General features: G+C 45.3%; 1 protein-coding gene across 1 annotated transcript; it reads left to right on the top strand.

Annotated features, from left to right (window-relative positions):
• Positions 1 to 26,705: 26,705 nt before the first annotated feature.
• Positions 26,706 to 50,512, top strand: LOC125536168. Its single transcript, XM_048699330.1, has 5 exons — positions 26,706 to 26,785; positions 41,441 to 41,717; positions 41,808 to 42,293; positions 43,098 to 43,140; positions 50,364 to 50,512. Exons 1-5 carry the CDS (start codon positions 26,706 to 26,708, stop codon positions 50,510 to 50,512), a joined length of 1,035 nt encoding a protein of 344 aa, XP_048555287.1.
• The last annotated feature ends 21,577 nt before the right edge of the window (positions 50,513 to 72,089 follow it).

Here is a 72,089-nt window from a genome sequence, read left to right as displayed (position 1 = left end):
TCAACCAGCTCAAGCTCTTCAAACAATCCCTCTTTCCTCGCCATTTTCTGTCTGGGGGCTTGACATATTGGGCCCTTTTCCCCATGTTGCCGGGGCTTTGAGTACTTCTACGTCGCAATCGACAAGTTCACAAAGTGGCCAGAAGTGGAAGCAGTGAGGAAGGTGAGCGCCTAGTTAGCCATCAAGTTCTTAAAGGATTAGTTTGTCGTTTTAAAGTGCCAAATAAAATCATCACCGACAATGGCACACATTTCACAAGCCACACCTTCATGTGGTATGTCCAAGACCCTGGCGGCAAGATCTGTTTTGCTTCTGTTGCTCATCCGAGGAGCAACGGCCAGGCGGAAAGGGAAAATGCTGAAGTCTTGCGAGGTCTCAAGACGAGGACTTTTGACAAGCTGCACAAGTGCGGGAGATGCTGGATTGATGAGTTGCCGACAGTTCTTTGGTCAATCAAGATGACACCAAATCGAGCTACTGGCCATACACTCTTGTCCCTGGTATACGGGGCTGAAGCAGTTCTCCCCATGGAACTTATACATAGGTCACCTCGAGTGCTTGCATATGACAAGTTTGAGCAAGAGCAGTTGCGGCAAGAAAACACTACATACCTTGAGGAAGATCGTCCTCAGGCTCCTGTGCGAGCTGTATGCTACCAACAAGCCTTGCACCGCTACCATAGCCGCAAGGTTCATGCCCGAAGCCTTGAGGAAGGTGACCTTGTTCTTCAGCATGCTCAATCGGCCAAGAATTCTAACAAGTTGACGCCAAAGTGGGAAGGCCCTTATCGGGTAGTACGAGTCACCAGGCCTGGCGCAGTCCACCTGGAGACCAAAGATGGCATTCCAGTGAGCAACTCCTGGAATATCAAACATCTTCATAAGTTTTATCCATGAGGCGTGGTCTTGGCAACCACCTTTTCACTACTAGGGAAAACCCTAGCAGTAGCACGGGTATTTTGCCTATCAGTAGCACGGGACGACGCGCTACTAATAAGGCGCTACGGCTAACGTGTAGCAGTAGTGCCTGTCGTCCCACGCTATAGCTATACATGGCTAGCAGTAGCGCCCTTTAGTGAAGAGCGCCGCTGCTAATATCTGCAGCGCTTTTTAGCAAGAAGAACTACTGTTAAGGCAACGCTACTGCTAAATTTTTTCATCTCGCTACTGCTAGTTTTATTAGTTTTTTCTGCATATTTGTTTTGTATTTGAATAGGCTTTATACAATAATCTTTTCCATATCATACACATACAAATGTAATCATAGCATATACATACAAATAGTCTCATCAAATCATGTCTCATCATAATCATCATCCAACACAAAGTGGTCTCTCGTCATCATCTTGAAAATAGCGATACAAGTCTCGATTACTTGCAACTACGTCGTTATCCATCTAAACAATGATATATGCGAGAAGAGCTATCACTTTGAGTGAGAGAGGAACTATGCAGTACATGAGTTCGTATCCCTCTCTTGCATTAGCGTGAACCTAAACTAACTATTGCTTGTCGCTCAGAAACCGGAAACCGGTACACCTGGGCCTGACACTCTGGCCACTCATCGTATATATACTCCTGGCGTAGCACCTCTTCGCCATCGATGATCTATGCACCTACATCGTCACATGAGTCGATGATATGCAACATATATAGTTGAGCAACAGAAAGAGACAGACTTGGCAGGAACGTTGACTCCTTCCCGGTGCAGCAAATCCAGGGCACTAGATATGTCCTAGTATGTAGCACAAGTCATGCCAAAATTCACGGAAAATTTCAGCATAACCTTTGCTAAAAAGTGGACAAATCGAGAACCTGAAATTTGCGGAATGGAAATGAATCAACATTCCGGCAAAACACAGGCCACTCAGCTTCAATCCCTGGAAACAGTGTTCAAATATCCATCTTTGACACCGCAACACATGTCCAAATAATCACGAGCAACCACATGTCCAAATATACATGTCCAAATTTCACAAGCTAATTCAAAAACGAAGTGTAGAAGAAAATTCATTTAATTACTAATAGAACAAAATTCAGTTAACTTTACTGCTCTATAATGATGAAAGGAAAAAAATTCAGTTAACTACTAATTTCATTCATTTAGTTTATTCATTTAACTTCACCTAATTAACATACTGTACCACTACTACTAGCGGCACTACTGACCTAATTAACCTAGCAAAACTCTACTACCCTAACTAAAAAACATCTAATTAACATCTACTAGTACCACTACTTCCCTAACCTAATTAACATCTACTAGTATCACTATATACTACAAGCAGCATCTACCCTAATTAAACCCTACTGCCCTAAATAACTTTTGCTGTAAACCAAATTTTTTTCTCTAAACTAATTTTTGCTCTAACATCTACTACTTAACATATTTTGCTCTAAACTAAATTTTTTTGCTTTAAAAAAACTTTTTCTCTACTAATTTTTGCTCTAAAATGCAGAGAGAGGGGAGTGGGGGGAGGGGTGGGAGACTTACAGAGAGGGGAGAGACGGTGGCGGGGAGGTGCTCGGCGATGGAGGTAGGGGCGGAGAGGGCGGGCTCGGGCACGGGTAGCTGCGGTCCTGGGCGGGCTGGGGCGGCGGTGAGTTCGAGGGTGGCCTCGGGCGGCGGCGGTGAGGCTGAGGGCGGCCTCGAGCGGTGGCGCTGAGGATGACGGCAGCCTCGGGGGGAGACGATGAGGTTGCGGGCGTCCATGCCGACAGGAAACGGCGGCGAAGTGGGGCGACGGTGAATTGGGGAGACGGCGGCGAGGGTGAGGGATTTGGGGGCGAAGCGGTGGCCGGGGGGAGGGAAACCGCTGTTTAAGTGAAAAGTAACAGTAGCGCGTTCCTGAAAACACGCTATAGCTAAGTTAGCTACAGCGCGTTTCCTCAAACGCGCTACTGCTATTTCTTTCTCCTTTTTTTATTTATTTTTCTTTACATTTTTTTCCTTTCTCCTTTTTCTATTTCTTTCATTTTCATTTACTTTTCTACTTGTTTTTCATTTTATTTTATTTTCGTTAGCAGTAGCGCCTTACACATAAATGCGTTGCTACAAAAAATTAGCGACATCGTTGTTTCTAAAAGAGCGCTACTACTATGTGTAGCTGATCGGCTTAGTGGTGGGAATTTTTGTAGTAGCGCTTTTTTAAGGGACGCGCTACTGCTATATGTGTATCTGCAGCGCGGTTATTTCGCACGCGCTACTGCTTTCTAGCACTAGCGCCATTTTTAACATGCGATACTGCTAAAGTTCTATGTATAGGCTTTTCCCTAGTAGTGTTTGTACCAGCCTTGCCGGAAAGGCATATAACCCTCTGTACAAAGCCAGGCGCAGACCCTGTGCGTAGTTGAATAAAGTTAAGTGTTTTACAGTTCTTGTTGATTTTCATGTTTACCTATGTACATGCTTGTCCGAGGTATTGTATTGTGCTTGTTTCCGGTAAGCACTAATGAACCACCAAGATCCCATGTCCCTATTTTCTCTTCTTTCTTTTTCTCAAAGGATAGAAGGTTCCCTCGCGTGCAAGTTTGCTGGGGGATGTGGTATGGAGTATATATGGACACCAACAGGCGACGTTCAAAGTGACATTTTGCAGGAACGAGTACAACAATGAAAAGCTAAATTGCGAAACCTTGAGTAAATTTCTTTTAAATACGAAGGTATTTTCCTTGGGCGATTTCGGCTTTTCTGTGGAAAACCTGCACCCGAAGGAACCTTGTCATGATCGGTTGCGCCCTTACTCCGTTTTGAGTCCGCTCAACGGTTTAAGTGGCTGCACTAAGAACGACAAGTTATCTTGTCGACAGCGACACCCCCAGCAAGCTGCTAAGGATCCGTTCCTCAAAGCACTCGCGGCAAGGGTGCATGCACCGGCAAGTTCCTAGCAGAGCGTAGGGTGTGTGCCATACATAGAGAAATCAGACAAGAGAGATAGCATGCATTCATGCAAAACATAACAAGTTATATTACATCAATAGTCACCACAATTCTTACTTGAGATAGACTGTCTTGGGCATGGATTCGTGGCGGCAAGAAGAAGTGAAACAGCTAGTCCCTGCGCTCTCCCTCGACTCTCTTGACTTGGTACACCTTGCCGACGATGGGCGCAACAAGCTCTTCGAGTGCCTTGCGGTCTGCATTCTTTGGCAAGCGGTCAAGCACATTGGTGAAGTCGATACCGGGATTTATGTGCACCACTTTGATGAGCACCTTGAGGAGGACGGCCCGGCGGAGTTTGGGGATTCGTTGGCCACTTGGGTTGCTCGGCTGGAGTGGAGCAGCTTCAGGGCATCAATGAGGCCCTCGAAGAACATGGTCATCCTGGCGCTGGGAGACACACTGTCACCAGAAGAATAACTGAAGTTCAACAGGCCCATGGTGGACAATTGTGCTATGACCCTTTCCGCGATGTCAACAAGGCGCTTAGTCTAGATTTTCACGCCTTTCTCATAGTCGTTATAGGTGGCGGCAGCGCTCTCGAGCAGCACCTGCTCGTCCTGGAGGGCTTTGGTCAGAGTCTTCTCGTGAAACCTGTCGCTCTCAAGGGACTCCTTCAGCATGGTCAGCTTTAGCTCCAAATTGGCAATGGATTCATCGGCGGAGGAAAGTTTCTTGGTTTTTCGGATATGGCAGTTTGCATCTCTACCAAGTCGTAGAGAGTTTTCTCTTTGTTGTCTTTGAGCATTCGAGATCTCCGTGCCGTGATCCTCCAGATCCCCTCCAGCTTCTTCACCTGGTCAGTCAGCTCGTTCTTGGTAGCCTCTACAGCTTTGGTGGCATTGATGGCTTACTTCAGCTTGCCGGTGTGGTCCGAGACCAGAGGTTCAAGTGCCTCCTCATGTTTCCAATCCAGCTCTTGTGTTCATTGTGCGACAATCTTTTCAATTTCTTCATCCTTGCCGCTGAGCTTGGTGGCAAGCACCTCCTCGCGAGCGGCAAGGTGCTCTTCATTAGCATCAAGCCCGACACGACGTTCCCTTAGGCGAGCCTCTTCTACAGCATCCTGTTGAGGGGCCTCTTGTTGTGCCTTCTCGATGTTGGACTGCCTTAAGAGGAGCTCATCCAACTTTGGCTTAGCTGTTCCCGGGCAGCACTCAGCTCTTGCCAAGCCTCGGAGTACCAGACTTGCATTTGCTCGACGCGCTTCTTGAATTCTACCTCTGCTGCTTCGACAACTGCTGCCCTAGAGTCCAACTTCTCCTTTCGGGTGCGGTGAAGCACCCAGAGCTTCTAAAAGTTATCGCCTATGGCCCAGAGGAGTTGTTCTTCGTTGGATTCCCTGCTGCTGGCGCACGGTTCGTAAGTGATCTCGAACCCGACAGGAGCAACGATTTCCTCATCAAAAGTCTCTCTCCTTCGGTTGGCGCTCCAGTGCTTGCCGCCCCAGGATGTTGACGAATAGGTTGTCACCAACCTTCGGGTATCTTCTTGAGGGGCGGACATCAGATGTTGATGGGTGGTCCTCGGCAGCCACCTCACTGGCAACTGGGGGCTGTGGGACCAGTGCAGCGCCAGGCGCTCCTGCGGCAGGAATGCTTTCGGTACGGTCGCCGGTTTCCTTGCCACCCCCAGCACACCCCTCAGCGGTTTCTTCATGAACATCCTTTGTGGCCTCGTCAGGAGCGACTCTGGTAGCTTCGGCAGCATCATCTTTAGCGGTCTCCTTGATGATGATGTTGACGTCCATTTGTTTCGTCAAGGGGTGATCTGAAAGCCAAGGAGGGGAAACGAGATGAGAATAAGTTTGAAGCTCAAGACAGAACGAAAAGAGAAAAAGACCATACAGGAAGAATGACAAGTGCCCTGAAGCCAGCGGCTTACCTGCTCTGAGCTGTTGGGAGGTGGTTCCCTCCCCGACAACATTTGTTGCCAGTGCAGGACTACCGGCGCCACTGATTACTAGCTTTTCCTCCACGTGAGTGGGCTCGCCAGTGGTAGCCCTTGTCGGGGATCCACCCCTGGGCAGTGTGGTTGACGGAGGTAGCACATCGGGGGCGGCCCTCAGCGGCTTTCCTTGTTGCAGTTCTTCCCCTACAAGCCCGGCAATGTCAGCAGCGAAGATATACACCCCAATGTCCGCCAATGGGAAATGAGTAGTGGACTCACGCTAGGGGCTGGGTTGGGGACTGCGTCGTGGGCTGGGCTTCGGGCTCATGATGATGGTCTCCAGCACACCTGCGGTACTTGCCGGGGGCTCGTCACCCGTCAAAGTCTTGGCCTTCTTTTCCATCCTTTGCATCAATGTTTCCGTATCTCCACAGGGACAGGCCAAAGCGAGGACAAATAAGATGAGCAAAACCAAAAACTCAGGGGAATGATGCTTGCCGGCAACTTGTACGACATGTCGTTCCTGAACATCTTGTGGCAGAGAGCTATGTGCTACATGAATGTCAAGTTGTTGTTCAAGACAGGGCGCGGCCTCATGATATCTGTTGCGTTCTGAAACTCCCAGGGTTGTCTCCCTTTGTTCTGCAGAGGGGCGGTGCGGTGGCAGAGGAATTCATCGCCAACCATCTTTATTGTGAGCCCGTCAGCTTTAAGGCAGTGGATCCTCGTGATTGAGATTGCGAGCTTCTCGTCTTGAGGGTCGAGGGCACTCCAATCCTCGTCATGGGTCAGCCTCATTTGAGGGGCCAAGTAGAACGGCTGTGGGTCACTCTTCGTAATCCAGCACGACTTGGACCGCCATTTCTCCCACTTCTCACGGAAGACCCCGTCTGGGCATATCTCTTTGTTCCACGCCCTAGGGATCCAACTGATGGAACCAGCAAGGGCCTCTCCGACCTGGATAGGGGGGATGCATTAGTGGCGGTAGCGGGCTGTGTTGGGGGTCGCTTTGTCAAAGTTCTCACAGAGGTGGGCGAAGACTGACATACATGTCACAGCATTTGGCGTAACATCCAAGAGGTGGAAGCCGAATGTGTACATGATGTCGACAAAAAAATCAGAAAACAGAGGGTAGAGCCCAGAATAAAAGTAATAGGCGAAGAAGGGGAATTTAACTGGGCCGCCCTCGGTGGAAGGTGGGATCACGCGAGTGGCAGGGTGAGCCTTCGTCTTCTTTGACCATATGCACAGGTACCGCTCCTTCAAGGCACGTGCATCGACCGTCGGGGAAAAGACGACATGCTCCTTTCACAGCCTCGTCAACTCGCTCTCCGGCACCTCCTTGCCCTTGTTCGTCTTGGGTGCCATGGTGACTAAGGGGGCGGGGAGCCGAGGACGATGAGAGTGCAGCGGTGGCAGACGAGTGGGCAAGCTCTACTTCGATCTAGAGGAAGATGTTGACTACGGTTTCTAGGTTGGAACAGGCGAGAGGTAAATGAGCAGCGCCTCTTCAGATTCCTCTTTTTATGGGGAAGGCGCAAGGCTGCCTCTTTACTGTTCGATGTGAAAGCATTTTCACAGGCGTGCTGCTGCTGCGACTGTTTCACACGCATAACCCACGTCACGCACTCAATGCAGATCATGTGGGAGCACGGCAGACGAGATGATTATAGCAGTTAACCCCTGCCATGCGTGCCCGTGCATTGTTTGGGCCTAGCCCAACAATGCCTCGCACCCGTGTGTGGCCCAGGCGTGGGGGCTCCTGTTGGTGTACTAAAGTTTGGGCCCTTTAGTACCCCATACTGTGCACGGGCGGTAGCAACCATTCCTGCAGCAAGGCCTGGCATGGACAACTGGAAGCAAATACAAGACAAACAAGGTAGCGTCCAAGCCAATGATCAGAAAATACAAGACCAAAATTTGGGATCCCCACAAGATTCTTGCCGGGATGATTTGTGAAGCCCCGGCAAGACCACAACCCTTGATGTGGAGAGCTCCGATACCATCGACAATGTCAAGGCCAAGGTAACACCACCCTGGGTGCATGCAGATCTTTGTGAAGACCCTCATCGGCAAGGTTCCACCACTCTGCTACCGCTCCAGCGCAGCGACTAGCATACCGGCCTGGCATTGCAGGCCTCGTCATCGTAGATGCGTTTCCAGATGGGGTGAGGCGGCAACATATGGGATGGGCTCTTTTTCCGTATCCTAGAAAGTTTGGTACATGTAAACAACACATTAAATGTCTTTTGTCCTAAGATGTCAGTGATAAGCATGTACACTATAGAAGCTTTACACCTCCTATATGCACTCTACGCAACTGTGGTAGCACCTTAGACGTATAAAGGGAGGCCCAAGGCGATGCGCATAGGGACTTTTGGACTTTGTGGCCCATTTTGCATGCGTAGCAACTAGCTAGAGCTCAAGAACTCTCAATACACCAGAGCAGGAGTAGGGTTTTATGCTTCTCAGCTTCTTGAACCTAGGTAAAAATCCCTCACGTTGGTCATTGGATCAACTCTTTGTGCATATCTTCTTCCCTTCCGAACCGTAGAAGGGATCCACGTGATCCCATAGGTGTCGTTCCCCGACACTCATCGTTATACTATGCTTTCACAACTTGACTTTAAAATATTTGGTTTGGAGACCATCAAAGAGCAATATGTGCATGATGTTGAATTTAAAGATGTACTGTGGAATTGTAAGGAAGGGAGAACATGGAACAAGTTTGTCATTAACGATGGATTTGTGTTTCGTGCTAACAAGCTATGCATTCCAGCTAGCTCCATTTGTCTTTTGTTATTGCAGGAGGCACATAGAGGAGGATTAATGGGACACTTTAGCATGAAGAAGACGGAGGGTATACTTGCTACACATTTCTTTTGGCCAAACATGAGACGGGATGTTGAGCGTTTTGTCGCTCACTACACTTGATGTCAAAAAGCTAAGTCACGACTCAATCCTCATGGTTTATATATGCCTTTGCCTGTACCTAGTGTTCCTTGGGGGGATATATCTATGGACTTTGTTTTAGGTTTACATCGAACAAAGAAGGGGAGTGTCTAATTTCAGGCTCCGCAGACCCTTGATAGATTTGAACTATGGGGTGCGTGTGAAGAACTCAACCTCCTTAGTCTGCCTACTCGTCAATTTCACGGCCTAGCTCGATGAACTAGAAGGAAAGGGGACAAGGCAGTTTTACCCTAGTCCGGGCCACCTTGCGGTGTAAAACCCTACTCCTGCTTTGTGGTGGATTGGCCTCGAGGGGCCGTGGATGAGCTAGTTTAGTGGAAGAACAACCTCAGGAGGTGTTTTCTTGAGCTGGTGGGGGTGAGGATAATCTGAATGATCCGTCCCCTCTACGGTGGTGGCTAGGTCCTATTTATAGTGGCATTGGTCCTCTTCCCTACTGAAGGGAGACAACTAGTACATCTTATCTTGACAAAAGTAGTCTCTGCCTGCAAAGCCTTTAGTCGTCACACCATGGTGGGCTCGGCGAGGACCTCCGTCCTACCATCCCGGCGGTCTCGGTTTTGTTGCACGGGAATGGAAACCTTTGGCTGATTCCTCAGGACTCCGCGCCTGCGCTTGCCTCCTTAGCACCAAAGAGCAAACAGTTGTCCTGCACCCGCTGGCGCCCGCCAAACCATGGTCGTCATGGCTCTCGTCACCCGAACCTTGCAAGGTGAGGCTTGCATAGAAATCTCCGCTCCTCAGGAGCCAGCCTGAGGAGGCCACTCCTACTGGAGGTCTTGGTGTCGTATGCCTCGCGAGGCTTGGCCCCTCGCGAGGGTCTCGAGTTGTTGATGCTGAAGGTGGGTCGTACCAGGCCATCGATGTATCCATGCCGTGGGCCGCATGCAGGCAAGTCTGGGTACCCTGTTCCGAGAATGCCGAGAGTAGCCCCCGGGCCCAAGGTGCGCTCGAACTTGGCTTTGAGGCAAAGCGAAAGGGCAAGTGCGGAGCACTGCGGGCCCTAACCGCCTGCGGCCTTGGTTGACGCGTGGCTCCTGATGGGACGTGGGAGTCTTTGCTTCCCCACGCGGCCTCGACAACCATTCGACTTGATAAGAGCCTGCTGCATGCAGAGAAAGATCATCATTGCATGGGATCATGGAGGGTGGAGGTTGGCCTCCCTCTGGTTATAAATGAGGTGAGGGTCTTAGCCGACATCGCTCATCTACATCTTCTCGCTTCCCTCTCCTTCTTCTTCTTATTTGTCCCGACGTCTTGCTGTAGTATCCATGGCACCGATAAGGAGATTCTTCGCGGCAGAGAAGGGAAAAATTCCTCAGGAGAAGCCCGAGCCACTTCTGCCGAAGAAGAGGTTTTGCACCCTCGTGACGCCGGCGAAGGGCAGGAGGTAACGTGGCCTTGGTACGAGCGGCCTCCGGCTGGTTCCTGATCCCTTTGTATGCCCGCGCGTAGAGCTCTAGACCAGGCGGCAGTGCCGAGTGCCGTGTGGGCCGGGGTCGCGGTGGACAGGCCGAGGCTACAGGGCCACCCGGCCAGCGAACCCATGCCGAGGGTACCTTGCGCGAGTTCGTGGCGTGGGCAGCAATGCCTCCTTGCACATGGATCTGGCTTCCAAGGTTCTTTGCCGAGGAGATGCCACCGAGGGGGCCACTTGAGCTGTGGCTGCAACATGCCGTGTGCTGCAGCCTAGCCACTGGGCGGAGGTCGAGGTCACCCCACCCCCCAGGCGACATCTTCATGATTCGAGGATGGGGCGAGGTCGCCTGCGGCTGTTGTGCAGAGGGGGCCCTCGCCATCCACTTCGAGTACGTTGGTGCCTCCATGTTGTTCTTTAAGGTCTTTGACAAGGACGGACAATGTCTTTAGTGTTGCCCTAGGAGAGACGGCCCACACGGCGCGGCCACCGGTGTTGAACTCGCCCCTGGCCTTGCTGGCAGCTCCTCTAGCAGCAGCGGCGACTCCCTAGAATCCAGCTGCTCTTTCGAGCCCAGCGATTCTCCGAAGTACAGCCATGACAACTACGTGCCACCGAGCTCTCGCCGTGCCCGGAGCGCAGCGGCGGTGTCCGCTCGGCGTCGCCGGTGATACCCAGCAGCTGGGGTCCTTCGAAGTCTTCTTATTTTTGTTTCCCTACGCGGAATTATGACAAGCCCCATGGGGGTATGTAAAAGACTATAATGCTTTTGCTCCAATGTTATCTTCCCTAGGATGATGTTGGAATTGCGTGTATTGCTCCGGGACAGTTCCCCCTTTTTGTTCTCGCGGTAGCTTAGTGCTCTCGCTGGTATGCCAGGTCGCGATGTCGTGGTCAAGGCCGGTAGGTGAGCGACCTGAGGTCCGGTAAGAGCTCCTGAGGCTTGATGCTCAAGAGGTCCCGTTTGGCGTGCAAGCAACTCCTCGCAGGCCGAAAAGGGAAGCGGTATTGCCCGAATGAGATTGCAAGCGTCGAGATATTGGGTCGTGAGGTTCACGCTGATATGAATGGGTCACTGAAAGGACCGAGAACAGGTCTCTCGAGGGGGATGAATAGACTCTTAGCAAGAAAAGTTGCAGTTTTTAATTTTTTTAAGTTGAAGTGGAATTTTGGCACAAGTTTAAACATTCACAATACATATCAAGCAAGCATGATAAGAGTATATGAGCAGCGGAAAGTAAATCATGCAAGTTGCAAGAATGTAAAGGGATGAGATTTGAGTGTGCAAACGCAAATGGAGACACGAAGATTTTTGGCGTGGTTCCGATAGGTGGTGCTATCGTACATCCACGTTGATGGAGACTTGAACCCACGAAGGGTAACGGTTGCGTGAGTCCACGGAGGGCTCCACCCACGAAGGGTCCACGAAGAAGCAACCTTGTCTGTCCCACCATGGCCATCGCCCACGAAGGTCTTGCCTCACTAGGGTAGATCTTCACGAAGTAGGCGATCTCGTTGCCCATACAAACTCCTTGGTTCAACTCCGCAATCTTGACGGAGGCTCCCAAGTAACACCTAACCAATCTAGGAGACACCACTCTCCAAAAGGTAATAGACACTGTGTTGATGATGAACTCCTTGCTCTTGTGCTTCAAATGATAGTCTCCCTAACACTCAGCTCTCTCTCATAGGATTGGATTTGGTAGAAAGAGGGTTTGAGTGGAAAGCATCTTGGGGAAGGCTAGAGATCAAGATTTATGTGGTTCTGTCTCAGAAAATATGTGTTGGAAGTGTAGGCATGTTCTGATGGCTCTTTCCATGAATGAAGATTGGGTGGATGTCTCAGAAAATATACGTTAGGATTTTTGGTGGGACCGATCTTATCAACTCGGTAGGACCTATGTGCTAGGGTTAGGGTAAAGCCTCATATTGGTTGGACCAATTACACAAACTCGGTGGGACCAGTTTGGGTAATAAGCAAAACAGAGAGTTGGCCAAGCAAACTCGGTGAGACCGAAATTACTGCAATAGCCAACAGAGAGTTGGCAAGCCCATCTCGGTGAGACCGAGATCCCATCGGTGTGACCGAATTGACTAGGGTTTCTAGCAGTGGCTATGTCAAGTGAACTCGGTGGCGCCGGATAGGAAATTTTGGTGTGGCCGAGTTTGACTTTTGGTTTGGGACATATGTGGATGTGCGAAAGTGGTTGAGGGCTTTGGAGCATATCACTAAGGACTTTGAGCAAGCAAGTCATTAAGCAACACATCATCCCCTTTTAATAGCATTGGCTTTCCTATGGACTTAATGTGATCTTGGATCACTAAAATAGAAAATGTAGAGTCCCGAGCTTTGAGCTTGAGCCAATCATTTGTCTTCATCATCTTGAAGGGGTTCCACATCCTCTAGTCCACGCGACTCCATCTGTTGAACTTATCTGAAATATACTAGATAAAAACATTAGTCCAACAAGAGATATGTTGACATTAATTACCAAAACCACCCAGGGAGCACTTGTGCTTTCAATCTCCCCCTTTTTGGTAATTGATGACAACATACATCAAAGCTTTAGATAAAGATATAGAGAAAAAACCAGTAAAGCTTTGGAAAGACATGTAACATGCATAGGCTCCCCCTACATGTATGCAATCATGCAAATATGGAATATAGGAGCATGTGAATGCATAAGCATGATAGAGTAAGCAATGTGTTACATGTATCTTGGCTATATGCATCAGAGCAAAAGATGCGAATATAGGAAATGTACCTACATGCTCATGAGCCCTTCTTGCAAACAGTATGTACATCAGCAAGAAATCGTCATGCACATGAGTGTGATGCATATACTTACCTTGTGGTCTTGAGTTGTCTTAGGAAGGAATGAACCTGAGTAAACAAGGTTAGATAACACAGATACATCTACAAGCCAGAGCAACCAAAAGAAACCACAAGAGTACCAAGACTGGGATGACATGTACAGAGTGAGTACTGAGTACTCTACTGGATGTAGACATGTCCCCAAAGGAAAAAGATATGCAATGAATTCAATGATTTCCTTCCCTAGCAGTCTTTCTCCCCCTGAATCTTGTATTGGATAATAGGAGAACATAGGGAAACAAAATCAGAGCAAAACAGATCATAAATATAAACATAACATAGACATGTCTTTCCCCTCTTAAAGACATGTGACTTCTCTCCTCTTAAACACCAAGCATCTGGGGCCCTTGATGAGATTACCTCTCTCTCCCTATTTCTCTCTCCCCCTTTGAAGAGAATAAGCTTTGATGTGATCTCTCTCCCCCTTTGACATCAATTTCCAAGAAGGGATCTTCTGGAGTGTGAGTCAAGAGGTTTGGTCCTTGAGTCATAAAGCAAAGCATCATATAGAATGTGATGCTGGTAGAGGACAAGAATCATCAAGTGGAGCTAGAATAAAACTACTGGAACATATGGCAAATTGTCTTCTCTACAGTGAAGTCGGTGATACCAAGTTGTAGTCCTCAGTGGTGCCGAATTTTCTCGGTGGTGCCGAAAGTAACAAATCGGTATGACCGAGTTCAACACAGAGAGAACACTTGTCACCTCAGCTCACTAGGCAAATAATATGTCACAAATATTTGCAAGGAATTGACTGAAGGATTTGCAATGAATTGGATGCAGAAAATGCAGAACTAAACAGATAAAAGAAAATCTAGATGAAGTTTTTTTTGATTAAGGAAATTGAATAAATATGCAAAGGACAAATGCAAAAACTCAAGGAAACACTGGAGAACTTCATCTAGAATTGGGCGGTGACTAATTGTCCTTAGCAACACTGTCCTTAGCAACATACCTCATGGCCTAAGGAATCAAGGTACTCAAACTGTCCTCATCTTCCTCAAGTGAAGGTGAATCTGATGAAAACAGGACTCCTAGCTACTCCAAACTTGCTAAAATTGTTGCAAAAGAACAAACTACCATGGAAAGGATACACAAACTGTTAGATAGAAGTGATGATTTGTTGAATGATGAAATGGAACAATCTCAAATTCTGACTAAAGACCTTGAGCGTCTACAGCCAAAATTTGGCGAACTTGAAAGTTGTCATGTGGCCCTTTCAACTGCACACGAGAAGATTTCCTATGAATCTCTTCAAAGGAAGCAAGAACTCGAGAAGTTGAGAGCATCTCATGATGATCTTCAGAAAGAAAACAATTCATTACTTGCTCAATAGATCAGCACCTCTCAGGGAGAATTTGTTGCTCCATGATTAAAATGCCTGGAATGTGATAATGCAAATTCTTCAGCTGAATGTTCAAATGCTTCAACTGCTGCTCTATCTTCAAATATCTCTGTGGTTTCAGTTCCCTCATCTGAGGACACCACTAGTGTCACTAACAAAAATGCAGGTGTGAAGGGATTGTACGTCACAAGCATGTACAAAAGCATCAAAGGGCACCAAACTCTTTGTGATGTGCTCAAGAAGAAAATTCCGAACATGAACCTAAGGAAAGAGGGTGTTGCTTTTGAGATAAAGTCGAACGCTGATGGATCTTATTGGAAACGTGAATAGTATTCCAAAATCACATGGATTGCAGCAAAAGGACCTCATGTTGATCCTTCCACTCTATTTGGCTACAATTGTTATACTCCACATTCTTATGATGAGTCATTTGACTAACAACTATAAGCTATTCAGAATGGTGAAGTATTTGCTAGATTTGGTGGTACTAACTGCATGAATGGTCCCCCAGTGAAGAAAATATGGGTGCCTAAAAGTGTTCCTCAAAATCTTCAGGTGAATGTCATCATGACACCACCGAAGAAAAGGAACAACCTCAGGGCAAATTCTTCACCAGGACCAAAGTCGCCAAATGGACACAGGCCAACTCATGCTCATACTAACACTTCTATTCAGGGAAACAGACAATGATCTGATGAATATGTGCATTATTCTTCAAATCACTATGTGCACAAAACTGCTAAGAATTTCTCTGCATATTCTTATGAGTACTACAAAGAGAAATGCATATTCTTCAATGCCCAAGTTCTCTATCAATGCCTTGTGTTACATTGCATCTCAGCTACCCATTCAGATGTGGGTGGTTAAGAAGAAGAACTAATCTCTTATGTAGAGATAGCTCTTCAGACACAATAAATGTCTGGTGAATTTGCTAAAGGCCTGACATAATGCTTGTTGGGATATAAGGTAATCATGATTACATGAATTCTTCATTTCGCACATCCCTATGCTGCTAGTTATATGCTTATTGATGAAACTCACTGACAAAATTGATCATCATGTTCTTCAACTAAAGTATATGAATTTCTAAGTGAAACTAATGCTTCTACAGGATGATACTCCAAAAGCTACCGAATGGATTCTGGATAGTGGCTGCACCAATCACATGACTGGTGATAGGAATCAACTCACAAATGCTCCCCTTGCTCTGTCTCTGTGGAACCCCGGCTCAAAGAAACCAGAACACCCCATATTCCAGCCAGAGATCAAGTTTTCTGGAATACGACACTGCTCGACATAGAACAGATCAACTCTTATTACAAAATATAATGGATACACTACGACAAAAATCACTTCCATGATGATACGTGTTTGTCACAGTAGGTCATGTTTTCGGTCATGCATGTACATCCATGATGATTTTATGACAGAATCAAGATAGTCATACATGTGTTGTCGTAGAACTGTTCCATGACAATACCAAAATTATCATCATGGTAGTGTCCATTTCCATGATGATAAATGGGGCGTCATTGAAGTGTTTTCGTCACGGGTAACCGACATGTGGCATCCACCGTAATGGCTCACCTTTAAGCAATTGGGTTCCAGTTTGGATCCAATAACCCATTAACAGCCCCGACCAATGGGGATTTTCCCCATGTAAAATTCTCATTCGCCAGAGGATCCACGTGTTGGCTCAACATTGGGACAGATTTCATCCACTCAATGTATGGGAGGCGCCTATAATATGTTGGCACATGGCAAGGCCGAACAGTGGCCCATTTAGGTGAAAGAGGCCGGCCTAGTCAAAATTAGCTGGCCGACCCATATTGTTCCTTGTCGGTGTCAAAACCGGCGGATCTCGGGTAGGGGGTCCCGAACTCTGCGTCTAGGATCGATGGTAACAGGAGGCAGGGGACGCGTTGTTTACCCAGGCTCGGGCCCTCTTGATTGTGGTAATACCCTACGTCATGCTTGATTGATATTGATTATATGAGTATTACAAGAGTTGATCTACCACGAGATCGGAGAGGCTAAAACCCTAGAAGCTAGCCTATGGTATGATTGTTGTATATGATCTATCGACTAGCTTGGCCTCGGTTTATATAATGCACCAGAGGCCTAGGATAACAAGAGTCCTAGCCAAATACGCCGGTGGGGAGGAGTCCTTGTCTTGATCACCAAGTCTTGTGGAATCTTCCATGTATGCGGCAACTGTCCGAACTGGCCCATGAGTATACGGCCACGGGGTCCTCGGCCCAATCTAATAGATCGGGAGATGACGTGGTGAGTACCCCCTTGTCCAGGACACCGTCAGTCCTACTTTTGTCAGGTCCATTTAAGCCCATGGCTGATACGAGATGTGCCAATTTGGCCTGTCAACGCCCGTTAACTATTTGACACCATTGCAGCCCATCGTTAGTTCGAGCACATTACTAGCCCGCTATATATTTGGGATCAATATCGGCCCCATGTGGTTTCCGCCTCTTAACGACCCATTCAAGGGATGGGCCAATTTTCAGGATGTACGTCTTTCGGCCTTTTAGCGACCCATTTAAGTGTTGGGCCAATTTCTAGGCCGATGTGTCTTTTAGCCCGTTAACGGCCCATAGATGAGTTGGGCCATTTGCAGTCGGACCTGAGTTATGTCCTCTTAATGGCCCATGCTCTTCTTGACCAATACCAGCCCGGTTTCTCTTTCGGCCGGCTAAAGGCACACAAAATATTTGGGCCATATAAAGTCCGACCTGACTTTCAGCCTCTTAGTAGCCCATGCTCTTCATTTTCTAGTACGAGCCAGCTGTCTCTTTTGGCCTGCTAAAGGCCCAAAATATAGTTGGGCCATATATAGCCCAACATTAGTATTGTCCTGTTAACGGCCCGTGAAGTCGAATGGGCCGACTTACTGCCCGCTTCAATGCCAACCTATTAACAATCCGGGAGGTAATAGTGCCGAGCATTAACCGTTGGCTCGTTTCCATTATAGCGGCCCAATAGTGCTTTCGGCCTGGTTATGACCCATTAACTTAATGGGCCCGCTAAAGTTCGAACATGTCAGTAGGCCCAATTAGATAATGTCGGATTCTGGCCCAGCTATAATATGAGCCCATTACGATGAGCAATTATGGACAGGACAAAAACCGATCAATCAAAGGCCTATGAGAATTTTGGCCCATGCGAGCCCTTTAGGGAAACCCATTAAGGGCAGTGGGCCGCTTCCTTCAGATAGGGCACATGACTGTCCGTGCTAACTAATAATTTCACTACAATTTTGCCTTCCTAGTGACCTGTTAGCTGGAATGCGAGGCGTGCTAAGCAAACGTACGACATACAAGGAAAAATGTTGTACATCAAGCATATGTTACATGAAATTACATCCACTAGGCAATCAAAGATTGATGCCAGTGCAAATAAATGAGCAGAATTTAACGACCTACAACCTCACAATCTGCAACCTCAGTGTGGATGATGCCCATAAGCATGTCAGCAAGTTCTTCCTTCTTTGCTACGCGTCCCTGAAAACATTGATTTGTTGTTGTCGCGGAAGAAGGTGCACCTCTGATTCATCCACGATTTCCATGATTCCTTCAGCCAGTAATTCATTCACAAACATACATTTTTTCCGTTGGATTCGAGAGAGAGGAAACTCAACACATTCAGATGGAGATTTTGGCAGGCTTATATTATTGATAGTTGAGAGTGTCTCGACCACTGCATCATAACATAAATTAGGAGGGGAATTGAACAGATTGATCAAGATTTATTGCCATATTACCTAGCCTACATTTATTGGAAAGAAACAATGGGGTTGCCTTGCTATTTTCAGAGTTTGTCTTCTTATCTTCAGCAGCATGCACCAAATTAACACATTAGCATTGCTATCATTGGCCATGTCCGATAATAGGAAAGCAACATTGACGCAACAAATGTTTGGGCAATAAGACCACACCAGCCTACACCAAATTAACACAATATGACACAGCTATCATCAGTCAGGTGAGGTAATAATAAAGCAACATTGACAGAATGAATGATTGGGCAACTAGAACAACACTACAATTTAGTAATGTGCATCATATGATATAGTACACTCATGCAGCTAAGTATGCAAAACTACTAGGCAGTTTTCCTCACTAAAATCAACATTGTCGCCTTTAATTATACATTTTGCTACAAGTAAATGTAGATCAGATAAAGGCTGGATTCACGCTGATTAGCAAAATACATGCTAATGTAAAAAATTAGTGATATACAATAGGTACTTACATCATTATTGGAGCACAGAGAATTCCCGCAAGATACTTTCCTCGAACACGATCCCAGTTTAGAAAGTCTTATATCATTTAAGCTTATTTTCTAAAGAGAGATGGGTAAGAAACATGTAGAAAACATAATCTGAATGCTATAAAATTTCATGATGTGAGGATACGCACACACTTTTTAGAATGGAGTTGACATATTTTTGCTGGACTGGATTGGACTAGTTCTTTCGCACTTGAATTTGCTTATTATCAGTAGGGTTTCTCTGTGCTGGAGAAGTATCTATGAACACTGGAGTTGGTTTACTATCTCCTGGCATTTTGATCTTTTGCAAAGACCTTGTTTGTAACCCTTCAGATTCTAACATAGTTGCCTTCCCCTTCCTTGCCTTATATAGAAGAATGGTGCTACAGTTATAAACCATGCTATGGTAGAGAGATGGAATAGGTACTGAAGAATAGAAAGGCATGACATATTGACATTTATTCCCTCCATGTACAAATAAATGGATGTGTCTGGGCATATTTTAGTTCTAGATACATCCATTTTTATCCATTTCTGCGACATGTAATACAGACAGAGGGAGTATGATTTAAGAGCTAGGGACACGAGAGGAAAAAAGAGGAAAAAACACTACTTGAATGTAAAACTGTATGATAGCAGAATACATACAGAAAAACTCTAAGGCAACATATGTGTGTGTGATTGGAAAACTAAGATGGCATTGCAACAGACCACTAGAACAACACTACAATGTGAAAAAACACGGTATGGTAGACAGATGAAGTACATACTAGTGAATAACAATGCAAAAGATATTCGGAAGCATGATGTCAAAACTAAGCAGCTAGCATTGTGACAGAGTAGAACGACAATACTTCAGTTTGAAAACATGTTATCGTGATTGGAATAGGTACTAAAAAACAGGAAGGCATGACATATTTACATGCGTGATCAGCAGGCTAAGCACATGGTATTGCAATAGAGCAGATGCACTCTAGGACATTATATGCATGTTGTACCCATATCACGGGCCAAGTTAGATCAAGGACCTTGTGGGGTGTATAGGATTCAACATCTTTCTGCAAGTCTTCTGAAGAACTGCCTTTCCATGTTCCATCATATTGGGTATCATTGACGTCAAGTTTGTTGGCTGTTACATTGCTCCGTGAGGTTCTTGTGGATATATTAGTGTGTGCAATTATATCTGACATGCATGGAAGACAACTAGTAGTTAAATTTATGTAATGAGTGCCTGTAGGAGACAACATAAATAGTAGGATTGGGCTTAACTAGCAGCAATAAGTCTAAAAACTATAGGGAGAACACAGATGAAAGCTAAAGAATCTGTATCATTCATACTCGAGGTTAACTAGATGGCACACGAAAGTATTAAAGAACAACATGGGTAATACTAGAAGTGGTATAATCACCAGCCTGTGGGATAACATTGGCTGATGGATGATAACTATTGAATAGCGTTACCTAAAGAACAAGTCTCTTATTTGAACTATGGAACAGGGTTAACTCCTGAACAAGACTGTTAAGAGATCGACATGAATATAAAGTGAAATGTGATAATACATTTTTCATGCTTCGATGAATAACAAAGCCATAAATGTTGCACACAAGTAAGATGAGGGTACAACCTGTCTGGCCGCCATCCATAGGAGTGAGCATCATGTGCTGACTTGTCGATGGCCCTGTAGTTGATGTGGTTGTCCATGTCGAGCATGCCCATTTGATGCAAGGAACTGTTGAGTGGGGACTATAGCTCCCTTCTGGTGTATGCTTTCCTTGTTCGAGCAGCTGCGGTGAGAAGGAAGACGGTGTGGCTGAATATGCAAAAAATGCAAAATGTTAAGAATGACACATATCTCTGATCTGAAGAAATAACCTAAGAGATCAACAGTAAGGTATGAGAGTAGTCACACGTCTGTTGACTGAAAACTAAATTGGGGTCACACGATTTTATTTTATTTTAGTACTGTCTGATCTACGCCTGATAGCTTGATGGTCGTCTTGTGCCTCGAAGCTGACACTCTTCAGAATCTTCCTAGAGGAGCCAATGACCACCGGCGGAGCATCCTGCCTCCATCGTCCCTGGCCGCGTGAACTCTGACCAAAACCCCGCCCCCTCCTGATAGAGGCGAGGGTCAAGATCTTTCGATGTGTTGATAACTATCGATTTGGTGGAGTCGACTTTCACGATCCGACTACAAACGAACAGCGTCTCCGGCATTGGGGAGGAGGGCGGCGGTGAATTTGGTGTGGTGGGGGCGCCATGGAGGAGGGGATGAGGTTTCATGGCTGGGGAGAAGGGAGCTTCCAAGGAGAAGGTGATTTGGTGTGCATGATGTATGAATGGGGAATTGGGAGGGGGAACCATGTCTTACGAACACATTTGTCTAAGATGTGTGTGTGGGGGGTCGGGGGGGTTACAGTTCTACCCCTCCCTTTAGGTTTCTGTGCTTGGGTATGTGTACTGAGGGTCGGGGATAGTAGAGTAACTTTTCTTCACCCAAATAGTGGGCGCGAGAGATTTTGGGCGAGGAGGGCATGCTTCGAAATAGTCGACGTGAGCGATTTCGGCCGAGGAAAACGTATTTTGAATTAGTCAGCGCGAGCGATTTCAGGTGAGGAGAGGATGTTTTGCCGCCCATGGTTTATGAATTATTCAACACCTGTCATTTTGGCCGAGGAGAAGGCGCGCTTGGATGAAGTTACGAACCTACCCTCGATGTACAACGGGCCAATTGATGCTTGGCCCACATAGGCCAGTAATTTCGCATCTCCCATTTATTTGCTCGGGCGAATTCCACCAAGCAGAGGGTGTTTAGCGGTTCGTTCAAATTTTGGGAGAACGAGCATCCATGTCTACCTTACCAAGTCAATTCGAATCAAATTTCAAAATATTAGCTTGCCACTTCGTTTTTCGACGGTGAGGTGATGATCGGGACTAATGTGTTTTAACATGCTTGTTGCTAATGATTTACTATATGAAAAATAGTTGAGCCACTCAAAAACGGGAATCAAACAAAAAATGAAATATCTCGATTCAATTAAATAGCTTGTTCACCAGGTCAAAATAGTAAACTAAATGCAAAATTGAACACCTCAATTGAGTAGCATGTTGTACTGTATTTTAGTACTCCATGAACATGTTGAAAGTCAAATTAATGAACTTGTTTGGTATGCATATCTCCATTCATGTGTGGATTCTAGACAACATGTTCCCCAATTCAAATATTTGAATGTAATTTTATATTCGAAACATGGTTTATATCAGTCTTTGATGCATAAACACAACGTCCCCCTCTCTTGGACTCCTTTTCTCTCTCTCTCGCTGATAACTTCAATTTTATCGCACCCATCCAAACACAATCCTTGTCGGTCCCTCTCCCTCTCTCTCTATCTCTATCTCTATGAGGGGGGAGGCTCTTTCTAGTTCGCATGCACACTCCATGTATAGCTCTCTCTGGCACACTGTGTATGATACTCTAGTCCAAGATAAATATCTTGGGTGCACTCATCGTACGCACACAAATTCCCTAGCTCGTTGCCCGTAACTCACTATCATGCACCACTTTGCCATCTCAGAGGTCTTCCCTCTCTCTCTCTCTCTGAAACTCTCCATCTCCCTGGGTCACACATACACATGCATATCTCACTCACACGCTATAGACATATCTAAAACTCTCCCTCTCCCTCTCCCTCTCCATTGTTCTCTCTCCATCTCACACGCAAACACACACACAATCTCACGCCTAGCTAAGTATGATCGTCTCTCACTCAGTTGTAGGCACACGCAGTCCCCCCCTATGTATACGACTAATATTAATATCCATCACAAACATGTGTAGTGTTTCTTTCCCTCACTTGGTCTATCACGACTTCTCTCAGGGCATCTTTCTATCGTACACACACCTCGTCCTTTGATCTCCCACCCATATGGTCCCCTCACGATCTCAAGGGGGTCTCTCTATCACAAACACACCCTCTCTCCCTCCCCACGCATCCATCTTCTCCATGTGTCCATCTCGACCTTTGTCCCTTGTTGGCTACACATCTACTTAGGACTGGGCATTCGGTTCCCCCGAACCGATCGGTGAATTTCTTCGGTCTCTGTAAGAGTTTGGTTTGGAGAAATCACTGACCAATCAGCTAATAGAAAAATGCCAAACCGACAATCTGGTGCACCGAGAAATCGGTTCGGTCATCGGGTGTGACCGATCGGCACCGATATATATATTTTTATAATATAAAGGGCCAGCAGCAGTAGGAATCTCTGTGACTGACAGAGTGATAGTACTATCAGTAACAGTATTGCCTGCCTGTTAAAAGCTAGGCTCCACAGCTAGCCAACTCACATGCCCCTTCGTACACAAAATTTTAATAAAGAGAAGAAAGGATATAATATGAGTTAGGGAGAGAGATCCCTTTTGGCATCTCAGGGTACTTACCAAATTCCCCCATAAGCAGTAACAACAAACAAGTGAAAAAGCTACTAACAGGCTGCGGTTTAAGCAGCAGAACAAACATAAGCATACCAAGTTTGACTGAAAATATAGCATCCAAACAATACTTAGCAGACAAACCAAAATCAAGTCTCAAGACATGACAATAATAGTAAATTTGGACGGCATATGAAACTTAGCCCTCATGAATTAATTTGGAAATAGGAAATAGATAGTAGCAGCCTGCTACTAGCAGGCAGCATATATCAACTTCTAAACTTGGAGGTTCACTTTTGCTTCAGCCTTCAGCACCAAATTATCCCAAACATTTGCTGCAGCCTTCATCAACAAGTTATCCAGAACTGTAACCAATAATACAATTGAGTGGTTCGTATGAACAGATACACTCATAAATAAGTTTATTTTTTTGCATTTTGAAATCTCACCAATTATTAAGAAGTAGGCTTTGCAGGGATGGTGGACTTGGCATTGCTTTGGAGCTTTGCTTTCTCCTTAAGTTCCATAATTATTTCTGAAAAAAATAATGGTGGAAACAAGCATTATATTTCCATATTACATAATGAGGCCATACTACGTGATGCAATATTAATTATTTGAGTTACCTTGTTCAAGCTTGGTCAGCTCTTCGATGTTCTCTGCTATGCTGGGATGAGTGCCATGTCGAAGCCAATCTTGAGTGCATATAAGAGCTTCTACCATAAAAGGAGTAAGAGAACTTCTGAACTCATCAACAATGCGCCCACTAGTGGAGAATGCAGACTCTGATGCAACTGTTGAAATGGGGATTACCAAAGCATCATGAGCCAAGCATGCCAGTATAGGAAACATGGATGAATTGATCTTTCACCATAGTAAAATGTCAAAATTTGGGCCATCATCTTCAGTTTCCTCAGCAAGGAACTTGTCCAGCTCAGACTTGCGACTACTGCTACCACCATTGTCCAGCCTCATTTTTTTGGCAATCAAAGACTTCATCATGCTTGTGTGATCCACTTGCAGATTCAGCTTCCCGAGATCACTACTTTGAGTCGATGCAATTTATGGAGCATATATCACCATATAGTCTTCAAACAAATCTCTGAGACAAGTATTGACTGCAACCCACACCTTAGGCCCTTTGTCATCCCCATACATCTCCAAAATGGTGAGATGTGTGTATTCTGCAAGCTTGTACCTGCGATTCAACAATAGATTAATTTAAGATGCTCACCTAATGAAGAAAAACATATTACAATACTTGAATTGTTTTACCTTGGATGAAGTGCTGTTGCAATGAAAATCAACAAGTTCATGTTCTCATTTTCCTTCCCCTTCTTGTTGGGATCGGGCTCATGCCAATTCCCTAGTATTTGTCCTACTTATCCTTCATCCTCTCTGCCATTACAATTTTAAAACCATCCCCACTGTCCATCCATTTTCTCACTAGTATATTCACCTCACCAATCTAATGAAAAATACTGTGAGCAATCACATGTAGTTGAGTTTTTAGATTAGCAAAATGTGCAAGAAATTCTGCCAACTTATTGAGATTCTCCCAATCCCGCTCTTCTGGAACTCCAGGGCCCTTTTCCTTACCTTTATCACTAAGTAGATCAATTGCATAGTACGGATCCTCATCAGCATACCTTGCAAAAACTTTCTCATAGCTAGCAGCAGCCTTCAACATATAATATGTAGAGTTCCACCTAGTGCTCACATCAAGGATTGAGAAAGCTTTAGTGTTAACCTTCTCTAGGTTAGCACATTCTTTGAACTTAGTCAACCTACTTGGGCTATTCCTCACTTATCTAATAGCTGCACGCACATGCTTGACTGAAGTATCAACTTCTTTTAGACCATAAGTAACTATTAAGTTGTCAATCTGGGCAGCACACCTCATGTGGAGATATTTGCCTCCAGATATGCAAGTCTTAGCTTTACTCAGTTCCTTTTTCATGTAACCAATTCCACTATCATTGTTACTAGCATTATCAACAGCAATGGTCATGACCTTCTCTATCCCCCAATTGATCAAGGTTTTATGCAAGTGTTTCCCAATATCATCTCCTTTCTGACTCTTAACGTAGAAAAACCCAATCACTTTCTTATGAAGTTTCCAGTCCTTACAAATGAAGTTGGAAATAATAGTCATGTAGCTATCTTTTTGCTGAGAAGTCCAACAATCAGTGGTCAGACACACTCTTTCACAATTTTCTCTAAAGAAAAGTTTCAGTTTAGCCTTCTCTTCAAAATATTTGCCAACAATGTCCCTAGTGCATCTTCTCCTAGATGGAACTAGGAAACATGGGCATGCTACGGACATAAACTTCTTGAACCCAGATTCTTCACAAAACGCAAACGTGAGTTCATCCTCTATTATCATTTCCACAAAAGCGTCCCTAATAGCATCAGGATCATATTTCCAAGTACTAACACTATCACCTTGATTATATTGCAACACTGCTTGTTTATCATCACCAATATTTCTATGAGGATTACACTTGCAAATATTAAAATTCTTGCGCAAAGCAGATGTACCATTAATTGTAGTATGGGTGTTGATATCACTCTTGCAGTAGTTGCATTTTCCCTTCTGCGAAACACCATTGATCATGATCTTTTCAAAGTTGTTCCCCATCTCTGATCTTGAGGCCATCTGGTTCCGTGTGTCTTTCTTATCATTGTCACCCCCTTCACAGCTTTTGCCTTCCCAGTCCCCTGTTTGTCATCCTCCTTTCCCGCCTGCTGCTTGGACCATCTCAACAGCGTGATCACTGCCAATGGCCTTCTCGACGTCCATAGGTACTACACCAGTTGCTATGAGAGCTGAAGAAGGCACAACAGTGTCTGTCCCCATGATCTCTTGAACCTCGGACGACATCTACAGTCAAACCAAGTTTCATTGTCAACAAGTATTCATACAAACAAGTCAAAGCAGATGGTGGGCAATCAATAGTACAAAATCTCATATTCATCAGCATACTTTGCTGGACGAAATTACAGAGCAGATGGTTGGCAATGGATAGTACAAAGCAGGTTGACAGAAATATGATATTCATCAACGGCAGGTTGACAATACTATAGTTCGGCAATTAGCCTACGTATTCATCAATAGTTCAATAAAAGAATGTTTTCTCTAACTAGACTGACATCAGATGCAATAATACACGCACTATGGTCTATAGGAGTTTCAGAATTTCAGATGGGGAAAAAAGATGAACACAAGATCGAAACAGGGGGCTTACATTGCAGGCTTGTAGGCTTGCAGAATCGTCCTATGGGCTGTGGCTGTGGCCTGTGGGCGTAGATCCGTAGTTCCGCCGGTGGGTGGCGTGACCAGCGCGGCCGGCTAGCATCCTTCTCCAGCTAGTCGACTAGGGTTCGGAACTCCTCGTCCCCGCCTCTCCGATGATCGACTCACCATCCAGTGGGTGTCACGGTGTAAAAGGACGGGGCTCGACATTGGGAATGCCATGAAGGTGAAGCATCTGCCAATCAAAACCATGCGGGAAGCGAGGAGGCGGCGAAAGTAATTGGAGAGATCAGCCGATGGTGGCTAGCTCGCTGCTTCGGTATCGCCGCCTCACACGTGCAGTGCGGGTGCGGCTGTACGGGATTGGGGATGACATGTGGGCCGGCCGACTGGGCCTATATTTTAGTCGGTGTTAGGTAAGTTCGGTTAACCAAGGTCAAAACCCGAAATTACCGAACTAAATTCGGTTTTCCAAATCTGCTAACCGATCATACTACCGAATCTTTAGGTTTCGGTGTATTCGGCTTCGGTACCGGTTATTTTGGTTTGGTACATCGGTTTTTGGGTTATATGCCCAGCCCTACCTCTACTGGACATGTGGTATAGGGGTGTCTCTTTTCGTTGCAAACAATCACGCACTAGCTATCTTCATGTATCTCCTCACCTCGCATTTCTATCTCCGAGATGCATGTCTGATATGTTTGCATAAGAAACGAAAACACACACACTCTCTATTTTATTGTTTGTTGTCCCTCTCTCTTTCACACACACACACGCTCTTTTTGCACACTCACTCATTCTCCTTCACACACACTTGATCTCTCTCGAGTTAGCCACTCTCTTCGGTCCATAGCATATAGATTTATTGAAAAGTCAAGCATCACAAAGTTTGACCATATACGTGGAGAAAAACATTTACATCTAGAACAGAAAACATATATCATTAGATTCAACATGAGATGTAGTTTCGTATGATGTATCTTTGGTATTGTAGATAAAAATAATATTTGCGTATACCTGGTCAAAGTTTCCAAGGTTTGACTTCTATTATATGCACTGCATTATTGAACGGATGGAGTATCTCTTTCCCCCTCTCAGCTATCTAACGCACCACTCAACCGTATCGGGGCTCCTCTATCTCTATCAAACTTTATATCTCACTGGTTCACACATACACATATCTCACTCGCGCTACATAGACCCGTCTAACACTCTCCGCCCTTGTTCTCTATCTATGTGACACACACCCCCTAAGTACCATAATGCCTCACTCCATCATAGGCACACGCACTCCCCCCAAGTATGACTATCTCTCACTAGCCATCAGGAACACATGTATTTTCTCCTTCCATCCATACATCTATGTCGATATCTCTTAGGGTATCTTCTATCACGCACACACCTTGTCACTCGATCTCCAATCCATGTAGTCCCATCACGATCTCCAGTGGATCTCTCTATCACAAACATATACTCTCTCCTCACCATATCTGCATTTTCTCTCTCATTGTTTAGTTGACCTCTCTCCCTTGTTTAGTAGACCTCTTGTAACACCCTCGATGCGACTATAGCTCCCACGTGTCGAGGCACGACTTAGAGACATAATCGCATTAAAGGCATAAGTTGCAAGTTAGGCAATCTTCACAACATCCCATGTAATATAAATCATAAAGGGGAGATAACATAGTTGGCTTACACTCACCACGCCAATCAAGAACATAAATAACATTACATCATCCAAACACTCATGGCCCGACTATGGCGCCAAAATAAAAGAGAACCCAACATGCGACACGGTCCCGATCACCCCCAACTGGGCACCACTACTGATCATCAGGAAAGGAAACATAGTAACGTTGAGGGTCTTCGTCGAACTCCCACTTGAGCTCGAGCGCGTCTCCTGGAGCGGAATCATCAAGCCCTGCATCTGGTGTAATAGTAATCTGTGAGCCACAGGGACTCAGCAATCTCGCACCTTCGCGATCAAGACTATTTAAGCTTATAGGTAAGGCAAGGTAAAATATGTGGAGCTGCAGCAAGCGACTAGCAAGTATGGTGGCTAACTTATTCGCAAAAGAGAGCGAGAAGAGGAGGCAAAGCACGAGCGAGAAACTAGAGAGCAACCTGCGCAAACATTACTCCAACACCGTGTCCACTTCCCGGACTCCGCCGAGAAGAGGCCATCACGGTAACACACTCAGTTGATTCATTTTAATTAAGTTAAGGTTCAAGTTATCTACAACTGGACATTAAAAAATTCCCATCTGCCCATAACCGCGGGCACGGCTTTCAAAAGTTCAAATCCCTACAGGGGAGTCCCATCTTAGCCCATCACAAGCTCTCACGGTCAACGAAGGAATAGACCTCCTCCCAAGACGTTCCGATCAGACTCGGTAGCTCGGTTCTTCAAGACACTTCGACAGGTTAAAACAAGACCAGCAACACCGCCCGAATGTGCCGACAAATCCCGATAGGAGCTGCACATATCTCTTTCTCAGGGCACACTCAGATTGTCTTAGGTACGGGTAGGCCAGCCCAGAGTTTCCCCTGGTGGCCACCGGCAGCTGACAGGTGGACCAACACTCAGAGGAGCACTGGCCCGGGGGGGTTTAAAATAAGATGACCCTCGGGCTCCGGAAACCCAAGGGAAAAAGAGGCTAGGTGGCAAAAGGTAAAACCAAGGTTGGGCATTGCTGGAAAAGCTTTAATCAAGGCGAACTATCAAGGGGTTCCCATTATAACCCAACCGCGTAAGGAACGCAAAATCCGGGAACATAACACCGATATGACGGAAACTAGGGCGACAAGAGTGGAACAAAACACTAGGCGAGAGGCCGAGCCTTTCACCCTTTACCAAGTATATAGATGCATTAAAATAACATGGCAATATAATGATATCCCAACAAGTAAATAAATGTTCCAACAAGGAACGGTCTTCAATCTTAACCTGCAGCTAGCAACGCTATAAGAGGGGCTGAGCAAAGCGGTAACATAGCCAATCAACGGTTTGCTAGGACAAGGTGGGTTAGAGGTTTGACATGGCAATTTGGGAGGCTTGAAAGCAAGTGGTAGGCATCGTAGCATTGGCATAGCAAAAGAGCGAGCAAACTAGCATATCAAAGATAGTAGTGATTTCGAGGGTATGATCATCTTGCCTGCACAGTTGTCAGAGTTGACTGGATCCTCGAAAGCAAACTCAACGGGCTCCTCGTTAGCGAACTCGTCTCCTGGCTCTACCCAAAGAAGACAAACAAGCAACAAGGACACAATCAACCATGTGCAAGGACCAAACAAGATGATGCAAGGATGATATGCTATGCGGGATGCATATGCAAGATGTGATGGGGAATGCATGAACCTGGCCTCAACATGGAAATCCAAGCGTGCCACTGGAAAGATGAGATGAAATCGCTTGAAAACGATATAAAGAAAACCGGAATCGGAGTTATGGTTTGGAAATGGCAAGCGATTCAAAATTGACACCGGTCTGCGATTTACAGCAAGTAGCCATCTAAATGCAATGAGATGAACATGCTACAGCACCCAAACATGACAACAAAATACATGGCAGGGATGCATACAAGATTCTTAACAAAAGTCTAGCACTGAGCTACGGCCAATTCATCAATTAACAGGTTCAAACAAGCATGGCAAAAATGCATATGGCAGACAGATCTTAGACTTAGTGAAATCAACACTTGTCTGGAATTTCAGATCAGATAGCACTCTTCGGAGCAACAAAACTACATGCTACAGGACCTGAACATCGCAAAGTAAAGCATGGCATGGAGCTACTCAAAGAGCTTAAAAAAGTCCCTTAGTGACCTTGAGCCAAAAGGGATCAGAAAATACAATTGCAAGCATGCGAACATGGCAAAAACATAATCAGTTCTCAGACTTTGTGAAAACTGGAGCATGCTGAAAACAGATATCAAGTAGGCATGTTTACGAGCTCGATGCACTCAATACGGAGAAAGTCATGATAAGCTAATCATACATCCATCAAGAACACACAAAATGCAAGCTAGACATGGCAAGAACAATAGCATAGCAAGCACGGATCAACTACAACATCATCGGCAAAATTGCAAACAAGTTGACAATCTGCCCAGATTCACAAAGTAGCAAAAGTAGAGCTCGATTGACTCAAGCTAGTGTACTCCATAATTGCAAACAAAGATATTAATGGATAGAGCACCACAATATGAACAAAACATCCTTACTGATCATCCTCAAAAGAGGCACGGATCGCTAGGAAACCACATGAACATATGGCAATATGAAATAAACAGCTCAAGGACTTAGTGGAAATGCTAAGTCCCTGAAATCAGAATTAGCAAGTGCACCACTTTGCAAGCTTGTGCTAGTCACCACACACATCACAAAAATACATGGGTTTCACCTCTGGAAAGATGACAAACCCTTAACAAAACATATGTAGAGCATCAGGGCATAGCATGCACACAATAATCATGGCAAAAATGACAAAAAACCTAAATGGAGTAACAGATCTGACAATTATCTCAAGTAGCCCTCTTCTAACAGCATTTCGGGCATCAAGATGAACTCAAATGAAAATGATGCAATGGAATGAAATGATGTACTCTCTGAGATGAACATTTTGATATGCTATATGCATGAATCGGAGCTACGGATGCAAAGTTACGAGGCTATGAACAAGAGCACTTGGATCTGGAATTTCGGGACTTAGAAGAAAAAAAAGGAACCACCAGATCTAGGGTTTCGGTGGCACGCAATCCGAGGTCGACCGGATCTTCGCCAGAGTAGCTGCGCGGGCCGCCAGAGTTGACGGAGGCGGCCGGATCCGGGCGAGGGGAAGGCGATGGCGGCGGAGGGCGTTGCCGGAGGGGAGGGGCGGCGTCTCGGGCGGCGAGGCGCGGGCCGGGCGCGGCGGAGGAAGAGCACGCCAGGCAGGCGGCGTGCAACTCCGGGCGGTGGCGCGGGGAACTGAGGAGGCGGCGCGGCGGAGGAGACCGCGGGCGGGCGCCCCCGTGCGGCGGCGGCGGTGGGATGGGCCGCGGGGGCCCGGACCGGGCTCCGCGGGCCTCGGGCGGCGGCGGTGGTGTCCTGCCACGTGGCGGCTCCCGGTTGGGGCGGCGGCGATGTCCGGCCCGGACGGACGTGTCCGGCCGGCGTGGAGACGATTTTAGGGTTAGGACGGGGGAAGATCCGGATTTTCGGGGAGAGGCCTTTAAATAGGCATTGGGGGAGCTAGGAGAGTCCAAATGAGGTGCGGTTTTCGGCCACGCGATCATGATCGAACGATCTAGAAGATGGAGAAGGCTTAGGTGGGTTTTGGGCCAAATTGGAAGGGTGTTGGGCTGCAACACACACGAGGCCTTTTCGGTCCCTCGGTTAACCGTTGGAGTATCAAACGAAGTCCAAATGATACGAAACTTGACAGGCGGTCTACCGGTAGTAAACCAAGGCCGCTTGGCAAGTCTCGGTCCAATCCGGAAATGTTTAATCCCCACACACAAAAGAAAGGTAGAAATGACTACCGGAGGAGAACGAAGCGCCCGAATGCAAAATGAACAACGGGGAAAAGGCTCGGATGCATGAGACGAACATGTATGCAAATGAAATGCACATGATGACATGATATGCAAATGCATGACATGCAAGCAATGACAAGGCAACAACAGCGAATAACTGCACGACACTTGGCACATCGGTCTCGGGGCGTTACACCTCTCTTGGCCATGTGCTAGGGTTCTTTCTCTCTCGGTTGCAAACAACTACATACTATCTCCTCACATCGCTTCCTCTACCGAAGATGCATGTGTGATATGTTTGCATAAGACACACACACTTTTTCTCTACTTTATGATGTGTTGTCCATGTCTCTTTCACACACGACAAACTTTTTTCACTCACTCTTTCTATTTCACTCTCTCTCTCTAGTTAGGTACTCTCTCAAGTCCATAAACATATGGATATTTTGAACAGTCAAACCTCATAAAAGTTTGACCAGGTATATGTGGAGAAAAATATTTACATCTGGAACGATGATTACATTCATCGCAATATGTACTTACTTCATACTATCATTTATCTTTGGTATTGTAGATATAAGTAATTTCTTTATAGACTTGGTTAAAGTTTCAAAAGTTTGACTTAAAAAATATAGGCACTATATTATCGAACGGAGGGAGTAGCTCTTTCTCTCTCTACTATCTCCCATGGGCCTCCCCTCTCACTCGATCTCTCTATACCAAGGGATTATACGGTCACTTTTGTTAGCGTTTAGCTCTCTATATTGTCTAGTTCACCGGTCAACCAGTCCACACTCGTGTTCGCTATCTTCGTGTGCTGGCCCATGTGGCAGTGGGTAAAACTAAGTAATCTTGAGGCCCATCTGACATGCGGTGAAGTAAACAAAGTTGAAACCACTCGCGGTAGCACCCCCGCACGCTAGTAAATTGAGGGTATACTTGTTCCACGTGAAGGACGCACTCGCGCACACTTCACCACTGCCGATGTCATGCACACAAGGACACAGACCTAACACACAGTACACACCAAGAACACGTGTACACCGCCGTCACCGCCGGCTGAGATGGACGGCGAGGCAGCCAACAAGCCAAGGCAGCTCGAGCCAAAACCGCGTCCGGCGAGCTTGGACTTCATCAGCAGCCTCCCCACCGACATGCTGCTCGTCATCATCGTCCTCCTCCGCACCAAACCTGCCGTGCGGACACCCTACTCTCCCGGAGGTGGCGCCCCCTCTGGCACTGCGTCCCCCTCAACCTCACTGTCGACAACTGCCTATGTGATGGGGATTGCAAACGCATGGCCACAGTCCCCAAGATCCTTTCATCGAACCCTGGGCTAGCCAAACGCCTTGACATCCACATGTTCAGTACCAACTGCAAGGTCCAAGCCAAGTTCGACGAGTGGTTCTTTTCCCCCACCCTAGATCAGCTCGAGGAGGTCAGGTTTGAAGCAGGACGATGTCGCTCTCTGTCGCCGTCCGCGCTTCGCCTCATGCCAATACTGTGCCGCGCCAGCTTTAGCTCCTGATAGTTTCCCCAGATTAATGTCGCACCTGCCTTCTTCTCCCTCAACTCAAGCAACTTGACCTCTTCGACGTTGGCATCTCAAAGAAGGCTATGGAGCACCTGCTCCACAGCTTTACTACACTCAAGTACCTTCGTCTTTGGCAGATCCATGGGTTCATTAGCCTCCACATCGCCTCGACAAATCTCCGTTGGATTTATGTGTCTTGCTGGCCCTGCAATAGGACATCAATTGGGAAGAGATCACTCCAGCTGTTCCATGTTATGGTCATTGAGAATGCGCCTTTCCTTGAGAGATTTCTTGTATCTAATCTAGAAGTTCCAACAAAAATCATGGTCATTTACGCGCCGAAATTGACAACGGTGGTATTCTCGTCTGCCAAATTCTTCGAACTCTTTCTTGGATTCGTAATCGTTCAGGTACAACACTCATCTTCTTCTCCATCTTATTGAAATTCACATTTTTAAACTTCTTCTTGATCTATTTACGATTGTTATCCAGAAAATGATTCTCACAAGCTTGACCCAGTCTGTGCGCACAGTGAAGATCTTGGCAATAAATTCTATCGTCCCAATCTGGATCAAGTTGTTGGATTCCTTACATGCTTTTCGTGCACGGAGAAGCTACTCATCAAGGTGAAACTTATTTCCTATTAGTAAACGGTAATCACAATGTAGCTCAATTCTTTCACAATTTTCGCAAATTACAATGACAAGTGCAGTGTTTAAAACCGCATCTACGCACTGCACCGAAATAAATGTTTTTTGTATTTTCTCTCACGTGATCACATGCATCATTTTTTGGTTGTACTACTATTAGCCTAGGCTAGTCATAATGGCAAGTAACTTAGACTAGTAACTGTATGGTTAGCCTAAGAGCAAGTACTACCTCTGTCCTGGTTTACTCTTCGTGTATCGTAGTATCAAAATTTCATCATAGATTTAACTGAAAAAATGTTAATGCATGTCACTAAAAATTATATTGTTGGATTCATATTTGAACAACATTTTAAATGGTATAATTTTTGGTGACATGCATTGGGTTTTCTTAGGTAAATCTATGGTGCATTTGGCTTCGATGCCCTTCCATTGCTCACCTGGTGCCCCAAACTAGATCACCTACTTTGCTTCAGTGCTAAATTAACTCACGCAATGAAAAAATACTTGTGTGAGATAGGGAGAGGACTGAGGCTATAAAAACACTTGTTTGGGAGAGGGATAGGTCGGTGTAGTTGTTTTGATTGATTTTTTTATACATGTGGGTCTTTGTGCACAACGGTGCCAACTCTCTCATCGCTAGAGTGGTGCCAAAATCTTTTGATTTGACATCGATGCATATTATGTGGCATACTTTTGAGAAATATTGCATTGGCCACACAGTGGAAGGCAACAAATTCCCAAGCTCTTCATGTGCTCCTAGGTAAATGAGAGGAAAGAGAAAGAGAGAGAGAGAGAGAGAGAGAGATAAAGAGAGAGTGAAAAAGTAGCACTAGCCTTAGAGCCAACCCTATTGTATGAGCGAATGATATTGGTACCTCTTGATGACACGACAATCTTATACAACCAGCTGCTCTAATATGTTCTCTTCTTTTGTAGATAAAAGAAGACCCGAAAGTGAAAAACGTGGTACACTATAACAATCTCATCAAAGGCCTTGATCTCCATCTTACAGTAATTGATTTGATCAACTACCGAGGTAGCACATCTGAGATTAAGATGGCTAGGTTCTTTGTTCTCGAGGCAAGTGTGCTCAAGGTAATGGGGTTTGGCATTCTCTAGCGCAACAATGAATGGCGTGCTGATCACTGCAAGCCTCTAAGCCTAAATGACAAAGTCTCCGTAGAAATTGAATTTGTTTTTGAAACATCAAGTCGCCAGAGACTCAAAAATTTATTTGCCCATTAGTGACTTGTCACAGCGGTGGATTTTAATTTGTACGATAATGCTGCATCCACCTAAAGTAAAGAAAGTCCTTACGTAAACTTCCTAATAATTCCCTCTTCGTAGGTGCAGCATTACTCCTAGCATTTGTAATATCAGTTTGAAACAGGTAATAGTACGACTATCCAGCATGAGGTACTATGTTACGATAAATGTTCGCATGCATAGGTGAGGCAAAAATATACCCATTACTTGAGTACAATATTTATTATTACCAACAAGAGGCCCATGTGTTGCACGGAACATCAAGATGCATTTATACGAGTTGTTTATCTTGTGGGAGACGAAGATGAATGAGGGAAGGCCTTATCTGCAAATGTGGAGAGGGGTGCGGGTATCTTTTTGCAAAATTACCATAGTTTGTTTTCTATCCATCAGATATAGATCGGACGGTATATATATTATAGGATGGCAGGCACACCATCTGAAGGAAATATGCCCTAGATACAATAATAAAGTTGTTATTTATATTTCCTTATATCATGATACATGTTTATTATTATTGCTAGAATTGTATTAACCGGAAACTTAGTACATGTGTGAATACATAGAAAAAATAGAGTGTCCCTAGTATGCCTCTACTTGACTAGCTCGTTAATCAAAGATGGTTAAGTTTCCTCACCATAGGCATGTGTTGTCATTTGATGAACGGGATCACATCATTAGAGAATGATGTGGTGGACAAGACCCATCCATTAGCATAATGATTGTTAAGTTTTATTGCTTTTGCTTTCTTCATGACTTATGCATATTCTTCTGACTATGAGATTATGCAACTCCCGAATACCTGAGGAACACCTTGTGTGCTATCAAACATCACAACGTAACTGGGTGATTATAAAGATGCTCTACAGGTGTCTCCGAAGGTGTTTGTTGGGTTGGCATAGATCGAGATTAGGATTTGTCACTCCGAGTATCGGAGAGGCATCTCTGGGCCCTCTCAGTAATGCACATCACTATAAGCCTTGCAAGCAATGTGACTAATGAGTTAGTTGTGGGATGATGTATTATGGAACAAGTAAAGAGACTTTCCGGAAAGGAGATTGAACTAGGTATGGAGATACCAATGATCGAATCTCGGGCAAGTAACATATCGATGACAAAGGGAATAACGTATGTTGTTATTGCGGTTTGACCAATAAATATCTTCGTAGATTATGTAGGAACCAATATGAGCATCCAGGTTCCGCTATTGGTCATTGACCGGCGATGTGTCTCGGTCATGTCTTCATAGTTCTCGAACTCGTAGGGTCCGGACGCTTAACTTTTGATGATGATTTGTATTATGAGTTATGTGTTTTGGTGACCGAAGTTTGTTTGGAGTCCCGGATGAGATCGCGGATATGACGAGGAGTCTCGAAATGGTCGAGAGGTAAAGATTCATATATTGTAAGGTAGTATTCGGACATCGGAATGGTTTCGAGTGGTTCGGGTATTTTACCGGAGTAGCGAGGAGTTGCCGGAAGACCCCAGGGAAGTATTGGGCCTACATGGTCCTTAGTGGAGAGAGAGGAGGGCCGCAAGGGGTGGCCGCGCGCCCCTCCACCATGGCAGTCCGAATTGGACTAGGGGAGGGGGTGGCGCCCCCCTTTCCCTCTCCCTCTCCTAGGCCTTCCTAGGAGTAGAGTCCTAGTAGGACTCCCCTCATGGAGCCCCCTTGCTGGCTGGCCTCCTCCTCCCCTCCTTTATATACGGGGGCAGGGGGCTCCCCATAGCACATCAATTGTTCTCTTAGCTGTGTGTGGTGCCCCCTCCACAATGTACTCCTCCGGTCATAGCGTCGTAGTGCTTAGGCGAAGCCCTGTGCGGATCACATCACCATCACTGTCACCACGCTGTCATGCTGACGGAACTCTCCCTCGACCCTCTGCTGGATCAAGAGTTCGAGGTACGTCATCGAGCTGAACATGTGCTGAACTCGGAAGTGTCATACGTATGGTACTTGATCAGTTGGATCGCCAAGACGTTCGACTACATCAACCGCGTTAACCTAACGCTTCCACTTTCGGTCTACGAGGGTATGTGGACACACTCTCCCCCTCTCGTTGCTATCCATCTCCTAGATAGATCTTGCGTGATCGTTAGATTTTTTTTGAAATTGCATGCTACGTTCCCCATCAGTGGCATCCGAGCGAGGTCTATGCGTAGATGATATGCACGAGTATAGTACAAAGAGTTGTGGGCTATAATAGTCATAGTACTTACCACCAACGTCTTACATTGATTCGGTGGTATTGTTGGATGAAGGGGCCCGAACCAACATTACGTGACCACATTCATGAGACCGGTTCTACCAACAAGCTTTTGCACACAGGTGGCCGGCGTGTGTCTGTTTCTCCAAACTTTAGTTGAATTGAATTTGACTACGGTCGGTCCTTGTTGAAGGTTAAAATAACACACTTGACGAAAAATTGTTGTGGTTTTGATGCGTAGGTAAGAATGGTTCATGCTAGAAGCCCGTAGAAGCCACATAAAACTTGCAACCACAAAGTAGAAGAAGTCTAACTTGTTTTTGCAGGGCATGTTGTGATGTGATATGGTCAAGCCATGATGTGATATAAGTTACTGTATGAGATAATCATGTTTTGTAGAAGTTATCAGCAACTGGCTGGAGCCTTATGGTTGTCGCCCTATTGTATGAAATGCAATCGCCATGTAATTGCTTTACTTTATCACTAAATGGTAGTGATAGTCGTAGAAGCAATAGTTGACGAGACGACAACCACGCTACGATGAATATCAAGGTGTGATGCTGGTGACGATGGAGATCATGATGGTGCTTTGGAGATGGAGATCGAAGGCACAAGATGATGTTGTCCATATTAGGTCACATATTTTGATTGCATGTGATGTTTGTCTTTTATGCATCTTATTTTTCTTAGTTCGGTGGTAGAATTATAAGATGATCCCTCACTAAATTTCAAGGTATAAGTGTTCTCCCTGAGTATGCACCGTTGCTACTGTTCGTTGTGCCGAGACACCACATGATGATCGGGTGTGATAAGCTCTATGTTCACATACAACGGGTGCAAGCCAGTTTTGCACGTGCAAAATACTCGGGTTAAACTTGACGAGCCTAGCATATGCAGATATGGCCTTGGAACACTAAGACCAAAAGGTCGAACGTGACTCATATAGTAGATCTGATCAACATAGTGATGTTCACCATTGAAAACTACTCCATCTCACATGATGATCGAACATGGTTTAGTTGATATGGATCACGTGATAATTTGGATGACTAGAGGGATGTCTATGTAAGTGGGAGTTCTGGAGTAATATGATTAATTGAACTTTAATTTATCATGAACTTAGTCCTAATAGTTTTTGCATATCTATGTTGTTGTAGATAAATGGCCTGTGTTACCGTTCCCTTGAATTTTAATGCGTTCCAAGAGCAAGCTAAGTTGAAAGATGATGGTAGCAACTACATGGACTGGGTCCGTAATTTGGGGATTATCCTCATTGCTGCATAGAAGAATTACGTCCTGCAAGCACCACTAGGTGCAAGGCCCGCTGCAGCAGCAACTCCGGACATTATGAACGTCTGGCGGACTAAAGCTAATGACTACTCGATAGTATAGTGTGCCATGTTTTACGACTTAGAATTGGGACTTCAAAGCCATTTTGAACGTCATGAGCATATGAGATGTCTAGGAGTTGAAGTTAATATTTCAAGCAAATGCCCGAGTTGAGAGATATGAAGTCTCCAACAAGTTCTATAGCTGCAAGATGGAGGAGAACAGTTCTGTCAGTGAACACATACTCAAAATGTTTGGGTACCATAACCACTTGACTCAGCGGGGAGTTAATCTTCCTGGTGATAGTGTCATTGACAGAGTTCTTCAATCACTGCCACCAAGCTATGAAGGCTTCGTGATGAACTATAACATGCAAGGGATGGAAAACACAATTCCCGAGCTCTTCGCGATGCTTAAAGCTGCGGAGGTAGAAATCAAAAAGGAGCATCAAGTGTTGATGGTTAACAAGATCATTAGTTTCACAAAAAGGGCAAAGGGAAGAAGGAGAACTTGAAGAAGAATAGCAAGCAAGTTGCTACTCCTGGGAAGAAGCCCAAGTCTGGACCTAAGCCTGAAACTAAGTGCTTCTACCGGAAAGGGACTGGTCACTGAAAGCGGAACTGCCCCAAGTATTTGGCGGATAAGAAGGATGGAAAGTGAAAGGTATATTTGATATACATGTTATTGATGTGTACCTTACTAATGCTCGTAGTAGCGCCTGGGTATTTGATACTGATTCTGTTGCTCATATTTGCAACTCCAAACTGGGGCTACGGATTAAAAGAAGATTGGCTGAGGACGAGGTGACGATGCGAGTCGGAAATAGTTCCAAGGTCGATGTGATCACCGTCGGCATGCTACCTCTACATCTACCTTCCGGATTAGTTTTATACCTGAATAATTGTTATTTGGTACCAGCATTGAGTATGAACATTATATCTAGATCTTGTTTGATGCGAGACGGTTATTCATTTAAATCAGAGAATAATTGTTGTTCTATTTATATGAGTAATATCTTTTATGGTCATGCACCCTTGATGAGTGGTCTACTTTTGTTGAATCTCGACCGTAGTGATACACATATTCATAATATTGAAGCCAAATGATGCAAAATTAATAATGATAGTGCAACTTATTTGTGGCACTGCCGTTTAGGTCATATTGGTGTAAAGCGCATGAAGAAACTCCATGCTAATGGGCTTTTGGAATCACTTGATGCTTGCGAACCATGCCTCATGGGCAAGATGACTAAGACTCCGTTCTCCAGAACAATGGAGCGAGCCACTGACTTATTGGAAATAATATATACTGATGTATGTGGTCCGATGAGTGTTGAGACTCGCGGCGGGTATCGTTATTTTCTGACCTTCACCAATGATATGAGCATATATGGGTATATCTACTTAATGAAACATAAGTCTGAAACATTTGAAAAGTTCAAAGAATTTCAGAGTGAAGTGGAAAATCATCATAACAAGAAAATAAAGTTTCTACGATATGATCATGGAGGTGAATATTTGAGTTACGAGTTTGGTCTTCATTTGAAACAATGTGGAATAGTTTCACAACTCATGCCACCTGGAACACAACAGCGTAATGGTGTGTCCCAACATCATAACCGTACATTATTAGATATGGTGCGATCTATGATGTCTCTTAACGATTGACCACTATCATTTTGAGGTTATGCTTTAGAGACGGTTTCATTCACGTTAAATAGGGAACCATCTAAATCCGTTGAGATGACACCATGTGAACTATGGTTTAGCAAGAAACCTAAGTTGTCATTTCTTAAAGTTTGGGGCTGTGATGCTGTGACGCCCCGAGACCGATGCGCCGGGTGTCTTCCAGTTATTTGCCGTCGTTGCCATGTCATTCGCTTTCGTGTTGCATCTTGCCATGTCATCATCCGCATTGTATCTGCATGTTTTTGAAACTTGCATTCGTCCGGGTTCCCCCAGTTCAGTCCGTTGTCCGTTCTGACCCTAGACACACTTGCACGCGCCCGCAGCACTTCCGAGATATTATTCTATAAGTGGCCGGAAAATGTTCTCGGAATGGGTTGAAAGTTGGCATGCGGTGTTGTTATGTTGTAGGTAGGCCGCCTGCCAAGTTTCATCGCATTCGGAGTCCGTTTGACGCCCCAACGATTATCTATAGCGGCAATAGTAGTCGGTCTTTCGTCGGACGTTTTGGTCTCCGAAACCGCTGATGGGTCTCTCTCTCTCTCTTCTCTCAGCCTGAGGCCTTCTGCACAGTCCTCTACCCACTACCAGGACCAACCTAACCTCTCTCGTCAGCCCGCGGCCCTCCTCGTGCGCGCGTCCGAAAGCTGTCCCGGACTCGACCTGGACAGTCGTCACCGTTGGGTCCGGATCATCCCCTAACATCTACAAAACGTCTCCGTTTTGTTTATTGGACTTCCTAACATATTTTTTCTCGACCGCCCGATTACGATCGGAGGGACGAGGTAGCCCGTACCCAAAAATCCACATGCTATATATGTATCAGTCCAACCCTAAAATCCAGGATAGTTGTCCCATCATTCCTCCTCGCCGCCGCCACACTCAAACCCCCACCTCGGGATCCTCCCAGATCCCCTTCTGCTCGATCTCCCCTGCCACCAGCGACCGAGCCAATCCTCTCGATCCACATCACAGCCGCCCTCCTCTGCTCGTTCTTCTGCGAGCACTCGAGGCCCCGTCCTCCCGAGCACACCTGCAATGCAGGTCTGAACCCCGCCGTCCTCGTCTTCTCGCGCGGCCAACCACCCCGGCCAGCCTCCAACCTCCAGCAGGACGACCCCGTCGCAGCTCCTCCCGTGCTCCCTTTCCGTTCTCTTCGCTCAAGCTCGCTCCGACTCACCCATCTCCCTCTCTCTCTAATGTGACCACAGGAGAAGCAACACCCTCGCCAGAGCAAGCGCGTCCCCAAATCGGGACCCCTCCGACGCCCCCTCGCCGGATCCGGTCGTCCCCGGCTCGTCGAACCCCATCGAAGCCGCCGCCCCGTTTCTGCCACCGTCTGCCCGCTCCTCGCGGGAGTGCCTTGCAACATCTCGCCTCCCGCAGTGGTCCTCATCCACGCCCTCAAGGAACCGAGCGAGGACCTCGCCGCCCGGACCCGCTTCCTCTGCTTCGCCCCGAGCCGCGTCCTTGCCGGATTCGCGCTCGCCGGTCTCCCCGTCGCGCCAAGTCCCTGTGCCCGTGACCCCTGCCTCGTACGCGTCCTGTTCGTCAAGGAGAAGACGAACGCTGACCACGCGCGTGGACTGCGCCTCCTCCACGAGCGACCGCTAGTGGGCTCTAGGCCTAGCATCGCTAGCAGCCTCCCAGATCCGCCGACCCACCGCTCTGCTTCCCCTTCGGCCCATTGGCCCAACGTGAGAAGCCACCATTACCCCCCCACCCTGTGCAATGCATACTATCCTATGCCCAACAATTTCGGCCCAGTGTGTTTTTTTCCTTGTCTGTGTTTTAGCAATTAATCCCGAGACTGCAGTTTTTACAGAAAGGTACCTAAACTTCATGCATATAATAACTTAATAACCGTGCATCGGTTTAAAATGATTTATATATGAACTTGCTTAGAATTTTGTCTAGATTCATAATATCCAACTTTCATCTATGTTTGAAATGTTTAAAATGCCGTTTGGTTAAATTTGCTCCTATGCCATGCTTAAATGGTTTATTTCATAATTAAATAACCGTAGCTCGGTTTCTAATAAGCTTTATATGTAAATGGGGTAGAAAAATTCCTAGTTTAACATGGTGCACTCATCTTGTATATTTAACAACTCTAAAATTGGGTTTAGGGCAGAACAACACCAAATCTAAAATATGCATATGGGGATTTACCAGAATTGCTATTCGTTGTTTCCGGCCTCATTTACACTTGCCTAGATAGGTAGTTTTGTTTTGCTTCACCCCTTGCCATGCTAAACAACATTGAATATTGTTGAGTACACAAACGAGATCGAACTAAATAACTTGTTGTGTTGTTTCTTCAATATGCAACTCATTGCATATTGATCTCCACTTAATTTGTAGAATTGCTTGTGCACTTTGCCATGCCATGCCTCATTAATCCGGACATGCATCATACTTGGTTGTGCATCATGTCATGCTTATGTGGTGGTTGTTTACTATGTTGTTTGCTTCTTTCCGGTGTTGCCTCTTCGGGTTAGTTCCGACAACGTCGCGTTTGTGAGGATCCGTTCGACTACGTATGTTTTTCTTCTTCATGGACTCGTTCTTCTTCCTTGCGGGATTTCAGGCAAGATGACCATAACCTCAATATAACTTCTATCTTTGCTTGCTAGTTGCTTGATCTATTACTTTGCCATGATAACTACCACTTGCTATATCATGCCTCCCATATTGCCATGTCAAGTCTCTAACCCACCTTGTCCTAGCAAACCGTTGTTTGGCTATGTTACCGCTTTGCTCAGCCCCTCTTATAGCGTTGTTAGTTGCTGGTGAAGATGAAGTTTGTTCCATGTTTGGAACATGGATTTTGTTGGGATATCACAATATCTTTTATGTTAATTAATGCATCTATATACTTGGTAAAGGGTGGAAGGCTCGGCCTTATGCCTGGTGTTTTGTTACACTCCTGCCGCCCTAGTTTCCGTCAAACCGGTGTTATGTTCCTTGATTTTGTGTTCCTTACGCGGTTGGGTTATAATGGGAACCCCTCGACAGTTTTCTATGAATAAAACTCCTCCAGCAAGGCCCAACCGTGGTTTTACCATTTGCCTCACCACCACCTACTTTTCCCTTGGGAGTCGCGCTCCCGAGGGTCATCTTTATTTTAACCTCCCCGGGCCAGTGCTCCTCTGAGTGTTGGTCCAAACTAGAGCCCCTTGCAGCGCCACCTCGGGGAAACTTGAGGGTTGGTTTTAGTTGTACGGATTGCTCATCCGGTGTGCCCTAAGAACGAGATATGTGCAGCTCCTATCGGGATTTGTCGACACATTCGGGCGGCTTTGCTGGTCTTGTTTTACCATTGTCGAAATGTCTTGTAACCGGGGTTCTGAGTCTGATTGGGTCTTCCTGGGAGAAGGAATATCCTTCGTTGACCGTGAGACCTTGTGATGGGCTAAGTTGGGACACCCCTGCACGGTTTGAACTTTCGAAAGCCGTGCCCGCGGTTATGGGCAGATGGGAATTTGTTAATATCTGGTTGTAGAAAACCTGTCACTTAACTTAATTAAAACGAATCAACAACGTGTGTAGCCGTGATGGTCTCTTTTCGGCGGAGTCCGGGAAGTGAACACGGCTTTGGAGTTATGTTTGAACGTAAGTAGTTTCAGGATCACTTCTTGATCATTTCTAGTTAACGACCGTGCTTTGCTTCTCTTCTCGCTCTTATTTGCATAAGTTAGCCACCATATATGCTTAGTGCCTGCTGCAGCTCCACCTCACTACCTTTTCCTACCCATAAGCTTAAATAGTCTTGATCGCGAGGGTGTGAGATTGCAGAGTCCCCGTGACTCACAGATTACTTCAAACAGTTGCAGGTGCCGATGATAACCGTGGAGGTGACGTATCCAAGCTCAAGGAGGAGCTCAATGAAGATCGTGTTTGTTGTGTTGTTTCGTTTTCCAGTCGATCAGTAGTGGAGCCTAGTCGGGGCGATCGGGGATCTAGCATTAGGGGTGGTCTTCTTTTATTTTGGTTCTGTAGTCGGACCTTGATTGTATTCTGGATGATGTAATGCTATATTTATGTATTGTGTGAAGTGGCGATTCTAAGCCAACTCTTTATCCCTTTCTTATTCAGTACATGGGATGTGTAAAGATTACCTCTCTTGCGACATGCGTACAATGCGGTTATGCCTCTAAGTCGTGCTCCGACACGTGGGAGATATAGCTGCATCGTGGGTGTTACAGATGCTTATGTGAAAAAGTTTCAACCTGATAAGCTCCAACCCAAATCGGAGAAATGTGTCTTCATAGGATACCCAAAGGAAATTGTTGGGTACACCTTCTATCACAGATCCGAAGGCAAGATATTCTTTGCTAAGAATGGATCCTTTCTAGAGAATGAGTTTCTCTCAAAAGAAGTGAGTGGGAGGAAAGTAGAACTTGATGAGGTAGTTGTACCTTCTCCCGAATTGGAAAGTGGTTCATCACAGAATCAGTTCCTATGATGCCTACACCAATTAGTGAGGACCTTAATGATGATGATCATGAAAATTCTGATCAAGTTACTACCAAACCTCATTGGTCAACCAGAGTATGTTTCGCACCAAAGTGGTACGGTAATCCTATTCTAGAAGTCATGTTACTAAACCATGACGAACCGATGAACTACGAGGAAGCGATGATGAGCCAAGATTCCGTGAAATGGCATGAGGCCATGAAATTTGAGATGGGATCCATGTATGAGAACAAAGTGTGGACTTTGGTTGACTTGTCCGATGATCGACAAGCCATAGAGAATAAATGGATCTTCAAGAAGAAGACTGACGCTGACGGTAATGTTACTGTCTACAAAGCTCGGCTTGTTGTGAAAGGTTTTCGACAAGTTCAAGGAGTTGACTATGATGAGACCTTCTCACCCGTAGCGATGCTTAAGTCTGTCCAAATCATGTTAGCAATTGTCGCATTTTATGATTATGAAATTTGGCAAATGGATGTCAAAACTGCATTCCTTAATGGATTTCTTAAAGAAGAGTCGTATATGATGCAACTAGAAGGTTTCGTCGATCCTAAAGGTGCTAACAAAGTGTGCGAGCTCCAGTGATCCATTTATGGACTGGTGCAAGCCTCTCAGAGTTGGAATATATGCTTTGATAGTGTGATCAGAGCATATGCTTTTATACAAACCTTTGGAGAAGCCTGTATTTACAAGAAAGTGAGATGGAACTCTGTAGCATTTCTAATATTATATGTGGATGACATATTGTTGATTGGAAATAATATAGAGTTTCTAGATAGCATAAAACGATACTTGAATAAGAAATTTTCAATGAAAGACCTCGGTGAAGCTACTTATATATTGGGCATCAAGATCTACAGAGATAGATCAAGACGCTTAATTGGACTTTCACAAAACACATACCTTGATAGAGTTTTGAAGAAGTTCAAAATGGATCAGTCAAAGAAAGGGTTCTTGCCTGTGTTACAAGGTGTGAAGTTGAGTCAGACTCAATGCCCAACCACTGCAGAAGATAGAGAGAAAATGAAAGTCATTCCCTATGCCTCAGCCATAGGTTCTATCATGTATGCAATGCTGTGTACCAGACCTGATGTGTGCCTTGCTATAAGTTTAGTAGGGAGGTACCAAAGTAATCAAGGAGTCACTGGACAGCGGTCAAGAACATCCTGAAATATCTAAAAAGGACAAAGGATATGTTTCTTGTTTATGGAGGTGACAAAGAGCTTGTCGTAAATGGTTACATCCATGCAAGCTTTGACATTGATCTGGATGACTAGGAGTCACAAACCGGATACGTATTTATATTGAATGGTGGAGCTGTAAGTTGGTGCAGTTCCACGTAGAGCATCGTGGCGGGTTCTACGTGTGAAGCGAAGTACATAGCTGCTTCGGAAGCAGCGAATGAAGGAGTTCATATCCGATCTAGGTGTAATACCTAGTGCATTGGGTCCAATGAAAATCTTTTTTGAGAATAATGGAGCAATTTCCTTAGCGATGGAATCCAGATTTCACAAGAGAACCAAACACATCAAGAGACGCTTCAATTCCATCTACAATTAAGTCAATGAGGGAGACATAGAGATTTGCAAGATACATATGGATCTGAATGTTGCAGACCCAATGACTAAGCCTCTTCCACAAGCAAAACATGATCAACACCAAGACTCCATTGGTGCTAGAATCATTACTATGTAATCTAGATTATTGATTCTAGTGCTAGTGGGAGACTGAAGGAAATATGCCCTAGAAGCAATAATAAAGTTGTTATTTAAATTTCCTTATATCATGATAAATGTTTCTTATTCATGCTAGAATTGTATTAACCAGAAACTTAGTACATGTGTGAATACATAGACAAAATAGAATGTCCCTAGTATGCCTCTACATGTGTTATCTTTTGATGAACATGATCACATCATTAGAGAATGATGTGATGGACAAGACCCATCCATTAGCTTAGCATAATGATCGTTAAGTTTTATTGGTATTGCTTTCTTCATGACATATACATATTCCTCTAACTATGACATTATGCAACTCCCGAATACCGGAGGAACACCTTGTGTGCTATAAAATGTCACAACATAACTGGTTCATTATAAAGATGCTCTACAGGTGTCTCCGAAGGTGTTTGTTGGCTTGGCATAGATCAAGATTAGGATTTGTCACTACGAGTATCGAAGAGGTATCTCTGGGCCCTCTCGGTAATGCACATCACTATAAGCCTTGCAAGCAATGTGACTAATGAGTTAGTTGCGGGATGATGTATTATGGAACGAGTAAAGAGATGTGCCGGAAACGAGATTGAACTAGGTATGATGATACCGATGTTCGAATCTCGGGCAAGTAACATACCGATGACAAAGGGAATAACGTATGTTCTTATTGCGGTTTGACCGATAAGATCTTCATAGATATGTAGGAACCAATATGAGCATCTAGGTTCCGCTATTGGTTATTGACCAGAGATGTGTCTCGGTCATGTCTACACAGTTCCTGAACCCGTAGGGTCCTCATGCTTAATGTTCAATGACGATTTGTATTATGAGTTATGTGTTTTGGTGACCGAAGTTCGTTCGGAGTCCTGGAAGAGATCACAGACATGATGAGGAGTCTCGAAATGGTCGAGAGGTAAAGATTCATATATTGCAAGGTAGTATTCGGACATCAGAATGGTTTTGAGTGGTTCGGGTATTTTACCAGAGTACCGAGGAGTTACTGGAATCCCCCGGGGAAGTATTGGACCTACATGGGCCTTAGTGGAGAAAATGAGGGCCGCAAGGGGTGGCCGCGCGCCCCCCAATGGCAGTGTGAATTAGACTAGGGGAGGGGTCGGCACCCCCATTTCCCCTCCCTCTCCCACTCCTTCCTTTTCCCCTCAGGTATGAAAGGAAATAGGTGCGCGAATCCTACTAGGAGTAGAGTCCTAGTAGGACTCCCCCCATGGCGCGCGCCTTGGTGGCCAGCCTCCTCCGCCCCTCCTTTATATACGGGGGCAGGGGGCACCCCATAGGACATCAATTATTCTCTTAGCCATGTGCGGTGCCCCCCTCCACAGTTTACTGCTCCGGTCATAGCGTCGTAGTGCTTAGGCGAAGCCCTGCACGCATCACATCACCATCACCGTCACCACGCTGTCGTGCTGACAGAACTCTCCCTCTACCCTCTGCTAGATCAAGAGTTCGAGGGACGTCATCGAGCGGAATGTGTGCTGAAGTCGGAGGTGCCGTACGTTCCGTACTTGATCGGCTGGATCGTGAAGACGTTGGACTACATCAACCGCGTTAACCTAATGCTTCCGCTTTCGGTCTATGCGGGTACGTGGACATGCTACCCACCTCGCGTTGCTATGCATCTCCTTGATAGATCTTGCGTGATTGTAGGAGTTTTTTTGAAAATGCATGCTATGTTCCCCATCACCATCATCACCAACTCAGTTTTTTATAAGAGTTTCTCTATTGCTATTTACTAATCCTATAAAAACCTTTGAGTTGGTGATGATGGTCTGACTGCCATCTTTCACATAGCCGTCGGATCTAGATCTGACGCATACAAAACAAACTGCTACAATTTTGCAAAAAGATTCCCGCACTTGTTCCCTATTTCTGAACAACTCCGTGTCTCTCACAATCAGCCTTATCTCTTCCCCACCACATCTAGAAGGCCATGGAACAATCTGGCGCGATGGCTGCTGCCAGCGCCGTCCACACCCAATCTTGGTGTTCCGTGCAATGTACGGGCAGCTTAATTGTATAAGAAAAGAGTAGAGATACTCGTGGCAACGCACGGGAAATTATGTCGAACACGGCTAGTTCTAAGAAGGCTAGCTCTACAGCCATGATGATAGTGACTGCACACGGGGAGGCTGACTTTGGTATGCCGAACGCGGCGCCTACACTAAGGTGTCATCTTCGGCATAGGGTCTTGTCACTTCACTATGAGGAGCAATGCGTAATAATTTGACCAACGGGTAGTAAACTACTACTACATTGGTACTACTACTAGTCTAGCACCACGGTCTCGATTTAGTAGTACTACCACGTCCATTTGGATTTAGTATTTGACTAGCAATATCTAGTAATACATGTCACAAAAAAATACTACTCCCTCTATAAATAAATACATGGATATTATTTTATTTGGTTTTTAACGTATTTCCCGATGATATTATACACTCTCCCTTCCGGTAGATGGCTCAAATATGAAGTCTCATCAATTAGACTACTATTGTACTCACCGAGCGGTCAGCTTGGTAAGCTACCAACAAAAAATCGCAATCAAAGACTACTATTTGTACTCCCTCCATACTGGTGCATTAGTCACTTTACAAAAACCAAATAATCCAAAAACTTTTACGCGCGGTGCATTAACTACTCACCTTGTGCCCTGTTTTTTGGCATGAAAAAAGAGCTCACTCAATAGGAGAGGTGGGGTTTATATGCATTCAATGGCTTGAGAGTACTTAGCTCAACATGCAGTGCTCAATTCTCTTTATGAAATGACATTAATTACAAAATACTACTCCTACCTCCGTCCTGGTTTATTGGTCCCCTTAGTATTTTGTGCCAAACTTTGACCATAGATTTAATTAAAATAATAATTACGCATGTCACCAAAAATTGTATCATTGGATTCGTATTTGCACATAGTTTCCAATGATATTATTTTTTTGTTACATGCATTAACATTTTATTAGTTAAATCAAAGGTGAAAACTTGGTGCAAAATGCAAAGGGGACCAATAAACCAGTAAACATCAAAGTTCTGTCGTTTTCCCCAAGTTGGTCCCGTTGAGATGACTATACTGCCCGACACGGAGGGAGGGCCGAGGAGTAGATGTCAACACACACGTGAATGCAATGCAGTCTGCACTTCTCATATAAAGGCTCCCCGCTAGTCCAATCTACGAAATCCAACGCACCTACGCACCCAAACCAAGGGCAAGAGTGATCACTCCCAATCGCAAGATCAGTTGACTAGAAGATAGACCCATGGAGGCGATGAGCGCGAGCATCAGCCGGCTGTGCCAGATGGTCCTTGATGACGGCTCGTGGCCCGGCACCGAGAAACGTCTCCAGGTCGTGCTTGAGGCAGCCAGGGCGAGAGGCGTCTTGGACGGCAGGTTCGTCTCCTTGTTCGACGAGGTGCTCGTCGGCTTCCTCGACAAGTTCACCATTGTCAAGAAGCTCGCAGAGGACCTTGACGTACGCCTCCAGCCCACGCGCCCAGGCTCTGCGATGCCTACCACCCTCAACGGCCTCTATGGTGATAACCTCTTCGACGCACTAGTGGACCTACGACTGCCCACCGTCGTGCTAGAGAATGTCCACCTCAAGGTCGCACTCGCCGCGCAGCGCCTGGTGCAGCAAGACACCATCAACGTAGTCATGAACGTCTACATGCAAATCGTCCACAAGGACTACTATGCACAAGAGTAGGATGATAGGACGCTGGCCTGTAACACCCACGATGTGGCTATATCTCCCATGTGTCGGAGCACGACTTAGAGGCATAACCGCATTGTAGGCATGTCGCAAGATGGGTAATATTTACACAACCCATGTACTAAACAAGATAGAGACAAAGAGTTGGCTTACAATCGCCACTTCACACAATACATAAATATAGCATTATATCATCCACATACAATCAAGGTCCGACTACAGAACCAAAATAAAGACAACCCGAAATGCATAAGTTCCCCGATCGCCCCAACTGGGCTCCACTACTGATCGTCTGGAAAGGAAACGTAGTAACGTCCTGAGTCCTCATCGAACTCCCACTTGAGTTCAGTCGCATCCCCTGGAACGCTATCATCGGCACCTGCATCTGGTTTTGGAAGTAATCTGTGAGTCATGGGGACTCAGCAATCTCACACCCTCGCGATCAAGACTATTTAAGCTTATGGGTAGGTAAAAGGCATGAGGTGGAGCTGCAGCAAGCACTAGCATATATGGTGGCTAACTTACGCAAATGAGAGCGAGGAGAGAAGGCCAAAGCACGGTTGAGAATCTATGATCAAGAAGTGATCCTAGAACTACTTACGTTCAAGCATAACACGAGACCATGTTCTCTTCATGGACTTCGCCAAAAAGAGACCATCACGGCTACACACGCGGTTGAATCATTTTAATTAAGTTAAGTTTCAGATTTTCTACAACCAGACATTAACAAATTCCCATCTGTCCATAACCGCGGGCACGGCTTTCGAAAGATCAAATCCCTGCAGGGGTTTCTGAACTTAGCCCATCGCAACCTCTCACGGTCAACGAAGGATATTCCTTCTCCCAGGACGGCCCGATCAGACTCGGAATCCCGGTTACAAGACATTTCGAGAATGGTAAAACAAGACCAGCAAAGCCACCCGAATATGCCGACAAATCCCGATAGGAGCTGCACATATCTCGTTCTCAGGGCACACCGGATAAGCAATCCGTACAACTAAAACCAACCCTCGAGTTTCCCCGAGGTGGCGCTGCAAGGGGCTCTAGTTTGGACAAACACTTGGAGGAGCACTGGCCCGGGGGGTTTAAATAAAGATGACCCTTGAGTCTGCGGAACCCAAGGGAAAAAGGCTAGGTGGCAAATGGTAAAACCAAGGTTGGGCCTTGCTGGAGGAGTTTTATTCAAGGCGAACCTTCAAGGGGTTCCCATTATAACCCAACCGTGTAAGGAACGCAAAATCAAGGAACATAATAGTGGTATGACGGAAACTAGGGCGGCAAGAGTGGAACAAAACACGAGGCATAAGGCCGAGCCTTCCACCCTTTACCAAGTATATAGGTGCATTAAATTAGACAAGATATAATTGTGATATCCCAAAAATAATCATGTTCCAACAAGGAACAAACTCCAATCTTCACCTGCAACTAGCAACGCTATAAGAGGGGCTGAGCAAAGCGGTAACATAGCCAAACAACGGTTTGCTAGGAGAAGGTGGGTTAGAGGTTTGACATGGCAATATGGGAGGCATGATAAAGCATGTGATAGGTATCGAGGCATAGGCATAGAAATAGAGCAAGCAACTAGCAAGCAAAGATAGAAGTGATTTCGAGGGTATGGTCATCTTGCCTGCAAAGTTCTCCGAGTTGACGTAAGCTTGATCCACGTAAGCGTACTCAATGGGTTCCTCGATCACGTACTCGTCTCCCGACTCTACCCATAACAAGAACACAAGCAAAGGGAACCACAATCAACCATGATGCAATGCGCAAGCAACATGATGCAAGACGTGGCATGCTATGCGGGATGTAATATGCAATGCATATTCGTGCTCCGGAAGGAAAAATATTGAACCAGGACTCAACTTGGCAAACCAAGAGCGCCACTGGAAATATGAGTTGATTTCGGTCGAAATCGATATAAAGATCACCGGAATCGGATGCACAGTTTGCGAATGGCAAGCAAAACAATAAAGGCACTATCCTGCGATTAACAGCACGATGCCATCAAAAATGCATCAAGAAAAATAAGCCACTACACTCGAACAGAGCAACAAAGCACATGGCAGTGATCCACTCAAGATGTTTGACAAAAGATGAACACTGAGCTACGGCTAAATCACACAATAGCAGGTTCAAACAAGCATGGCAAAAGTGCAAAAGATATCAGGTTCACAGACTTAGTGAAAATAACATGTCAGGATTTAACATCAGGAAGCAATGTTTAGAGCAAGATAACAACATGCTACAGGAACATATCATGACAAAGCAAGGCATGGCATGAACCTACCCAACGCATATAAAAAAAGTCGCTTACTGACCATAAGCCAAAAAGGATCAGAAGATGCAATGGCAACCATGTAAACATAGCAAGTTTCGTTAACAGATTCAGACTTTGCAGAAAACTGGACATGGCAAAAACAGAGTTACGTAGGCATGTTTGCAAGCTCGATGCACTCACCACAAGGCATTGCATGACAAACTGAGCATCCACTCAGTAAGAAGACATGATCAAGTAGCTAACCATGGCAAGAACCATCTCATAGCATGCATGGATCAACTATAACAACCTTGGAAAAATGGATTAACACATAAACAATCTGCCAGGAACATTTTATAGCAAAACTAGAGCAAGCTTGAGTCATGCTAGGGTACTCTATAAATGCAAACAAAGACATGTATAGATATAACGTAACAATATCTCAAAATCATCCTTAATGAACATGCTCAAATGAGGCATGGATCACTCTGTAGCAACATGAATACATGGCATAAAAATAACATCAGGGAAATGACTTAGAAGAATTCTCACGTAACAATATCTCAAAATAATCCTTAATGAACATGCTCAAAAGAGGCATGGATCACTCTGTAGCAACATGAATACATGGCATAAAAATAACATTAGGGAAATGACTTAGAAGAATTCTAAGTCCCTGAAATCAGCTACATCACGAGAGCTACTTTGCATGCTTGTGCTAGTCACCACATTGATCACAAAAATACATGGCATACACCCCTGTAAAGATGGCATGGCATAGCCCAAAACACATGTAGGGCTCAAGTTCGTAGGAGGTACACAATAATCATGGAAAAAATGACAAATGTCCATAATCTGTTAAGAAACAGAAACTAACATTTTAAAGCACTCTTGCAATGACATTTTAGGCGTCAAGATGAACTCAAACAAGCATGGTGCAATGGAATGAGATGATGATCACATCCAGACGGACAAATCGATATATTATACGCCCAAAACGGAGCTACGGATGCAGAGATATGTCATGAAGAAGATGCCTAGAAAATATGCACAGGAAATGACTTAGAGGAAAATGAAAGTCAACCCTCTCTCCAGATCTGGATCTGGCACGGCCTTCGAGGATCGCTGGGGATGGAGGTGCGGCGGCCGGAGAGGAGGGAGATGGCCGGAGGACGGCGGAGGACGTGACGGAACTCTCCGACGAGGTGGCGCGGCCGCGGGTGAGGAGGAGGCCGGTCGGGCTGCGGCGGAGAAGGAGACCGACGGTTGGCGCGAGGGGCGACCGGCAAGGTGGTGGTGGCCGGCGATGGTGGGGCGGCAACCGGGTGGCGAAGGCAGTTGGCGGCGACGGATCGAACGGGCACGGGCGGTGGCGACTGGGCCCGCGAGGGCTGGCTATGGGCCTCGGCGGGCCGGGCGGTGGGGAGGTGCGGCGTTGTGGGCGAGGCGCCACGTGGCAGTCTCTGATTGGACGCGGGCAGTGGCGGACGCGTCCGGCCGGCGGCGGACGTGTCCGGCGACACGGAGGAGCGGGCTAGGGTTTGGACTGCGCGAAAATCCGGGGGGAGACACATATTTATAGGTAGAGGGAGCTAGGAGAGTCCAAATGAGGTGCGGTTTACGGCCACGCGATTGTGATCAAACAACCGAGAGGATGGAGGGGTTTTAGATGGGTTTTGGGCCACTTTGGAGAGGTGTTGGGCTGCAACACACACGAGGCCTTTATGGTTCCTCGGTTAACCATTGGAGTATTAAACGAACTCCAAATGGCACAAAACTTGACAGGCGGTCTACCGGTGGTATACCAAGGCTGCTTGGAAAGTCTCGGTCCGATCAGAGAATGTTTAACACTCACACACGAAAAGAGGCAAAAGGGGACGCCGGAGGACATAGGAGTGCCGGAATGCGAAACGGACAACGGGGAAAATGCTCGAAAGCATGAGACAAACACGTATGCAAATGCGATGCACATGATAACATGATATGAGATGCATGACATGGACAAAATGCAAAACAAAGACAAAACCCAACCACGAGGAATATCATAACTTAGTGTCGAAAATGGCAAGAGTTGGAATACAAATATGCAAATTTCATACGGGGCGTTACAACACACCACCACTACGAAAGGATCTCGTCTCGAGATCTAGGACTGAAAAACTCTGGATATTCGAAACGGAGGTGGTCCTCGCATTCCCAGGTGGCTTCACGGTCGGAATGATGTGACCACTTCACTTCCAGGAATTTGGTAGACTTGTTACGAGTCTTGCGCTCAGTTTCCTCAAGAATAGCAACGGGATGCTCATGATAAGACATGTCTTCTTGGATATCAACCTCTTCGAAGTTGATGGTGCGATCAGGAGTCTTGAAACAATTGCGAAGCTGAGACACATGAAACACGTCGTGCACGTTTGCAAAGTTGGATGGAAGCTCAAGTTGATAGGCGAGATCGCCTCTTTTGCCAATGATCTTGAAAGGACCCACGTATCTGAAGGAAATATGCCCTAGAGGCAATAATAAAGTTATTATTTATTTCCTTATATCATGATAAATGTTTATTATTCATGCTAGAATTGTATTAACCAGAAACATAATACATGTGTGAATACATAGACAAACAGAGTGTCACTAGTATGCCTCTACTTGACTAGCTCGTTAATCAAAGATGGTTATCTTTCCTAACCATGGACAAAGAGTTGTTTTTTGATTAACGGGATCACATCATTAGGTGAATGATCTGATTGACATGACCCATTCCATTAGCTTAGCACCCGATCGTTTAGTATGTTGCTATTGCTTTCTTCATGACTTATACATGTTCCTATGACTATGAGATTATGCAACTCCCGTTTGCCGGAGGAACACTTTGTGTGCTACCAAATGTCACAACGTAAATGGGTGATTATAAAGGTGCTCTACAGGTGTCTCCAAAAGTACATGTTGGGTTGGCGTATTTTGAGATTAGGATTTGTCACTCCGAATGTCGGAGAGGTATCTCTGGGCCCTCTCGGTAATGCACATCACATAAGCCTTGCAAGCATTACAACTAATGAGTTAGTTGCAAGATGATGTATTACGAAACGAGTAAAGAGACTTGCCGGTAACGAGATTGAACTAGGTATTGAGATACCGACGATCGAATCTCGGGCAAGTAACATACCGATGACAAAGGGAACAACGTATGTTGTTATGCGGTCTGACCGATAAAGATCTTCGTAGAATATGTAGGAGCCAATATGAGCATCCAGGTTCCGCTATTGGTTATTGACCGGAGACGTGTCTCGGTCATGTCTACATTGTTCTCGAACCCGTAGTGAACCGTAGGGTTCGCAGCTTAAGGTTTCGATGACAGTTATATTATGAGTTTATGAGTTTTGATGTCCGAAGGTTAGTTCGGAGTCCCGGATGTGATCACGGACATGACGAGGAGTCTCGAAATGGTCGAGACATAAAGATTGATATATTGGAAGCCTATATTGGATATCGGAAGTGTTCCGGGTGAAATCGGGATTTTACCGGAATACCGAGAGGGTTACCGGAACCCCCCGGGAGCTATATGGGCCATATGGGCCTTAGTGGAAAAGAGAAGGGGCTGCCCTAGATGGGCTGCGCTCCTCCCCCTTCCCCCTAGTCCTATTAGGACTAGGAGAGGGCCGGCCCCCCCTTCCTCTCTTTTCCCCTCCGAGGAATCCTAGTTGGACTAGGAAGGGGGATCCTACTCCCGAGGAGTAGGACTCCTCCTGCGCGCCTCCTACTAGGGCCGGCCGCACCCCCCCCACCCCCCCCCCCATGGATCCTTTATATACGGAGGCAAGGGGCACCCCTAGACACACAAGTTGATCCACGTGATCATATTCTTAGCCGTGTGCGGTGCCCCCTTCCACCATAATCCTCGATAACATTGTAGCGGTGCTTAGGCGAAGCCCTGCGACGATAGTACATCAAGATCGTCACCACACCGTCGTGCTGATGGAACTCTTCCCCGACACTTTGCTGGATCAGAGTCCGGGGATCATCATCTAGCTGAATGTGTGCTAAAACTAGGAGGTGCCGTAGTTTCGGTGCTTGATCGGTCGGGCCGTGGAGACGTACGACTACATCAACCAAACTCAACGCTTCCGTTGTCGATTTACAAGGGTACGTAGATCACACTCTCCTCCTCTCGTTGCTATGCATCACCATGATCTTGCGTGTGCGTAGGAATTTTTTTGAAATTACTACGTTCCCCAACAGTGTGATCCGAGCCTAGGTTTTATATGTTGATGTTATATGCACGAGTAGAACACAAGTGAGTTGTGGGCGATATAAGTCATACTGCTTACCAGCATGTCATACTTTGGTTCGGCGGTATTGTTGGACGAAGCGGCCCGGACCGACATTACGCGTACGCTTACGTGAGACCGGTTCTCCCGACGTGCTTTGCACATAGGTGGCTTGCGGGTGACAGTTTCTCCAACTTTAATTGAACCGAGTGTGGCTACGCCCGGTCCTTGCGAAGGTTAAAACAGCACCAACTTAACAAACTATCATTGTGGTTTTGATGCGTAGGTAAGATTGGTTCTTGCTTAAGCCCGTAGCAGCCACGTAAAACTTGCAACAAACAAAGTAGAGGACGTCTAACTTGTTTTTGCAGGGCATGTTGTGATGTGATATGGTCAAGACGTGATGCTAAATTTTATTGTATGAGATGATCATGTTTTGTATCCGAGTTATCGGCAACTGGCAGGAGCCATATGGTTGTCGCTTTATTGTATGCAATGCAATCGCGTTGTAATGCTTTACTTTATCACTAAGCGGTAGTGATAGTCGTGGAAGCATAAGATTGCCAAGACGACAACGATGCTACGATGGAGATCAAGGTGTCGCGCCGGTGACGATGGTGATCACGACGGTGCTTCGAAGATGGAGATCACAAGCACAAGATGATGATGGCCATATCATATCACTTATATTGATTGCATGTGATGTTTATCTTTTATGCATCTTATCTTGCTTTGATTGACGGTAGCATTATAAGATGATCTCTCACTAATTATCAAGAAGTGTTCTCCGTGAGTATGCACCGTTGTGAAAGTTCTTCGTGCTGAGACACCACGTGATGATCGGGTGTGATAGGCTCTACGTTCAAATACAGCGGGTGCAAAACAGTTGCACACGCGGAATACTCAGGTTATACTTGACGAGCCAAGCATATACAGATATGGCCTCGGAACACGGAGACCGAAAGGTCGAGCGTGAATCATATAGTAGATATGATCAACATAGTGATGTTCACCAATGAAACTACTCCATCTCACGTTGATTTGGATCACGTAATCACTTAGAGGATTAGAGGGATGTCTATCTAAGTGGGAGTTCTTTAAGTAAATTAATTGAACCTAAATTTATCATGAAACTTAGTACCTGATAGTATCTTGCTTGTTTATGCTTGATTGTAGATAGATGGCTCGTGTTGTTGTTCCGTTGAATTTTAATGCGTTCCTTGAGAAAGCAAAGTTGAAAGATGATGGTAGCAATTACACGGACTGGGTCCGTAACTTGAGGATTATCCTCATTGCTACATAGAAAAATTATGTCCTGGAAGCACCGCTGGGTGCCAGGCCTGCTGCTGGAGCAACACCAGATGTTATGAACGTCTAGCAGAGCAAAGCTGATGACTACTCGATAGTTCAGTGTGCCATGCTTTACGGCTTAGAATCGGGACTTCAACGACGTTTTGAACATCATGGAGCATATAAGATGTTCCGGGAGTTGAAGTCAATATTTCAAGCAAATGCCCGGATTGAGAGATATGAAGTCTCCAATAAGTTCTATAGCTGCAAGATGGAGGAGAACAGTTCTGTCAGTGAGCATATACTCAAAATGTCTGGGTATAATAATCACTTGATTCAATTGGGAGTTAATCTTCCAGATGATTGCGTCATTGACAGAATTCTCCAATCACTGCCACCAAGCTACAAGAGCTTCGTGATGAACTATAATATGCAAGGGATGAATAAGACTATTCCCGAGCTCTTTGCAATGCTGAAAGCTGCGGAGGTAGAAATCAGGAAAGAGCATCAAGTGTTGATGGTCAACAAGACCACTAGTTTCAAGAAAAAGGGCAAAGCGAAGAAGAAGGGGAACTTCAAAAAGAACAGCAAGCAAGTTGCTACTCAAGAGAAGAAACTCAAACCTGGACCTAAGCCTGAAACTGAGTGCTTCTACTGCAAGCAGACTGGTCACTGGAAGCGGAACTGCCCCAAGTATTTGGCGGATAAAAAGGATGGCAAGGTGAACAAAGGTATATGTGATATACATGTTATTGATGTGTACCATACTAATGCTCGCAGTAGCACCTGGGTATTTGATACTGGTTCTGTTGCTAATATTTGCAACTCGAAACAGGGACTACGGATTAAGCGAAGATTGGCTAAGGACGAGGTGACGATGCGCATGGGAAACGGTTCCAAAGTCGATGTGATCGCAGTCGGCACGCTACCTCTACATATACCTTCGGGATTAATATTAGACCTAAATAATTGTTATTTGGTGCCAGCGTTAAGCATGAACATTATATCTAGATCTTGTTTGATGCGAGACGGTTATTCATTTAAATCTGAGAATAATGGTTGTTCTATTTATACGAGTAATATCTTTTATGGTCGTGCACCCTTAAAGAGTGGTCTATTTTTATTGAATCTCAATAGTAGTGACACACATATTCATAGTGTTGAAGCCAAAAGATACAGAGTTGATAATGATAGTGCAACTTATTTGTGGCACTGCCGTTTAGGTCATATCGGTGTAAAGCGCATGAAGAAACTCCATACTGATGGACTTTTGGAACCACTTGATTATGAATCACTTGGTACTTGCGAACCGTGCCTCATGGGCAAGATGACTAAAACACCGTTCTCCGATACTATGGAGAGAGCAACAGATTTGTTGGAAATCATACATACAGATGTATGTGGTCTGATGAATATTAAGGCTCGTGGCGGATATCGTTATTTTCTCACCTTCACAGATGACTTAAGCAGATATGGGTATATCTACTTAATGAAACATAAGTCTGAAACGTTTGAAAAGTTCAAAGAATTTCAGAGTGAAGTTGAAAATCATCGTAACAAGAAAATAAAGTTTCTACGATCTGATCGTGGAGGAGAATATTTGAGCTACGAGTTTGGTGTACATTTGAAACAATGCGGAATAGTTTCGCAACTCACGCCACCTGGAACACCACAGCGTAATGGTGTGTCTGAACGTCGTAATCGTACTTTACTAGATATGGTGCGATCTATGATGTCTCTTACTGATTTACCGCTATCGTTTTGGGGTTATGCTTTGGAGACGGCCGTATTCACGTTAAATAGGGCACCATCAAAATCCGTTGAGACGACGCCTTATGAACTATGGTTTGGCAAGAAACCAAAGTTGTCGTTTCTGGAAGTTTGGGGCTGCGATGCTTATGTGAAAAAGCTTCAACCTGATAAGCTCGAACCCAAATCAGAGAAATGTATCTTCATAGGATATCCAAAGGAGACTATTGGATACACCTTCTATCACAGATCTGAAGGCAAGACTTTTGTTGCTAAATTCAGAAACTTTCTGGAGAAGGAGTTTCTCTCGAAAGAAGTGAGTGGGAGGAAAGTAGAACTTGACGAGGTAACTGTACCTACTCCCTTATTGGAAAGTAGTACATCACAGAAACATGTTTCTGTGACACCTACACCAGTTAGTGAGGAAGGTAATGATGATGATCATGAAACTTCAGAACAAGATACTACTGAACCTCGTAGATCAACCAGAGTGAGATCCATGCCAGAGTGGTACGGTAATCCTGTTCTGGAAGTCATGCTACTAGATCATGATGAACCTACGAACTATGAAGAAGCGATGGTGATCCCAGATTCCGCAAAATGGCTTGAAGCCATGAAATCTGAGATGGGATCCATGTATGAGAACAAAGTATGGACTTTGGTTGACTTGCCCGATGATCGGCAAGCAATTGAGAATAAATGGATCTTCAAGAAGAAGACTGATGCTGACGGTAATATTACTGTTTACAAAGCTTGACTTGTCGCAAAAGGTTTTCGGCAAGTTCAAGGGATTGACTACGATGAGACCTTCTCACCCGTAGCGATGCTTAAGTGTGTCCGAATCATCTTAGCAATTGCCGCATTTTATGATTATGAAATTTGGCAGATGGATGTCAAAACTACATTCCTTAATGGATTTCTGGAAGAAGAATTGTATATGATGCAACCAGAAGGTTTTGTCGATCCAAAGGGAGCTAACAAAGTGTGCAAGCTCCAGCGATCTATTTATGGACTGGTGCAAGCCTCTCGGAGTTGGAATAAACGCTTTGATAGTGTGATCAAAGCATTTGGTTTTATACAGACTTTTGGAGAAGCCTGTATTTACAAGAAAGCGAGTGGGAGCTCTGTAGAATTTCTGATATTATATGTGGATGACATATTACTAATTGGAAATGATATAGAATTTCTGGATAGCATAAAGGGATACTTGAATAAGAGTTTTTCAATGAAAGACCTTGGTGAAGCTGCTTACATATTAGGCATTAAGATCTATAGAGATAGATCAAGACGCTTAATTGGACTTTCACAAAGCACATACCTTGACAAAGTTTTGAAGAAGTTCAAAATGGATCAAGCAAAGAAAGAGTTCTTGCTTGTGTTACAAGGTGTGAAGTTGAGTAAGACTTAATGCCCGACCACTTCAGAAGATAGAGAAAAAATGAAAGATGTTCCCTATGCTTCATCCATAGGCTCTATCATGTATGCAATGCTGTGTACCAGACCTGATGTGTTCCTTGCTACAAGTCTAGCAGGGAGGTACCAAAGTGATCCAGGAGTGGATCACTGGACAGCGGTCAAGAACATCCTGAAATACCTGAAAAGGACTAGGGATATGTTTCTCATATATGGAGGTCACAAAGAGCTCATCATAAAAGGTTACGTTGATGCAAGCTTTGACACTGATCAGGACGATTCTAGATCGCAAACCAGATACATGTTTACATTAAACGGTGGAGCTGTCAGTTGGTGCAGTTCTAAACAAAGCGTTGTAGCGGGATCTACATGTGAAGCGGAGTACATAGCTGCTTCGGAAGCAGCAAATGAAGGAGTCTGGATGAAGGAGTTCATATCCGATCTAGGTGTCATACCTAGTGCATCGGGTCCAATGAAAATCTTTTGTGACAATACTGGTGCAATTGCCTTGGCAAAGAAATCCAGATTTCACAAGAGAACCAAGCACATCAAGAGACGTTTCAATTCCATCCGTGATCTAGTCCAGGTGGGAGACATAGAGATTTGCAAGATACATATGGATCTGAATGTTGCAGACCCGTTGACTAAGCCTCTTCCACGAGCAAAACATGATCAGCACCAAGGCTCCATGGGTGTTAGAATCATTACTGTGTAATCTAGATTATTGACTCTAGTGCAAGTGGGAAACTGAAGGAAATATGCCCTAGAGGCACTAATAAAGTTATTATTTATTTCCTTATATCATGATAAATGTTTATTATTCATGCTAGAATTGTATTAACCGGAAACATAATACATGTGTGAATACATAGACAAACAGAGTGTCACTAGTATGCCTCTACTTGACTAGCTCGTTAACCAAAGATGGTTATGTTTCCTAACCATGGACAAAGAGTTGTTATTTGATTAACGGGATCACATCATTAGGTGACTGATCTGATTGACATGACCCATTCCATTAGCTTAGCACCCGATCGTTTAGTATGTTGCTATTGCTTTCTTCATGACTTATACATGTTCCTATGACTATGAGATTATGCAACTCCCGTTTTCCGGAGGAACACTTTTTGTGCTACCAAACGTCACAACGTAAATGGGTGATTATAAAGGTGCTCTACAGGTGTCTCCAAAAGTACATGTTGGGTTGGCGTATTTCGAGATTAGGATTTGTCACCCCGAATGTTGGAGAGGTATCTCTGGGCCCTCTCGGTAATGCACATCACATAAGCCTTGCAAGCATTACAACTAATGAGTTAGTTGCAAGATGATGTATTACGAAACGAGTAAAGAGACTTGCCGGTAACGAGATTGAACTAGGTATTGAGATACCGACGATCGAATCTCGGGCAAGTAACATACCGATGACAAAGGGAACAACGTATGTTGTTACGCGGTCTGACCGATAAAGATCTTCGTAGAATATGTAGGAGCCAATATGAGCATCCAAGTTCCGCTATTGGTTATTGACCGGAGACGTGTCTCGGTCATGTCTACATTGTTCTCGAACCCGTAGGGTCCGCACGCTTAAGGTTTCGATGAAAGTTATATTATGAGTTTATGAGTTTTGAGGTACCAAAGTTAGTTCGGAGTCCCAGATGTGATCACGGACATGACGAGGAGTATCGCAATGGTCGAGACATAAAGATTGATATATTGGACGGCTATATTCGGACACCGGAAGTGTTCCGGGGAAGTTTCGGATAAAACCGAAGCACCGGGGGGTTACCGGAACCCCCCGGGGGGTAAATGGGCCTCATGGGCCTAAGGTGGAGATGAGGAGGGGCTGCCAGGGCAGGCCGCGCGCCCCCTCTCCCCCTAGTCTGAATTGGACAAGGAGGGAGGGGCAGCGCCCCCCCCCCTTTTCCTTCTCTCCTTCCCCCTCTCCTACTTGGACAAGGAAAGGGAGGGGAGTCCTACTCCCGGTAGGAGTAGGACTCCTCCTGCGCGCCTCCTACTAGGGCCGGCCGCACCCCCCCTTGGATCCTTTATATACGGAGTTAAGGGGCACCCCTAGACACACAAGTTGATCCACGTGATCATATTCTTAGCCGTGTGCGGTGCCCCCTTCCACCATAATCCTCGATAACATTGTAGCTGTGCTTAGGCGAAGCCCTGCGACGATAGTACATCAAGATCGTCACCACGCCGTAGTTTCGGTGCTTGATCGGTCGGGCCGTGGAGACGTACGACTACATCAACCAAAGTTAACGCTTCCGTTGTCGATCTACAAGGGTACGTAGATCACACTCTCCTCCTCTCGTTGCTATGCATCACCATGATCTTGCGTGTGCGTAGGAATTTTTTTGAAATTACTACGTTCCCCAACAGTATCTAGGGGCAAGCTTCCCTTTGATACCGAAGCGACGAGTACCTTTCATTGGAGAGACGCGGGAGGTAGACATGGTCTCCGATCTCGAAAGCCAAGTCAGATGCTTGATATCATAGTAACTCTTCTGGGGCGATTGCGCGGCTTTGAGATTTCCACGAATGACTTTGCACATTTCTTCAGCCTCTGTGATCAAGTCATTGCCAAGAAGTTGGCGTTCACTAGTCTCTGACCAATTAAGACGAGTACGACATTTTCTGCCATAAAGAATCTCGAACGGGGCCTTGCCCGAACTCGCTTGGAAGCTGTTGTTGTAGGAGAACTCGGCATATGGAAGACAATCTTCCCACTTCATACCGAAAGAAATGACACATGCCCTGAGCATATCTTCAAGAATTTGATTTACTCGCTCGACTTGTCCACTAGTTTGAGGATGAAAGGCTGTGCTGAAGCGAATGTTGGTGCCCATGGCCCTCTAAAAAGAATCCCAGAACTTAGAGGTAAAGATGCTTCCACGATTTGAAGATATCAACTGCGGAATGCCGTGCAAAGAGACAATCCTGGGGGTATATAGCTCTGCCAACTGAGCTGATGTGATAGATTCTTTGATAGGCAGAAAATGAGCCACTTTAGTGAGCTTGTCGATGACAACAAAGATTGCATCATTGCCACGCTTGGACTTGGGAAATCCAGTCACGAAGTCCATCTCAATATGGTCAAACTTCCATTATGGAATGGCAAGAGGTTGGAGGAGACCAGCTGGCCTTTGGTGTTCTGCTTTCACTCTTCTGCAGACATAACATTCATTCATGAACTAAGCAATCTCGCGCTTCATTCGAGTCCACCAATACGACTTCTTGAGGTCATGATACATCTTTGTACTTCCAGGATGAATACAAAGGAGTGAATTGTGAGCTTCGTTCATAATGACTTTATGAAGATCACCCTTAGGAACAACAATGCGATCCTCGAAGAATAGAATATCTTTGTCATCAAGGCGATATCACTTATACTTGGGTTGGCTCTTGGCAATCCCAATCTTCACCTTCTTCACCATAGCATCGAGAAGTTGAGCCTCGCAAATCTGATCTTCCAAAGTAGGAGATACTTGGAGGTTGGCAAGGAATCCTTGAGGAACAACTTGGAGATTAAGTTTGCGGAAAGCTTCACAAAGATCCGGTTGGAAAGGCTTGAGAATCAAACTGTTGCAGTAAGCCTTCCTGCTCAAAGCGTCAACAATGATATTGGCCTTGCCTGGAGTATATTCAATACTCGGATTGTACTCTTGAATCATTTCGACCCAATGAGTCTTCCTGAGGTTGAGGTTGGGCTGAGTGAAGATGTACTTGAGACTCTTATGATCAGTGAAGATGTCCACTTTTCTTCCCAACAAGAGATGTCTCCATGTTAAAAGAGCATGGACAACTACCGCCAACTCGAGGTCATGAGTGGAGTAGTTCTTTTTGTTGGGCTTCAACTGGCAAGAGGTATAGGCGACAACTTTCTTCTCTTGCATTAACACAGCACCCAGACCTTGAAGGGAAGCATCACAGAAAATCTCGAATGGTTTGGATTCATCAGGAGGAGTCAGAACTGGAGCTGTGACTAACTTCTCTTTGAGGGTGTTGAAAGCGATGTCACATTCAGGCCTCCAGACATACTTCACATGCTTCTAGAGAAGGTTGGAAAGAGGCTTCGCGATCTTAGAGAAATTCTCAATGAACCGTCGACAATAGCTTGCGAGCCCAAGGAAGAAGCGGAGTTGCTTCACATTGTGAGGCGGTGCCCAATTCACAATTGCAGACACCTTCTCAGGATTAACAGCTATGCCCTTGGCGGAGATGATATGCCCAAGGTAGAGAACCTCATCGAGCCAAAACTCGCACTTTGAAAACTTCGCACAGAACTGATGTTCTCTGAGTTTGTCCAGCACCAATCTGAAGTGCTTGGCATGATCCTCGTTCTTGGAAAAGACCAAAATGTCATCAAGATAGACCAAGAAGAAGTCATTTGTGTAAGGGTTGAAGATGAAGTTCATCACGCGAGAGAATGTTGGAGGAGCATTGACAAGGCCGAAAGACATGACAGTATATTCATAGGAACCATAGCTTGTTCTGATTGCTGTCTTGGGGATGTCTTGTTCACGAATGCGAATCTGATGATAACCCATATGGAGGTCAAGCTTGGAGAATACTTGAGCACCCTTGAGTTGTTCGAAAAGCTCATTGATGTTGGGAAGTGGGTACTTATTCTTTATGGTCTTCTTGTTCAATGGAAGGTAGTCGACACAAAGTCGGTCCGTTCCATCCTTCTTCTTGACAAAAATAACACCACAACCCCATGGAGAAGAACTTGGTCGGATGAGACCCATACGCTCTTGTTCATCGAGTTGTTTCTTCAGCTCCTTCAACTCTTTCGGTCCAAGCTTGTAAGGACGTTTGCAAAAAGGTTCTGTGTCAGGCTCAAGATCGATGATGAATTCAACTGGCCAGTGAGGAGGCATTCCTGGAAGCTCTTTTGGAAAGACGTCTTGATATTCACAAACGACTGGAATCTGAGTGATGGCATCCAACTCGCCCTTCTCATTGAGAGAAAACAGTCGAATGGTATCAGCACGAGCGGCAAAAATGATCACATCCTCAGACGAGTGTGTCAATTGAATCTGCCTGACAGCACAATCAAGCTGAGCCTTGTGCTTAGAAAACCAGTCCATGCCAAGAATTAGATCAATATCTGAGTCACCAAGAACATTAGGAGAAGACAAAAACTTATAGTCGCCCATCTTGATAGACACATCCGGAACGAAAACTCGAGAAGTCATTTGTCGGGCCGGAGAAACAATAGACAAAGGTCTCGGCAAAAATTGAGTAACCAAATCATGCATAGCCACAAAAGGTCTTGAAATGAAAGAATGCGATGCACCAGTATCAAAAATGACTTTTGCAGGAATATCGTTAATAGGAAGGTTACCCATGATCACTTCTGAAGAGTCCTCTGCCTGAGCTGCGTTCATCATGTTGAACTTTGCAAACTTGGGATGATGCTTGACCACTTCATTGCTGGCAGATCTCATAGGAGGAGGAAGCGGAAGACGCCTCTGGTTGAAGCATTTGTTTGCATAGTGACCCTTCTGCTGACACTTGTTGCACGTAACCTCTAAAAGCAGAGGGTGATACAGAGCACTTGATCTTGGAGCATGAGATGACGCCGTGTTCTGAAAGCCTAGGTTGGGTGGGTGGGAAGATCCATTGCCACCTTTGCTCTTCTGCTGATAAGGCTGACGGAACAGAGGAGCAGGAGGCAACAAATACTTTTGCTGCTTAGCTGCCACTTGAGTTGAAGAAGGAGTTGCATCCCTGACTCTCTTCTTGGAAGCATCGCACTTGAGCTGAGCAGCCTCTTGCTTCAGTGCCATGTTGTATAATTCATCCCACTTTTTCGGCTCAAAAAGCACGAGGGATAGTTGCAGATCTTCTCTGAGGCCATCTCTGAAATGATAAATCATGCTCTTCTCATTAGCGACGTCTTGCTTAGAGAAACGAGTGATCTTCTGGAACATGATGTTGTATTGGTAAACAGACAAGCTGCCTCGCTTTAGATTGCGGAACTCCTCACACTTACTCTCAACAACACTCTGAGGAATGTGGTGAGCTCTGAAGTCTTGGCGGAAATCATCCTAGGTAATCACACGACCTCCTTTGGAATCTTTGTATTGTTGATACCACTCTGCAGCTTGGTCTTTGAGTTGGAACGAAGCAAACTTGACAAAGTCCTCAGGCCTGACGTTGCTTCACTCGAAATGTTTGCAGATATCCACGAGCCAATCATTTGCGTATGTGGCCTCGACACAGTTACTGAAGGTCTTCGGCTGGTTTGCGAGGAACTGGTTGAGGGTAGCAAACTGAGTATGATTGTTGCCATGGCCTTGATTTCCTTGGTTGCGCTCTTGCAAGAGTTTCATAATCAGCTGCGTGTTGGCGTTTGTAGCGGCCATCACAACTTGCCATGCCTCCGGAGATGGAGGTGGTGGCGGTGGTTCTGGATTCTGACGCGTTGGAGGAGCCATCCTGAAGAGGGTGACATCCGTTAGCATCTTTACAGACATATATTCAAGCTGAATCAAATGGATCGAAATTGCAACATATAGCCTTAACATTCAAACAAAAATGAACGAACGAATTCCAAATTAAATGATCACACATCCATAAATTGAGAAGCCACTTAGAATAGAGGTAGATGAATAAAACAATAAGGTACGGACGTGAAAAAATACTTGGTAAGGATTACCTAATCACAAACCAAATATCTGTGGAAGAAATACTAGAGATACATGAATTCCCACCTATGAAACTCCCGAAACTTTCCGGTTATGCAATTAGGTGTTGGGGATACAGGGGAAGCATAATATCTCACCCAAAACTAGAAAATCCTACATCCAGTTGTATCCATCCTTCAACACATAACCAAGAAACCTTCGGAAATCATTTACCTCAACCTTTGACAAGCATCCGTTATACGAGTTATGGCAATACTCCCGAACTCCCACCCCAGTACTAGGTGGCGTCGAGGTTATCTCACCAACAACTGCATAAAAGAGTTTTTCGATGTCGGCGAAACTCAGGTATTCCAGAACTGCAACGATAAAATTGTGACGACAACACCTCGAAGCTCAACTCCCCGGGACGCTGCCACAAAACCATCAGAACGATTCCAAGATACCTGCGTGGTCCTAAATTTTTTTTAGTGAAATTTGAGAAGAGAAGAGTCAAAACTCTATGTCAGGATGCCTCACCAGAGGGACGAAGGGACTGAGGAGTAAAAATAATCCAACTCTTCGATATATAATCCTAAAAGACTCAAAACATTTTTCTAGACTCAACAACGCCAACGATTCGATCATGCAGGGGGCTACTAAGTAGGGGTAGGCTCTAATTCCAACTTGTAACACCCACGATGCGGCTATATCTCCCACGTGTCGGAGCACGACTTAGAGGCATAACCGCATTGTAGGCATGTCGCAAGAGGGGTAATCTTTACACAACCGATGTACTGAACAAGATAGAGATAAATAGTTGGCTTACAATCGCCACTTCGCACAATACATAAATATAGCATTACATCATCCAGATACAATCAAGGTCCGACTATGGAACCAAAATAAAGACAACCCCAAATGCATAAGTTCCCCAATCGCCCAACTGGGCTCCACCAATGATCATCTGGAAAGGGAACAAAGTAACGTCCTGAGTCCTCATCGAACTCCCACTTGATTTCAGTCGCATCCCCTGGAACGGTATCATCGGCACCTGCATCTGGTTTTGGACGTAATCTGTGAGTCACTGGGACTCAGCAATCTCACACCCTCGCGATCAAGACTATTTAAGCATATGGGTAGGTAAAAGGTATGAGGTGGAGCTGCACCAAGCACTAGCATATATGGTGGCTAACTTACGCAAATGAGAGCGAGGAGAGAAGGCCAAAGCACGGTCGAGAATCTAGGATCAAGAAGTGATCCTAGAACTACTTACGTTCAAGCATAACACGAGACCGTGTTCTCCTCCCGGACTCTGCCGAAAAGAGACCATCACAGCTACACACGCGGTTGATTCATTTTAATTAAGTTAAGTTTCAGATTTTCTACATCCGGACATTAACAAATTCCCATCTGCCCAAAACCGCGGGCATGGCTTTCGAAAGTTCAAATCCCTGCAGGGGTGTCCCAACTTAGCCCTTCACAAGCTCTCATGGTCAACGGAGGATATTCCTTCTCCCAGGACGTCCCGATCAGACTCGGAATCTCGGTTACAAGACATTTCGACAATGGTAAAACAAGACCAGCAAAGCCACCCGAATGTGCCGACAAATCCCGATAGGAGCTGCACATCTCTCGTTCTCAGGGCACACTGGATAAGCAATCCGTACAACTAAAACCAACCCTCGAGTTTCCCCAAGGTGGCGCTGCAAGGGGCTCTAGTTTGGACCAACACTCAGAGGAGCACTGGCCTGGGGGGTTTAAATAAAGATGACCCTTGAGTCCGCCGAACCCAAGGGAAAAAGGCTAGGTGGCAAATGGTAAAACCAAGGTTGGGCCTTGCTGGAGGAGTTTTATTCAAGGCGAACTGTCAAGGGGTTCCCATTATAATCCAACCGTGTAAGGAACGCAAAATCAAGGAACATAACACCGGTATGACAGAAACTAGGGCGACAAGAGTGGAACAAAACACCAGGCATAAGGCCGAGCCTTCCACCCTTTACCAAGTATATAGGTGCATTAAAGTAGACAAGATATAATAGTGATATCCCAACAATAATCATGTTCCAACAAGGAACAAACTCCAATCTTCACCTGCAACTAGCAACACTATAAGAGGGGCTGAGCAAAGCGGTAACATAGCCAAACAACGGTTTGTTAGGACAAGGTGGGCTAGAGGTTTGACATGGCAATATGGGAGGCATGATAAAGCATGTGGTAGGTATCGAGGCATAGGCATAGCAATAGAGCGAGCAACTAGCAAGCAAAAATAGAAGTGATTTCGAGGGTATGGTCATCTTGCCTGCAAAGTTCTCCGAGTTGACGTAAGCTTGATCCTCGTAAGCATACTCAACGGTTTCCTCGATCAAGTACTCGTCTGCCGGCTCTACCCAAAACAAGAACACAATCAAAGGGAACCACAATCAACCACGGTGCAATGCGCACGCAACATGATGCAAGACATGGCATGATATGCGGGATGTAATATGCAATGCATATGCGTGCTCGGAAAGGAAAAGAATGAACCAGGCCTCAACATGGCAAACCAAGAGCTCCGCTGGAAAGATGAGTTGATTTCGGTCGAAATCAATATAAAGATCACCGGAATCGGATGCACAGTTTGCGAATGGCAAGCAAAACAATAATGGCACTATCCTGCGATTAATAGCACGATGCCATCTAAAATGCATCAAGAAAAATAAGCTACTGCACTCTAACATAGCAACAAAGCATATGGCAGTGATCCACTCAAGATGCTTGACAAAAGATGAACACTGAGCTATGGCTAAATCACACAATAGAAGGTTCAAACAAGCATGGACAAAGTGCAAAAGATATCAGGTTCACAAACTTAGTGAAAATAACAACATGTCAGGATTTAACATCAGGAAGCAATGTTTAGAGCAAGATAACAACATGCTACAGGAACATATCATGGCAAAGCAAGGCATGGCATGAAACTAATCAAAGCATATAAAAAAAGTCCCTTACTGACCATAATCCAAAAAGGATCAGAAGATACAATGGCAACCATGTAACATAGCAAGTTTCGTTAACAGATTCGGACTTAGCAGAAAACTGGACATGGCAAAAACAGAGTTACGTAGGCATGTTTGCGAGCTCGATGCAATCACCACAAGGCATTGCATGACAAACTAAGCATACACTCAGCAAGAAGACATGATCAAGTAGCTAACCATGGCAAGAACCATCTCATAGCATGCATGGATCAACTATAACAACCTTGGCAAAATTGATTAACACGTAAACAATCTGCCAGGAACATTTTATAGCAAAAGTAGAGCAAGATCGAGTCATGCTAGGGTACTCCATAAATGCAAACAAAGACATGGATGGATATAACATAACAATATCTCAAAATCATCCTTACCGAACATGCTCAAAAGAGGCATCGATCACTCTGTAGCAACATGAATACATGGCATTAAAATAACATCAGGGAAATGACATAGAATAATTCCAAGTCCCTGAAATCAGCAACATCACGAGAGCTACTTTGCAGGCTTGTGCTAGTCACCACATTGATCACAAAAATACATGGCATACACCCCTGTAAATATGGCATGGCATAGCCCAAAACATATGTAGGGCTCAGGTTCATAGGAGGGACACAATAATCATGGCAAAAATGACAAATGTCCATAATCTGTTAAGAAACAGAAACTAACATTTTATAGCACTCTTGCAACAGCATTTTAGGCATCAAGATGAACTCAAACAAGCATGGTGCAATGGAATGAAATGAAGAGCACATCTAGACGAACAAAACGATATATTATACGTCCAAAACGGAGCTACGGATGCAGAGATATGTCATGATGAAGATGCCTAGAAAATATGGACAGGAAATGACTTAGAGGAAAACGAAAGTCGACCCTCTCTCCAGATCTGGATCTGGCACGGCCTTCGAGGATCGTCGGGGATGGAGGTGCGGCGGCCAG

The sequence above is a fragment of the Triticum urartu genome, chromosome 2 (genome assembly GCF_003073215.2).
Source record: "Triticum urartu cultivar G1812 chromosome 2, Tu2.1, whole genome shotgun sequence".
Classification (NCBI taxonomy): Eukaryota; Viridiplantae; Streptophyta; class Magnoliopsida; order Poales; family Poaceae; genus Triticum; species Triticum urartu.
Note: the sequence above shows the minus strand (reverse complement) of the source record. Positions and strands in the feature narration are given on the sequence as shown.

What these genes read in the sequence shown, in the direction of transcription:
- LOC125536168 (XM_048699330.1), top strand. Translation starts at nt 26,706, where the DNA reads ATGGTGGCTAGCTCGCTGCTTCGGTATCGCCGCCTCACACGTGCAGTG. An exon ending in TACGGGATTGGGGATGACAT is followed by an intron (nt 26,786 to 41,440) that starts GTGGGCCGGCCG and finishes CCTAAAATCCAG; the next exon opens with GATAGTTGTCCCATCATTCC. An exon ending in ACCTCCAGCAGGACGACCCC is followed by an intron (nt 41,718 to 41,807) that starts GTCGCAGCTCCT and finishes ATGTGACCACAG; the next exon opens with GAGAAGCAACACCCTCGCCA.